Source organism: Neovison vison, chromosome 5 (assembly GCF_020171115.1).
Source record: "Neovison vison isolate M4711 chromosome 5, ASM_NN_V1, whole genome shotgun sequence".
NCBI lineage: Eukaryota > Metazoa > Chordata > Mammalia > Carnivora > Mustelidae > Neogale > Neogale vison.
Genome location: NC_058095.1, coordinates 141,263,391 through 141,335,479, shown reverse-complemented (window position 1 = coordinate 141,335,479; position 72,089 = coordinate 141,263,391). Strand labels below are relative to the sequence as shown.

The 72,089-nt window shown below is 33.2% G+C and overlaps 1 pseudogene; it reads left to right on the top strand.

Annotated features, from left to right (window-relative positions):
- Positions 1–45,574: 45,574 nt before the first annotated feature.
- LOC122907886 lies at positions 45,575–45,903 on the top strand (annotated as a pseudogene).
- The last annotated feature ends 26,186 nt before the right edge of the window (positions 45,904–72,089 follow it).

The following is a 72,089-nucleotide window of genomic DNA, read 5'->3' as shown; positions in this document are numbered from 1 at the left end:
TGACCTGAGCCTAAGGGAGAGGCCTAACCCAGTGAGCCACCCAGGTGCCCTTAAAGGAAAATTATTCTATTCAAACGATAAACAGCATGTCCTACACAATCTTACAAATCAGAGTAAAGCAAATTTTCTTGTCTTTAACAATAGAGATAACTAACTAGATATTGGAGTTTGCCATCCCTGCTCTAAAACTTTGACAGAAATAAGTTCTTCATGTTGCATTAGATTAAGATGAGACACTGTCTGTCAAGAAATAAAAGAATATTTTGCAAAAGAGTTATCATTCAAACAATGAAGAAATGTCTGTTCAGCCTAAAAATGGTGATGATGATAGGAAATTTAGGCAGTAGCAGATAGTAATATTAGGCTGCCACTGGCCAAATATTCTTAATAAATAATACAGTTACATCTATATAATAGTGGTAGTGAAGAAAGAAGAATATATTTAAGAATTGTAATTTTAATATTTCAGAAACAGTTTAGATCTAGGAATTATAAATTGATAAAAAATAAATCACCAATGTTTGTAATTATTTCTGTAAACCTTGATTTAAAAACATGAAGAGAAATATGGATCTTTAGTGATCATGTATTATAGCAGAAATACTTTGGTTAAGGGAAAATAAACATATGTTAGAAAATCCAGGATAGATTCTGGCAGGTAAGTAAGTTGAAGAAGAAGTCTACTTGTATCCTTTTACATTTATTCCAAAATTATTACTAATTATCTGCTCTGTATCAAGGTCTGTCTTAGGTAACTGTTCAATGTAGGCAATAAGTCATTTATAGCACTTTTTACCTGAGGAGTTAATTGAAAAATATTTTTATCATGCTTTGATTTCATTTTATAAATTAACTTAATTTTCACCTTTTTAAGTGTTGTAAGAAACTCAAAATAAAACAAGTCATTTTAATTGAATGACTATGTGCATTAACTATCTAGAAATGTATTTCAAAAACTATCAATTGTATGTGTGTGTCTCAAGAAATTATTATTAAAATGATGGCACAAAAGTATTTCATGTATTTAACAAATAAAGTCTTAACTATTTTGGGTCCCTTATAGATGGCATTGGCCACTGAACCGGATCTCAAGAAAAGCTAATTAAGAGGTAGCATATTAAATACTTTAATGTGAATCTTATCATTTGAAATACTGACTTTAAGGTCCCTTATTTTTTATGGAAACATGTAGCATAAAATGCAAATGAGGTTTGACCAAAAATTTCAAGTACTTTCACTTACTTTGAAAATACATGAAACTGCATCCAAGAACTCCACACCCAATCATGTTTTCTGACCATCTAACTTTTATTATAGAAACTATTATTTTAATTTGAATTGTATTTCTTCATTAGCCTCACATTATTAATATATAAATACCAAAAATAAAGGTGGATTAGAAAAATCTTTAAACCAATGTTTTATCATTATTCTCTATTAAATTCTGTGAAAACAGGCAGTACTTATTTCTATCAACAGAGATTAAAGTCTTTTGTTTAAATCTAGAATACTATATATTATTTTCATTAAGGAATTTATATATGAATATATGAATTAGATTTTTGTATGTATGTGCTTATAGGAACTCTTCTTCCAAAATATTTAGTTTCACCCCATAATAAATATTTTTTCTCTTCCTCCCCCTCCTCCTCTTCTCCCTCCTCCTTCTTTTCTCCCCTCTTTCATGTCTCTCTTTCTCCCTCTCCTTCTCTCCCACCTTCTCCCCCTTTCTTTCTCTCAGACATAGTAACCCCCCAACACAAGATGTCCATGTTCTAATGGCTATGAGCCACTGACTACGTTTACAAATACAAAACAGAAAGTACCTTGCAGATATGATTAAGGATCTTGAGATAGGGAGATTGCTTTCCTTTATCCAAGTAAAACAAATCAAATCACATTAGACACTAAATCCGAACCACTTTCCTGAGATCACAAAGATGAGAAAGAAGGGTCAGAAAGATGCAATATTGATGATTTTGAAAAATGAGTAGAAGAGCCAAGAGGCAGGGAATGTGTGTAGTCTCTAGAAGTTCTTCCTTACACTCCAGAAAGGAACACAGACCTCGCAACACCTTGATTTTTGCCTAGTGATAACCATGTGAAACCTTCTGACCTCATATTTGTGTTGTTTAAAACCACTAAATTTGAGGTAATTTGTTACAGGAACAATAGAAAACTAACTCATTTTCCCCCTTTTCATTTCAGTAAGAAGTGGCTAGGCAGATCTAGTTTTTATATTCTTTTTTAATTTTTTAAATTTTTTGTTAGTATGGCTGTAGACATAATTTTTAATGCATGATACAACATTAAAACTAGTTTATTTCAGAGAATTTTAGCATTTGGCTCACAGCACTCTAAATCTACAAGAAACTAAGGATTTCACGATGTGTAACTCATTACTAAAAGTAACTTGCTCATGTCTGGTGTTGCAGATCCAAACTAGAACATGCAGAAGTACTCTGTCCAGGAATGTTCACACTGTTTATATCACATTGTTTCTCATTTTATTTTTATTTTTTTAGAAGATTTTATTTATTTGTGAGAGAGGGAGGAGGGGTAGTAGCACAGGCAAGAGGAGGGAAGGGAAGAGGCAGAGGGAGAGGGAGAAGCAGACTCCTCTGCAGAGCAGGAAGCCCTTACAAGGGGCTCAATCCCAGGACCCTGGGATCCTGACCTGATCCAAAGGCAGACACTTCACCTACTGAGCCGCCCAGGCGCCCCTGATTTCTCATTTTAAAGAGAGTTGGTGCCAGAAATGACTTCATCCAAATACTATCTCAAAAAAAAAAAATGCCGATATTATACATAAAGCACATGGAGCAAAAAAGGGGCACTGAGAAATGATTTAATCAATTATCTTAAAACAAGGCAAGACAATAACTTGGTATTAGATAATTAGTTACAATTGTTGGATTCATTGGCTATTACAGAGAAATGCATGCAATTAAATGAAAATTTTTGGCATATCCTGCCTCCCAGTTTAATTTCCCTATTGTTTCTCTTCTCATGAATTATTCATACTTTTTTATAATGCATGTGACATTTTGTTATTGCAATAATTTATCATTTTAAAAGTTTGCATAAAAAAGTTCACATAATGTGTATTTTGAAATCTGTAGAGGTTTATTAATTTAAAATATCCAATGCAATATTTAGATGCAGTTAACACTGGGTTTTTTGAGATTATACATATATATAACCTATATGAACCTATAAGAGATGTCCATATAATGTCTTTGATATGATGATCTAATTAATTTTGCAAAAACATACCTTATGAATTTAACTGAAATAGAAATAAAAATTTGTAATTTTAGATTTTTACTTATTACTATTAACAGCATTTTAGTTAAATTAGAATTTTCCTTCATTGGAATTCCTGATTCCATTCTTGTGAGCAGGGATAGCCATTTACCCCATGATTTTTTTCCTAACACTAAATACATGGTTGTAATTTCCAACATCAATTTCTCCAGTTCTCTGACACCAGCTGGGTCAGGAAATTCAATTGAATTCAATTCTGAGACTGACAACTAGAGTTAGTGTTGTCTCTAGCAGATGAGGACTCAAGCCTACAAGTCTGTCTCCACTTCAGACACCAGCTGCAATTAGGTGTCCAGGATGCCTGCACTTATGTCACACTTCGCTATAAATTCAGGGATTCCCACAACACCTTCCTCAGGTTTGATAATTGACTAGAAAGATTCATAGAAACGGGTAACATACTTTACTATTACTGGTTTATTATAAAGGATGCAACCTAGGGACAGCCAAGTAGAACAATTGCATAGGACAAGATATGGAGGGAGAGAGGCACAGAGCTTCCATGTTCTCTTGGGACACTCTCCCAGAATTTCCATATGTTCAGGAACCCAGAAGCTCTTCAACTTCATTGTTTTATGATTTTAAGGAAGTTTCATTACATATGTATACTTCATTAAATTATTAGCCATTGATTATTAAACTCTATCTTCAGCCTCTCTCCTCTCCCAGGTGGTGTGTGTGTTGTGTGTGTGTGTGTGTGTGGTGGGGTGTGTGGGGTGGGGGCGGGGAGCTACTTAAAGTTTCAATCCTTTAATTATGGCTTAGTCTTTCCAGTGACCAGCATCCAACTGGAGGCTATCAAAGGGGCCCAGAGGCAATAGTCATCTCATTAGCATACAAAAGACACTCTTAATAAGTAGAAGATACTCGTTTTAGGAACTCAGTGCCAGTAACCTGGGACAACCCCCCCCCCACACACACAAATTTATTTTTGTTGTTATAGCTCATCTCCATTGTGGTTTTCCAGCTTTTTGATAATTTTCAATGTAGACCCAAACATCATTTCTGTTTCAGAACAGGGGGAAGCTGCTGATCATACCTCAATTCATTGCAGTGGAAGTTCCATTTTTTTATAGTAGGTTTATACATACATTCTTGGATAATTGATATTCAAGTCATATATTGCCAGTAAGGGAAAATCCAACGCTGATGGTTCAGCTTGATACCTTCCATAAGCCCAACAGTTTGCTTAGTGCTATTTCCACTAGAAGAATTAGCTCAGAGATAGACTCTGTTCTTCTTTTCTCTGTAAGTGGAATGTAGGGCTCTGTGATGAATAGTGTGTGTGTGTGTGTGTGTGTGGAGAGAGAGAGAGAGGGAGAGAAAGAGACCATGTATTTGTTGATCTAAAATGGTTTAAACATCTTTCATTTATAATAAATGTACATGATCCTATGAAATTTTATAAATGATGCAGAGCCATAGAAGAATGAAATATGATATCTGACCTTAAAGTACTTGTAACTTCATAAAATAGTCATTCTCTTTATTAAAGAACTAAATCTCCATTAGTTGAAGAAAACTGCTAACTTTTCTCCTGAAAATTTACCCTGACACCATGAAGTTAGGAAGACTGATTTCTTTCTCCATTACTATCATGTCCATCTACTCTCTGACAAGCTCTCCTTTCTTTCCTTTATTTTTTCCTTTTTTTGACTTTTGCTTTGCCCAAGGTAATAAGAAAAATTATATGTGTTTCAAACATGTTCTTTGTCTTTCATTGTTCCATTGTTTGAATAGTCATGATGTAAGAGCAGCAAGTAGGTAACTGAATTTTTTTAATGGATTTAACTATTGTTTCCACTGATCAAATTTCCCATTTAGTGGATTCTCACATAGCAAACCTTAACTTACAAATTTGTGCCACACCAGGAGTAAAAGTTGGGATTTTTCAGTTGTTCAAAACTGAAAGTCAACTTCTGGTATAGTACATAAATGTAACAAATATGAACCTAGTAAAATACTTTATTAATCGAAGAGAAGTATGCAAAGAACATAATGCACATGACTGGTGATTTTTTTTTTCTTCCAGGTTTTTATTTATTTATTTTTTAAGATTTGTTTATTTTAGAAAGAGAGAGAAAACACACACATGAGTGCAGGGGGGAGGGGAAAAAGGAGAGGAAAAGAGAGAATCTCAAGCAAATTCCACACTGAGCACAGAGCCCAACATGGGGCTCCATCTCAGGACCATGAGATTATGACCTGAGCCAAAATCAAGAGTTGGACACTTAACCTAGGCACCCAGGAGTCCGCCCTATTTTTATTTAAATTCCATGTAGTTAGCATACAATGTAATATTCGTTTCAAGAGTAGAATTTAGTGGTTCATCACTTAGATACAACACCCAGTGCTCATTACAAGTGCCCTGCCCCATAGCCATCACCTACCTAACCTATCTATTCCTCCCACCCACCTCCCTTCTGGTAACCATCAGTGTGTTCCCTGAGTGTATTTCTTCATTTTCTTATTTTTTGGTCCCCCTATGTTCTTTTGTTTTGTTTCTTAAGTTCCACATATGAGTGAAATCATATAGGGAATGAAATCCTCTTTCTGGGGGAGTTCCACACCCTAAAAGGACAGAGATCCAATGAGAATTTCATAAACAAATATCACCACAAATTCCCACCTTCCATGTGTTTTCTTTTAAGCTCATTTCTCTTACAAAGTGGGTACCTAAACCCATAACTCTATCTTTTGTTTGTCTTCTTTTGCGTATGAAAATACTTTTGTCTTTTCTTCTGTAATTTGGTCTTTTGTCAGAGTTAACTCCCAGGTGCCCAATCATTCAAATTTAAGATGGTAGAAGCAAAGTTCTCCTCCCAATATTGATCTGTTTCTCTTAAATTACTTTTTAAGCTAAATTTTCTCCATTGATAATATATTACATTTCATTGGGACTGAATGTCAATATATAATTTTCAGATATATTTGACCTTTGAACAACACAGGGTTTGGACTGTGTTGGCCCACTTTGCACATGAAATTTTTTGATAAATACAGTACAGTGTTATGACTGCATTTTCTCTTCCTTATGATTTTCTTAATTTTTTTCTAGCTTACTTTATTATAAGAACACAGCAAAATACATATAACATACAAAATATATGTTAATCAACTGTTTCTGTTATTGGTAAGGCTTCTGGTCAACAACAGTAATTAGTTGTTAAGTTTTAGAGAAGTCAAAAGTTACACTCAGATTTTCAACTCCGTGTGTGTGCAGGGGGAGGAGATCAGTATCTCTAACTTCTGCATTATTTATGGGTCAACAGTGTGTATTTCATTTTTCATTAAAAATGGAAGTTGCACTTTTTAGAACAAATTTCTAGAAAAAAAAATAACTGCCTAGTATAGACATCAAAGCAATAATGGAATAGCATATAGCCCTGATGAAGTGGTTCTCAAAGTGTGGTGCCAGACCAGCAATATCACCATTAGTTAGAAACTGGTTAGCACTGCATTACTCCAGACCTACAGAATCAGAAATTCTGAATTGTGTCACCAATCATGTTTTAATAAGCTTTCCAGGTGAATTTGATGCATATCTTTTTCTTTATCAAGAACTCTTGCTTCTTCTTCTGCCACATTAGTTTACAAATCAGAATATATTAACATTCTTTCACCTTTAGCTTAGTCAGCAATAGGCTAATTTCTTCTTGTTGTTTTAAATTAAATTATATTTTCCACAAATAACATAAACAATGTAAAAAAAATAAATAAAACTTTACTGAAAATTGTCTTTCTGGTTCACCCAAATTTGTAAGAGAAAAACACAGTTGTCCAGATATTAACATCTTTAATTTTTTTTTACATTTTTAAAAATTACAAAATGCTTTAATCAAACAAATAAGTTTTAAAACCTAGATGCTGACTAAATGAATGACAAAATTATGGCAATTTCCACTGCTAGTGGCATTACTAAAATATTAGTATCATGGCAGAATTATTAGCAGGTTGATCATGTCTTGTACTTTCCAATATTGATTTATAAAATTTGATGCCTTAAAGTTTAAGGCTAAATTATAAAAAATCAGTTTGTACACATTCATTTTCTGCCTGTATTCTAAGATGAACTGCATAAATATATATTTTTATGGGTAAAATAATTCCTCAGTTAAATATTGCTCAGTTTTGAGCTTACCAAGTAAAATTATAGAAAAATTAAAATTTGTTTCAAATATTTCTGATGCTATGAGGGAAAAAGTGCTTAAAGTAATGGTTTTTTCGCCATCATTATTTTTTCTATAAAGCAAGTTTTTAAGGACTAAAAAGAGAAATAACAAATATTCTTATCCATCTTCCTATATCACTAAATGAGAGGTTTCAAGAAACTCATGAATACTAAAATTCACCTCAGTTATTTTTTTGCTTTCTATTAGCTCATAAGTCATTAAAGTATATATTTCTTGTTCTTGTCACACTCATTGTCTTTCCTGCCTAATGTTTGATTTACTGTAGAAGTACAATATACATCAGAAGGTAAATTATATTTGATTCAAAAATATTACTGGGGTATAGCCTTAACTTAGGAGTGTTTATAGAAACAAAAGCCCAGTAGTTTTTTTAATTTGGATGCTCATTTAATTTTCATTCATATCCATGGCAATATTCAAATTAAACACAAGAGACATAATTGTCTCCTATCCTCTGTACCTACTGTAGGCTTTTATTGTGATGCTGAGGCTATTACCATACAGGGACATAAAAGTGAATTGTCACTGGTGGTCTTCAGTTTTGCTACTGACCATGTGATTCATACATCAAGTGATAAACATGCCCATGACCAACAGACATAGTTTTCTGATACAGTTATTCACTCAAATCGGACAGAAATGAGAAATGTTTGCCATCAGAGCAAAATAAAGATGTAGCATTATTCTCTTTGTGAAGACTGCACGTAGCTTGTGGAGTTTTGACATTTATGAGGAATAAAACTAGGAACTTTTGAAGGTTTTTAAATCACTCTTACAAGGTTGCTTGCTGTTTCCAAACCCTTCAGAATTCAAAATGATCAGATCATGCAGAGAATTGATGCTATAAATCAATAAAAGAAAACAGAACTTAAAAACCCAGAAGACATGAAATACTTCTGCCTAACACTACCCACACAATCCCTCATTTCCAAACTAGTTCATTACACTATATTTTATTGTCAGGAATGTTATGACCCAGTACAATAAAACTAGATTTAACCACAGTGACACACAAGTTTTGGAGAAGTTAAGGAAATATTCCAAGTGTGCAATGTGCATTCAACATATTATTTCTGTCTTTAACATTCCCTGCCTGCCTTAACCCACATTTTTCACAGTTTATATCTACCTTTTTGTGTAGTTATATTTTTGTCTTATAAATGTAACAGAGAAGCCTGTACAAACATTCTACCTCTCAGAAACTTCAATAGAATGTGTAAAAGTGCTAGGTCTAACATCTTCTCTCTGTTATTACTAAACTATATCATAGTAAATTAAAATTCAATTTTATACTACCAAAAATTATTAAAACACATGAAAAAAAAAGAATCCTTGATATCTATTAGGTTATTCATACAGATTTTCTTAAAAACTAGAAGTCTATATTTTTGCCTCAAAATATATAATTTCCCCTCCTTCTTATACTTAGTGCTGCTGCCAGACAATATTTCATATTTATGATCAAAATCTTATCTTTGAGCCAGTCATAAGAATAAATTTTTCAAGATATTCAATGGTCTAGTAAAATGACAATATTTCTTCATGTTTTCTCAATGTTTTAATTTAAAACATTGAAAAAACATTAAAAATTTTAAGTTAAAACTGAAACTTCAGCCTAGAAATAATGTATGATCAAAAACATAAATAAAGTAAAGCTATGCAAAATTGGATAAAGCTACTTTCTTAATGCATCTAGAGCATTATTTTATCATTATTACATAGCTCATTCCAGACACAAGTTGGTGAAATAAATTTAAATTATACAACATATTTGTCTAATAAAGACACAAATTAGGCATTTCCTATTTGCATAATGTAACTTTTAAAATATATATTATCCAAAGAAACATGCTTCAACCACATCAAATTTTATGTACAGTAATTCATTATTTTATGTCTTAACAATGTAACTAATTTGACTTAAAACATTCTCCATGAAGTAGATGAACAATTATACTAAAGTATCACAAATCTGGAAATTATATTAACGTTGAATTGGTTCACCTATTTTTGAAGTTATAGTTTTCCTAAAAAAAACTACATATCTGTACATCTCCATAGAAATGACCAAGATCAAACATATGACTGATATGGAAAGATAACCAACATGTTTTCCTTTCTGTACTAAAGTATTGTGATAATTACCATTACCATTATTATCTGCACATTTGCATTTATATGGGAAATATCAGGTGAAATGGATGCTCAAGTAATAGAGATAGTTATCACTTTGGGATTATAGTGCAAGACAATGATATTGTCTGTCATTTCCTATTTTATTTGTAGGAAACCTGTGTTAAATTTACAATTGGGAAAAAAAGAGAAAAAAACAAAAATATAGTGTTATGTATCCATAGTTAATTAATTTAATTAACCTCCTCCAAGGGATATTCTCTTTTAATTTTTTTTGCAAATATTGAATTTCCATGTACAACTACTGAAACAAATTCTGCTGCTATAAAATGTTTGGAAACTATTTCAGGTAATATTTAATAGATTAAATATACTCTGTTATTTCTTAGAAACTTCTGAATATGATGTGGTAACTATTTTTCAAGTTCTACATGTTATTGATTTTAAGTATGTGTATATGTATATATACATTCATGTAATGTTTTCATTCCTTTCATTTCTCCTTTCTTTTATTCCATGTTCCATAAAACTATAGCAGGGCTCAAAATTGCAGTGAAGAGAACGAGTTAAGTGAATATGTTATCAGAATGTATTAATATTTTATATCATGCATAGTATTAAAGAGCTTATATAATTATTTTAAAAATTATCTCTCCCGTCTTTCCAAATTAATGGTTTATTATTCTACATATATCTGAAACGTTTTTGTAAATCCATGCTGATACCATTAAATCTTCTCTATCTGACTCCTATTGTAGTATCCACAATATAAAAATAACACATAGCTATTCTATATAATAAAGCTTTTAATCTTAGAAACTTGGCAGTGGAGGGAAGGACTTCAGTGACTGTCTTATAAATATACTTAAATATTTAGAAACATGATTTTTTTTTTTAATTAAACTGAAGATTTAGAAAATTCTAAAACTCTAAGCTGGATGTTTCTTCAAAGATGAAACAGAGTCTGAAAAATGAATGAATGTAACTTAAGAGTTTAAACACCAATGATGGGGTACCTGCGTGGCTCAGTGGGTTAAAGCCTCTGCCTTCGGCTCAGGTCATGATCCCAAGGTCCTGGGATTGAGCCCTGCATTGGACTCTCTGCTCAGCAGGGAGCCTGCTTCTCCCCCCACCCCCCTCTGCCTACTTGTGATCTCTGTCTGTCAAATAAATAAACAAAATCTTTAAAAAAAAACAACACTAATGATTGTCTATCTATTTAAAAACAAATAGACTAATGGATATCAGAGACATTAATTAACATGAAATGCCCCATTTATTTATAACATATATTTTTTTTCTTTACATTTTGTACATTTTTAAATTTTATCTGATACATTGGAAGATCTGTTGCATATTTTCATTTAGTATGTCCATGACTGGGAAAAATGTAATATGTCAAAGAAGAAATACTATATAAAGTTTATATTTCCCACTGGACAAGATCACCAAACTTTCAGAATTTTTGACATAAATTATTAAGAAAAAAAAAGGAAGTTTTTTCTTCCAATTTTCAGGATTCCAAAGTACACTTATTTTTAATTTGAAATAATTCTTGGGAAGCATGAATATGTCCTTATATAAAATGAGAAATTAACAAATAATTTGCCTGAGGATGCAGCAAAATGGAATCAGGATTTTTAATTAGGGCTATAGCTGTAGTTAATCCCTTTCCTTCACTTTTACGATATGAATGTAAGCATCAGTACATGTTAATCTGAATCATATCTGACAACTTTTAGGGATTCAAATCTCAGAGTTTTCCTATGAAAGAGTTATCTTTCAAATAATCCCACAAATTAAACCACAAACTAAATTTTGCTAAAATTGCTTATAATAGACTTCTACTTCCCAATCTATTAGTAAATAGATAGTCTGAAGTACCTAATTTGAAGCTCTGTAAAACAGCTACATTTTAGGGATTTTTTTTTTTTCCCTGTACTGTAGGGCTCACAGACAGTGCCTTTCCTGTTCACACTCCATCACTATCAAAACAAGGTGAGATGACATGGGACACTCTTAAATATGCTCTAAAATTTATCATGTTTTAGGAGAAAATGCCTAAATCTCCTGCAGCAATAGGGAAACTTAGTCTTGCCAAGGAAAAAAGTGTGGTTACTAACCTGAAGACTCCTTTCTTAGGAGGCATAAGTAGTCCTGGACTCCAGAGAAAAGCATCCTCTATGTGAGCTTATTGAGATTACTATCAGCTTCCCCTTTGGTTCCTTTTGTAATGCTACAGTTTCCAAGGCTTTCAACTTTCTCTAGGCCATAGCCTTAGTTCAGTCTTCAATATATATGAAAATCCTATAGTTCTAATTAAAGGTAAAATAATTTAGAAAATTATTATTCCTCTGGCTGACTTCCAACAATAATTAAGAAAATAAGAATTAAGACTCAAGGCAAATCAAAGGTCTCAAGATTCAAGAAGTGATTCTTCAACATCTGTTCATAATAAAACTCTCAATAAAGTGGGTTTAAAAGGAACATAACATAATAAAGGCCATATATAAAAAACTCACAACCAACATCACACTTTATGGTGAGAAACTGAGTATTTCCTCTAAGATCAGGAAAAGGCAAGGATATCCACTCTTGCCACTTTTATTCAACATTATAATGGAAGTCCTAGCTGTAGCAATGGGACAAGAAAAAGAAATAAGAGACATCCATATTGGTAAGGATGAAGTTAAACATCACTATTTGCAGAAGACATGTTACTATATATAGAAAACCCTAAAGACTACATCAAAAACTATTGGAAGTAATAAACAAATTCAGTAAAGTTTGCAGGATATAAAATTAATACCTGGAAATCGGTAACTTTTCTATATACTAATAATGAAGTATCAGAAAGAGAAATTAAGAAAATAATCTCATTTACAATTTTACCAAAAATAATAAAATACATAGAAATAAACTTAGCCAAGAAGGTAAAAGACTTACATTTCAAAAACTATAGAACGCCGATGAAAGAAATTGATGACACAAACATTGGAAAGATAACCAATGTTTATGGGTTGGAAGAATTAACATTGTTGAAAATCTCCGAAGTACTCACAGCAATGCACAAATTCAACACAATTTCTATCAAAATATCAACATTATTTTTCACACACCTCGAACACATAATCCTGAAATTTGTATGGAACCATGAGAGACTCCAAATAACCAAAGTGATCTTGAGAAAGAGGCACTACAGTTCCAGATTGCAAGATACACTACCAAAGCTGTAGTAGTCAACCCCACACATACAGATCAATGGAACAGAATAGAGAACCCAGAAATAAACCCATATTATATGGTTTATTATCTTTTGACTTCAATATTAAGCCTCCTGGCTTTATCAGGAAGTACAGCAGAATACACAATACACAGGTAAAATGAAACCAACTTATTTTAAATTTTTTAAAAGACTTTATTTATTAATTTGTCAGAGAGAGAGAGAGTACAAGCAGGAGAGCAGCAGGCAGAGGGAGAGGCAGGCTCCCCGCTGAGCAAGGAGCCAGATGCAGGACTCGATTCCTGGACCCTGGGATCATGACCTGAGCCAAAGGCAGATGCCTAACTGGCTAAGCCACCGAGACATCCCTATTTTAATTAAAAAAAAAAAATATATATATATATATATATATATATATATCTTTATATCTATAGATAAAAAGATATATAGATATATATATAGATTATATGTCAATCCCCAAAATTCATGTGATTATGCAATGTGGAGGTTTTCTTTTATGTATCTCAATGTTTTTTTTTTTGTAATTAAAATCCCTTAACATAGAATCTACACTTTTAACAATTTTTAAGTATACAATACTCTTTTGTTAACTATAGGTAAAATACAACTTTAATCTATAGGCACAATGTGTCTATAAGCCTGGAGATATATATATATATATATATCTTCCCTTCTCTCAGGGGAGCTAGCAAACAATTACGTAGACTTTCTGAATTTAGAAGGACATTTGTTACAATGATAAATACTGCATGATGTCTAATTCTAGATATCATGAAGTAAAAACTCTAAAGGATAGAATGCTCCAAAATAAATTATTTATGGATATTGCATGTTTGTTAATAAAATACTAAGTTGTTTAGGAAATAATGAAAATATTCAAAATATCCCACCTCTGTCTGCTTTTTCTCTTCATTTATCTTGGGTCTGTTATGGGTCAGACTTATGGGTCAGCTTAAGCAGTTGAGTAGTTGTTTGGTGTTCCAAGGCCTGGGTGAACTGACTGATCTTGGGAAGCCCTTTGAGCTGTTCCAGAAGATAGGCCTTTGCTGCCGCAACTGGATGGAGGGGAACCATTGGCAAACCAATGAGGCGCTTTACGGCTGGATGTCCTGTCTAAGGACAAAATTCTTGGGTCTTTTCTCAAACAGCAGATTTACTATTCTTGGCCTCCAGTTTCTTCCTAACAGCAGGTACAAGTGCCACCTTCTTCCCCTTGGTCTTTTTGTTTTTGTTTTTTTTAAGATTTTATCTATTTATTTGACAGCGAGAGACACACAGTAAGAGAGGAAACACAAGCAGGGAGAGTGGGAGAGGGAGAAGTAGGCTTCCCACCTAACAGGGAGCTGGATACAGGACTTGGTCCCAGGACCCTGGATCATGACCTAAGCTGAAGGCCGATGCTTAAGGACTGAGCCACCCAGGTGCCCCTCCCTTGGTCTTCTTTCCTTTTGGCATCTTGGACAGCTGAATGCAAAATCTAATTAAAATAGATTATCTATTTGAATATTTAAAAAATAATTCTGAATTTTTATTAGTTTCTTGTTTAAATAATTTAATATCAATATTTTGCTTCATTTTGGTTATATTGATCTAATTTTCTAAGTCATATATTTAAGAAATTGTATATGTATATGCACACACATATATATACACATATATATGTTTCTTTTCAAGTTCTATGTATTCAATTTTCCAAAGATCATAAATTTTAAATGAGTTGTCTGAATCAACATTGAAATCCCCTATCTCTTTCTACACACACACACAGTGTGTGTGTATTTTTAATTAATAGACAATGACATTAAAACTTTCTATTTAAATATTACTCATAGAATTATTTATGGCTCAGATGCCTGCTGCTGCTCTGAGTACATCTTGTATAATTTTTTATGTTACATCCTTTTTTGACTTGAAGGTAAATTGTTCATATTTATATATGCTCAGGAGAATGAAAAGCATAACTCTATGCAACATTTGATTAAAATAAATTATAATCTTTTGTCAATTCCTGCATACTTGCTACACAGTGCCTGTAAGTTTTCAACAAGCAAAAGTTTCTGAGGTATTTAAACTTTCACTCTGGGTAATGGTTAATAATTTTATATAGTGTCAATCATGGCTCATAAATAAGTTTTATTATTATTATTTTTATTGGTTACCTAGAAAGAAAAGGCAATATCTTCTTGGAGTGAAAGAGAATAACTACTGATGATAACTATTATGTACTGTACATACATATCTTAAACAATGCTATTGACTAAAATATAGCTTTACTATGTTCTTTGGTAGAACATTAATGACATAAGCCCAAAAGATAATTCTTGAGAATTAATTTACATTCCTCATTTTTGCCACATGTGAAAAACTCAGTGTAACCATTCCTTTTATTTACATTAACTTTCCTATTAAAACATTCAACAATTTCATCTTGAAAACACTGGAGAAAGATATTTTGACTTTGTGAAAACATGGCAAAGAAAGTATTTTTGTAAAAGAGAATCAAAATGTAAAAACAACTTCAAGGATTTGAGCTAAACTCAGAAACGGCAAACATGTAATATAGCTATGGTTTTATTTCTGCCTACATGCTGAGATGAAAAAGAGATGTATCTTGATCAAACTACTGAATGGAGCACAAACTAAAATTCCTTCAGACTGTTGTCATACTATAATGCATGCTTAAGACACACTGTAATGGACTTGAAAAATTTGTCCTAGCAGAGGATATATTTTAGAGTAGTATCTTTTCTATAATTTTTAAAAATTTGTTCTGCCACATAATTTGTTATGCCACAAATTTGTAGCAAAAATGACAGAATTAGTTTGGGTATTTAAAGATAAAAAAGTAAAATGAGGGGTGCCTGGATGGCACAGTGGGTTAAGCATCTGACTCTTGGCTTAGGCTCAGGTTGTAATCTCAGGGTCCTGAGATTGAGCCCCCCACATTTGGCTCTGCAGTCACTCTGGCGTCTGTTTAGGATTCTCTCTCCCTCTTCCTCTGTGTCTCTCACTCATTTTCTCTCTCTCAAATAAATAAATGAATCGTTAAAATGAAAAGAAAATGAACAAAAGGCACATTTTGTTTCCCTTACAAAAGATAAATTATTGGAAGGGGATGTAAATACATTTAGAGATAATCTAATGTGCATTTAATTATTCACAAAATTCCCAATAAGTTATAATACATGTTTCTCCTCTACTGTGACATTAGCTGCTTTATGGAATGAAGCATGTATTTCTGTTGAAATATGTGAACAGATATCTAGTACTTGTTAGGCATTTAATTTATATTTTTTATTAGCTAATTTAAATGAGTAATTATTATGATTAGTAACTTCTGTCTATTTACAGATTTTATATTATTTTAAAAAAAACTGACCTTTTAAGCCTGTATCCCATGTAAGCAAGAACAATAATCCATATATGAAATTACATTTATAAAGAAATTTTAAGGATACACATCGTAAGGATACATATATTTTCCCTTCTCCCAGTGGCAACATAAGATGACTGTGTAGTCTTCCTGAATTTAGAAGGACATTTGTTACATGACAAATACAATATAATGTCTAATTCAAAAATTACTTGAAGTAAATTCTCCGAAGGATTGAATACTTTAAAATGAACTATTCCTGGGTATTACATGTTTATTAATAAAGTATGGGGTTGTTTAAGAACTAATAAAAATACCCAAATCTACTATGTCCTGCTAAACATAGTGCAGTAAGAAAAGGAAAATACAGGACTGTGCTGAGGTTTTTTGCTGCAGTCTAAATAGTACAGGATATCAAAGTAATAAGTTAGAATACTAGGAGGCATTGGTCATGACAGTTAACTTTGACCTTCATTAAACATTTAAATTTACTGAAACTGATCTGAGAATCTGTAAATAAATCTAACCATTGAAGAGGCAAAGAAACTATTTCTCAGGGGGTAAAAATCTATTTATACCCACTATTTTGATATGTAGTTACATTAAATGTTTACAAAATAACAGGTTGTGACTTGTTTTTTTTTTTTTAAGTAACCCAAGATCTTTTTAAGTTGTATTTTCAATATTCAGATGGGAGAAGATATAGAGGTACCTGATCAATGGAGGTTGATTACTAAAAATGTATGACCAATTCCCACAACTCAACAGAAATTCAAAAGAGAGGGAGAGGATCACAGATAATCAGTTAAGTGACTACTAGAAACTGCCCTTTCACAGGGCATCCTTTCACAATACTACACAGGAAAATATACTACACTAGAGGAAAATAATGAAACAATGCAATAGTTGAAATGTTTCAAGGCTTTTTAAGGCTAGTCCAGTGAGCTATCAAATTCAAGATCCTCCACTTTGTTGCATGACCCTGGGCAACCTTTGAACACATTCTGAAAATTAGTATCTTTGCATATGAAATGGGGATGACAATCCATCATATATAGCAGTTGTGATTCTTTGAGTAAATAAATGAGAAAGCACTATATACCATGAAATAGCATCACTAAGTAAAACTATTATTGTTATCATTAATTCTACTTCTAGTACTAATGAGTAGTGGGAAATTAGGAATATAATGATGTTTAAATTAATATTGCCAGTAATCTGTACCAACTACTGATAGATTATTTTAATGAATGATGCCCTTCTGTTCATGGAAAATAAGTTACAAACTTACAGTTTTTTCTCTTAGAGTTATATCAAAGGTTCCCTCTATAAGAAAATATAAAATGCTAAAAGCCTAATTTTCAAAGGCATTAAATTACAAAATGCTTTTCTTTATCTGATTTTAACTGTTACATATTTTATGCTAGTTAATGGTTATGATTAAATCCTGAATCAACATATTTTCTAAAATCTCTCATAACAGTATAAGGTTTTTTAATTTTTGGGAACACTGAAAGATGGAAAAAATTTATCAAATTGGGGTGTGCCTCTATGAATTATTTATTCTATAATCAAACACCAAGTAATTATAAACTAAATATTAACTGAACTAAACACTTACATGTGTTTTGGGAAAAATGTTTTTCTATCCTTCTTGTAAATTGAATCTAGAGAGACAATTTCTATCTTGCAGTAGCAAAATAAATACAATTATGTACAGCATTTGTGAAACATAGCCAGCGATTTGTGTGTATATGTGACTCAATTATATTTTTACATTTAGAAAAAAATTTGAAACAAACTCAGAGTTAGTAAAAGGGGCAAGTCATTAAAAAGAGCTCTTTCTTTTCTGAATCCCCTTAGAGTAAATTGCTGATATGATGTTCAATCACTCATAAACATTTTTGTGTATATTTCTTACTATCACTTTCTAGAAAACCATAATGTAAACATAAATATCAAGGACTGACATTAACATAATACAACCAACTACCCTGAGACCATTGAAATTTCTTCAATTATTTTAGTAATATCAATTATAAGAAAGGGAGATACTCTAGAATTACACATATGCATTAATGTGTTATGCCATTGTAGTTTCATTCAATCTGGAATAGTTCCCAGTTTATCCTTGACTTTCATGATCTTGACACATGGGATATTAAAAGCCAGTTGTTTTGTATAATGCCCTTCAATTTGGGATTCTCAGATATTTCATCATAATTAGATTCAGATTAAGCATCTTTGGCAGGTATAACAAACGAGTGATGCTGTGTCCTTCCCATCCAAGCCTATAAGGGTACACCATTTCAATTTGTCTCATTACTTGTTTATGGAGTTTGATTTTGAACACTTGATTAAAATGACACATGTTAGTATCACCCATGCTAAAGTTACTTTTGCCTCCTTTTTTTTTTTTTTTTTTTTTTGGTATATGTAAGTACTTGGGATAGAGCTATTCTGAGACTTCATCAAGCTGTTCACTAATTTATATTAGAATAAACTCATGAGCTCTTTTTATTTAATGGGGCATAATCTATTAATGACATCCTCTTGGTATTCAAATTTTCACAGTGAGGATCTTTTTACAATGACTTCTGTATTCTTTGGCATGTACTCATCACTCTTCGAATCTTCTTTGTTTTCTGGCCTAGAAAAATATACCTCAGGTCACATTTTTGTACTTTCTTTCTTCCACTCCTGGAGCGAATTCCTTCTCTAAAGGTTCTTGGATTGTTTTAATGGAGAACAAAGTATAGAAAGGAGGATTTTGCTGCTAGGGGTGCTCATTGCTATTGGTGTGTCACTGCTCATAGGAACATTGCAGCAGGCAGAGCCAGGAACGTACATATATACATATGCATAACACAAATTTGCATTTATTGTCACATTTATTTAGGTATGTTGAAAGTTCTGAGTTTACAAGGATATCTCTAATTTGAATCCAACAGCACAGGGCTTATTCTAGTTTTCTCCATTTTTACCCACTTGCCACTCACATCCCAGTCTCATACTTCTTTAGGGCTTTAAAATTCAGTGGTAGATTTTCTTATTACCTACTACTTTGATTTTCTTATTACCTCCACTTGTATATTGATTCCCTACTCTGAACTACCATCCCCACAAGGATATTTTTTTCACTCCTTTTTGGATATTACATCCTAAGCCATTCTATAACTTCTCCAAGTGGATAGACACTCTTCTCACTCAGTTCTAATTACAATTTTTTGGGCTGGGCAGCTGCTGCCATTTTGAATCTCTTCTGCAGAAGATTAATTTCTTTCCTAATCTGTTCTGGACCAATAGCCCTTGCTGGGCTGTCTTTTTCATTTGATCCAGATTATGAAGCACCTTGGGAGAGAATCCTCAAGTAGGCTCCCCATTGAGCATGGAGCCCCACACGGGGCTCAATCCCACCACCAATGAGATCGCGACCTAAGCTGAAACCAAGAGTTGAGACTCAACTGACTGAGCTACCCAGGAGCCCCAAGGAGGCTCTATTTTAAATCTAGCTATTCACTATGTATTAATATTATTAGACTAAATATATTTTTGTTATTATAAAGAAGTTTCTTGTATTATACAATTAAAAAATCAAATTATTGTTTGATACAGAAAATTTAAAGAAAGACTGAAACAAAGTAAATCATTGAGTTATATATTGAAGTTATATTTTTTAATAAATTCACGTTAAGTTTACTGCTAAAATACTAATATGAGATAGAATCATTTTAAAACTTATTCTGATCTAAAATATCAAAATAAGAAATACAATAAAGAGTCAATGTTACATATACACTATCTATATATATTAAGGAGCCAAACTATGATCATGTCATAATATCAATGAATTTATTTCTGGACTTGATGTTTAATATTCCACTGATCTATATGTCTACTTCAGAACTGGTCTGTACAGTATTGATTTGATAGCCTTATAAAATAGCTGGTTATGCCTAAATCCATAACATCAGTAAGATGATATATGAATATACTGATCATGGCAGGGTATAAATAATGTTGATCAATGATAATTAAAGATAATCTGAGAAATCAAAATTTACCACAAGATATATTAAATCAAACCACATCAGGCTACCCTCAGAATGGCAACTTTATACTAGGTTCTACATACTGTGAAAGGGGAAGACTCAGAAAATTTATTTAAAAATAAAAACAGTATATAATATAAAGACACAGGACTCAATACCAGCATCTTTAGGAAACAGTTAAGATGGTTAAATTAAAGTACATGAGAAAGGTCTAGATGATGAATATAAAGTTGCAAAGAAGCTGAAGAAAGAAAGAAATGAAATTTTTAACTTTGGCCCTAAATTATGGCCCATTAAACGTATCTGAAGCATCAGCTGATTTAATGAAGAAATCCTAATTCTTTACCATAAAACTAAGAGTTTTACAGTAAAATCATGCCAGGGGGAGAGGAACTAAGAATTAAGAACTTCAAATATGAATAAAATTATACAAAACATTTTACATCCATTTATATAAAAATCAACCTGATAGACCTGAGTGTTGGGATGCGACTACAGATGATATATTACTGTTGGGATTGTTAAATGGGTTCTATTTCTGAAGGCTAACATATTATATACCCTACATCCTAGAAATTCTATTTTCCAGTATATACCAAGGGAAGACTTGACCATATGTACTCTTGGATACTTTGCCAAGAATGTTCATAGCAGTACCTCTCATAGTAACAAATTTCAGAATAAAACTTGATTTCGTGGCAGAGAATTGGGTGTATGAGCAAAACAGAAATATTATAAGGCTGCAAAATGACTGAATTAAGACAAATACAATAATACAGACAAACCTTAAAATGTAGTAGTAACAGAAAAAAAATTAAGTGCCAGGAATGTGCACTGAACATGACACCCACTTTCTAAGAAAAAGAAATTACGTGTGTGTGCTGGTATGTGTGTGCTTCTGTCCTTTTTAGTAACATATGAATACATGAAAACTATAAAACAATGATTATGATAATCAGAATGTTTTCCCAGGAGAAATGCAATGGATCAGATAGGTCAAATTTCCTAGCAAGTTCACTGGTATTTATTAAATCATGAAAACAAGATAACTAATGTAAATAAATAAATACAAGATGATTTTTAAGTATTTAAACAAGATTATAATGTGAACAGAAGATTGTGATAATTCTATGTAACCAGGATTTATTTAAAAAAAAAAAAGTATATCCATTTGTATTAGAACATTTGTAACTAATCTCAAAGTGCTAATAGGTTTTCTTCCTTCCTTTTTTTTTTTTTTTTTTTTCAATTGGGTTGTTGGTCTTTTTTCCCAGAAATGTTCAGGTTTTTTTAAAATTTTAATTCCAATATAATTAATATACAGTGTTATATTCATTTCAGGTTTTACATTATAGTGTTTCAGTAATCAGGGATAATCAATAATCAGTATTAATCAATAATCAGTAATGCATTACTCAGTGCTCATCACAGTAAGCATACTCTTAATCTTCTTCACCTATTTCACCCATCTTCTGACCTGGCTCTCCTCTGGTAATCATCAGTTTGTTCCCTATACTTAAGAGATTTTGTTGTTGTTTGTCTCTTCTTTTGTTTATTTAATTGTTTTGTTTCTTTATAAGTGAATTAATATGGTATCTGTCTTTCTCTAACTCACTTATTTCACTTAGCATTATACCCTCTAGATCCATCCATGTTTTGCAAATGTCAAGATTTCATTTTTATGGCTAAGTAATATTCCATTGCGAGTGTGTGTTGTGTACACACACACAATTATCACATCTTCTTCATCCATTCATCTATCTCTGGACACTTGGGTTGTGGAGAAAAAGAAACCCTTCTGTACTGTTGGTAAGAATGCAAACTGGTGCTTCCACTGTGGAAAACAGTATGGCAGTTCTTCAAAAAATTTAAAATAGAATTACCATATGATCCAGTAATTCCACCCCTGAGTTTTTAACCCAAAGAATATGAAAACACTGATTTAAAAAGGTATTTGTACCCCTATGTTTATTGCAAGATTATTTATTTCGGCCAAATTATGGAAGCAACCCAAGTACTAATCAGTTTTTAATAGTAGTTTTATTGTTTTTCTTTTAAGTGTTTAAAAATTCTAAAAATGTTTAAGAAAATCTGAAGTATTCTAATTGTAAAGAGTCATCAATCAATTTAAATTTCAAAGGAAATATGATTTCTGAAACTAAAGTATGTGGTTTAATAATTATTAAGCATTACGGGTATTGGACTCTTGTGAATAGTAGGGCATCCATACAGGGATAGGTGGCAGTGCTCAGGGGCACAAACTGGCACGGAGTCTTGTACTGAGCTGATGATTCCACATGGAGGTTAGGCGTACAAGCTCAGGAGTGGGGTGTCGGTGTTCACTCATTTTGAGGAGGAAGGCATCCATGCATTTTTCCAATCTGGAATTGATGGGGAGAAACTTTTGCATGATGGAAGTGGTGACTCACTGCGGGGGGGGGTGTCAGAGTCCAGTATAGTGTCTATACACTGTGCCAGTGCTCGGTTACATATTGCAAAACAGATCAAACAAGTAAACATATTGAGAAAAAGGAGAGACTGATATTTTCCTTGCCTGAAAAAGGGAGGCAGTTACAAATATGGAATTAGAGAAATTAGTGTGCTCACTTGTATTAAAATTATTATTATTATTATTTTAATTTGAGGCAGAGAGAGAGTGAGAGCGACAGTGTGCCAGGAGGTAAGGGGGACTGAGGGAGAGGGAGAGAGGCAGACTCCATGCCCCATGAAGAGCCAGATATGGGGCTCAATCTTATAACCCTGAGAACATGACCTGAGCCAAAATCAAGAGTTGGATGCCTAAGTGAGCCACCCAGGTGCCCAGAATGCTCACTGATTTTGACAGATGTTGATAAATAGATAGTTGTGTGTATGTGTGTGTGTGTGTGTGTGCGCACATGCGTGCATTCTTACAAGAATCTCATTTCATCCACCTAAGGATGTGGGTAAGGCAACATTAAAATAACAATGAGCACACGACAGTCTAGATCTTAGTTTCCGAAAATTGTTTTCCAAAAACCAGAATTCTTTGAAGAAATTTTAGGTTGCAGTGGTAAGTTGGGAAACTATAAGGGGAGACTGGGATATATTTTGTACTAGAAAATAAGAACTTAGAGAGTGATTGGACCATAACAAAAGTCAGAAAAGTCAGTCTAAAACTTTTCCATGGACTAAATATGGAACATTCTGAGCATCAAAATAATAATGGGACTGAATTCTAACTCATTAAATTCAATCAGAATCCATAAGTCCACTGGGATGTAGGTAAGTGAACTCTGTTTGAAAATAAGGCTGACTGTGAGTAACTGGAGTACAAAAATTATACAGGTTGAGTTTGCTGCTTCATCAGATCTGAAAACAATACTGGGTCAGAAAACCACAAAGAAAAAAATGAGTGCACCAGAGGTAAGAATTCCACAGGAGGATTTCAGTTTTAATAATGTTAATAATGGGGACAGAATTGGGAGTTATCTACAATCTTGTAACGTTCTTAGGCCTATTTAAGTTTACAGAACATTCAAATTTCACTACAAACCAAAAATATCTTGGGAAAAAAAAGAAATATTACTATGTGTAACTGTCACCTTTCAAAGTGACCAGATTTATGTGAGAAGTATTACATTAATGTGGTTGACTGTTACTTTAGCTACCATGAAACATATCTCTCAGTATTTACACTGTTGCATGCTATGTTCTCAAATTGATTCTGGTTAGCCCTATGATTGCATTAAACATTAGCATAAAATAAACTAAAGTATTTCTAGATTATGGATCTACATTTCTATTATGTGATTCAGAAAAAAAATGTGTGTTGGGGAGGGAGCTATAGATAAGCAAATGAGCAAAATGTTAATATGAATAAAGGATAAACATATTTTTGTTCTGTTGTGCATCTTGTCTGTAACTATGGAAATATGGAAATATGAAAACTTGTACTTAATTTAATTTTTTTTCCTGAGTTGCAGGTTTTTCAGAGATAGTTTACACAAATTAAAGCCGTTAAGTAAAGGATAGGTTTATACAATCAAAATCTTTTCTTGGCAGAAACAATTGCTTCCAGATTTTAGCAAAGCTGAAAACAGACATCCGCTAAGCATTTTCTAAAGTACAGGGCTAAAGCGTGCTCCTCAGCTCTGGCACCTTGGTGTTTTTACTTATGCTACCTTCTAAGTTCTGTGAAATGAAAAGGTATTTTACCATTGCCCTGCTGTATCTAGACATTGAGAACAGAAGGTTGAGTTTGATAGATTCAAATAAATGTTAATTTGAACATTAATTTAACATTCAAATAAATGTTAATTTGCTCTCACACAATTGCCTGCCTGACTTAAAAACAAAACAAAACAAAACATACATATTGGAAAGATCCAAGATGATAAAATGGAGCTTCTTGGTATTATTATCTAAAGGAAAACTCATGTGAAAACTGAACCAGCTCTTGGTATTATTAATGTACTCTACTCTTCTGAGTTAATATGTAGATAACCATTCACTGCCATATAGTCCCTTTCCCTTGATATCGAGCTTTCTATTGATTGTTGAACTTTTCACCTCTAACTACTTACTTACTGGCTTCATTAATATTAGTTCATCTCACTTTATTTTTATTCCCATATTATACACAGAGATGAAAAATAAAGCCTTATATTAAGAAGTGGCAAAAATAAAAAGCATTTAATTGCCTCTGGTTCTTTCTCAGCCTCAACAAGGCCATTTTCAAATACAGAAATATTGTTTATCATTTTTAATGCTGACTTGAGGTTTGCAAATATAACTGAATTTATGCACCCTCTATCCTCATAGTGGAAAAACGAGAACAGTACACGTTTATGCAGATAGGCATAATAATAAAAGTTTGTGCATATTTTTAGAATCTGAACTCAGACTTTAAGGTTTTAAAGAGTCATTGTGGTAAGCAACTTATTGTACAGAGCAGTTTTAATAGAGCTGTGAAATCTATTGTTATATGTACTGTGCTTGTTTTTATACACTGGAAAGGAGAGTTTCAATGAAATGTGCCAAGTGTTACTATTAGTCAGCCATGATGGGAACACTTAGGGTACTAGTGGGTCAAATAATTCCAGAATTCTCTTCAATTGAGCCATCACAGACCTTACATATTATAAATATAGCCAGTACATCAAGATTTAGGCAGTGTAAAACATGAAGAATTATACAACATGAAATAACAAACCTTGAAATGAAAGCCAGCATCCTATAGAGATGAATTTTACTTGGAGTTTGCATACTAGAGCAACACCATTTTTAAGTATCACATCTGTCCATGTTAGAATTTTATTTGTTTTGTATTTTACTTTATACTATTTTTATTATTAAGAATTCATATATAATTTAAAATTATGTAGTAAAAGAACTGTTTTTAGAGGTGTACCTCACCCTTGATCTTTTCAACCTTGTCCCCAATTACCCCTGGTTTTTGGTTTATCTTTTCTGTATTTATTTTTGCCAAAGTATGTGGACAAATGAATGTTTTCTTATTTCCTCCATCTTTCAATGTAAAATAGAGCACATTCTCTATGCTCTTTTTTGTGCTATTTTACAAATAATATTGAATAACCTTGTGCAGATATATTTTCCTATTGTTGGAAATGACTGGATTGAAAGATAAAGCATGTACAATTTTATTAAGTGTGGTTAAATTCATATTCATTAGGTTAAAACATTTTGAATTTCCAAAGCACAGTACGAGAGAGTGTCTGGTTCCCATCTTAACATATTATCAAGCTTTTATTTTTGGTCATTATGATTGATGAGAAAGAGTTGCTCAGGATTCTTCTAATTTTTATTTCACTAGTAATGTGCAAAATTGAAAATCTTCCATAGGAAAGATTCACAGATGATTTTCATACCTTTTTTGGTTAATTACTGTTTATATCTTCCCATTTTTTGGTAAAATTTTGTCTTCCCATTTACACAAGCACACTGTTTGTGACTAACATTGTATATTTATATTGTGTATTCTCTATCATTTGCCTTTTGACTTCTTGCTGCATTTTTTCCAAGCTCCAAATTTTAAAATCTAATTTGAAGTTATTAATATTTTATTTTATGTCTTCTAGATTTTATACTATTAAAAATGTCTCCATACATTCAGATTAGCATAATGAATTTACTCATTTTTCTTCTTTGTGTGTGTGTGTGTGTGTGTGTGTGTGTATATAATATTTAGATCCATAATTCCACTGGAGGACACAAGTTCTCATACTAAAAATATAGGCTGTGATTGTAATACAAAAGTATCCATCAACCAACATTTTCTTTTTTTTGAATCATGAGCTGATATGAAGTTTTCAATAGAATTTCATCTTCGCACAGATAAATTTTTCACAATTAGTCAATTAATACAGTAAATTATAGTAATAATTTTCTGAAAATTGAAACTTGTATCCCTAAAATAATTTTTACCTTTATCATGTATCATTTTCTACTATATTTCATTGTTTATATTATATTAAGAAATTTTCCAAAAACGTTCATTAGAAATACTGATTTGTAATTATCTTATCCATGTGCTATTAATAATGCTATCAGTAAAACTATTGTTGTCATACTCATTTTATAGGAAAACTTTGGAAGTTCTTTCCATTTTTGGTGTTCTAAAACAATTAAGGGGCTCTATGTTTATTAAAGGTTTGGCATTTAGGCTTGTAAAATGTTGATTAGTATGTTTTTGCTTTGTTTTCATTTTTAGATCATTGAAAATTATTTCAATTAATTGGAACTAATTAATTTTACTTCCTTCTTACAATTTTATAGATCCAAGATTATTAATTTCCCCCTAATTATCACTATAAATATATCTTATAAGTTATAAAATTTAATGTAGTCTTTTTTTTTAGAAATTGTGTATTTTTTCACTTCTTTCATCCTTGAGTTGCTTAATTAAAAAATTAATAAAATGGAGCTTTATAAAAATAATTTTTGCATTACTTCATAGATGTAATAATTACGATCAGAGAAGGTTGGTAGAAGAGTTTCTACTTTAAGGAACTAATGTGATTTTTTTTGTGATCTAATTTGATAATTTTTGTTAATATGTCATTTGGTCTTTTAACAAAGTATATTCTCTACTATCAGGTGGCAAAGTTTTACATGTCTCCATAGGACTAATTATCAATTACATTTTAAGTTTCTTCTATATTCTTATTTGTCTACTTTGTCTACTTCACCAGGAGTAGTGTGTTACACCTTTCCGATATTTTTGTGTTGCTCTCTCTTTTTGTTTCCTCTTTCTGCTTTATTATGTCCACACAGTATTACTTGGTACATATGTATCATATATGTGGTGCTTACATTGTGGATTGTGGCTTTTATGTTAAAAAGCATACCTCTTTGTATATTTAATTCTGTTTTATTTTAATCTATTTTGCTGATATTTAAATAGCAATGCCTATTTTCCTGTTTTTACTTGTCTGTCTTTATTCACTTTAAAAATACCTTGTTTTAAGTAAATCTCTTAGAAGTAGCATTTAGTTGGTTCCCTCTTTGTGAGACTATCTGAATTATTCAAACACGTGGTTTAATCTTCATGTTTATTCCCAAGGCTGATATATTTCACATCTGCCAAATCACTTCTTGATGCAATATCTTGCTTCTAATACTGTATTCACTGTTTTCTTCTTAACATGATACATTTTTTCCTTCTGCTAAAATGTCCTTTAAACCTATAAATGCTAGTAATTTCAGTATATTAGTTGATTGTGAATGTGATCACCAAGACAGCATGGTACTGGCATAAAAACAGACACATAGACCAGTGGAACAGAGTAGAGAGCCCTGATATGGACCCTCAACTCTATGGTCAATTAATCTTTGACAAAACAGGAAAAAATATACAGTGGAAAAAAGACAGTCTCTTCAATAAATGGTGCTGGGAAAACTGGACAGCTATATGTAGAAGAATGAAACTCGACCATTCTCTTACACCGTACACAAAGATCAACTCAAAATGGATAAAAGACCTCAACGTGAGACAGGAATCCATCAGAATCTTAGAGGAGAACATAGGCAGTAATCTCTTTGATATCAGCCACAGCAACTTCTTTCAAGATACGTCTCCAAAGGCAAAGGAAACAAAAGTGAAAATAAACTTCTGGGACTTCATCAAAATCAAAAGCTTCTGCACAGCAAAGGAAACAGTCAACAAAACAAAGAGGCAACCCACGGAATGGGAGAAGATATTTGCAAATGACAGTACAGACAAAAGGTTGATATCCAGGATCTATAATGAACTCCTCAAACTCAACCCACACGAAACAGACAAACACATCAAAAAATGGGCAGAAGATATGAACAGACACTTCTCCAATCAAGACATACAAATGGCTATCAGACACATGAAAAAATGCTCATCATCATTAGCCCTCAGGGAGATTCAAATTAAAACCACATTGAGATATCACCTTACACCAGTTAGAATGGCCAAAATTAACAAAACAGGAAACAACATGTGTTGGAGAGGATGTGGAGAAAGGGGAACCCTCTTACACTGTTGGTGGGAATGCAAGTTGGTGCAACCTCTTTGGAGAACAGTGTGGAGATTCCTCAAGAAATTAAAAATAGAGCTTCCCTACGACCCTGCAATTGCACTCCTGGGTATTTACCCCAAAGACACAGATGTCGTGAAAAGAAGGGCCATCTGTACCCCAATGTTTATAGCAGCAATGGCCACAGTCGCCAAACTATGGAAAGAACCAAGATGCCCTTCAGTGAATGTATATGATTTTAATGCCTGGCATCATCTGTTTATTAATATTTTTATTAATCTTTCTCAGTTTTTATTGATATACTTTGACTTATTCCACTGTCTATATCACAATCAATACACTTAGGGTTCTTTCTTCTATTACTTCTTGTCTTCTCATATTTTAGTTATCATTTTTACTTTGTCAGTAAATATCACTTGTAAAGGGCCATTATTATATCCTCACTCTCAGCTTCACTAGAACTTATATCTACAAATAAGTATTTTAAATATTATTTATTCTTCACTTTGCCAATGTTTTTTCTTGCTTTAATAAAGTCCACCCACTTCTATAATCCTCAAGAAATAGAATATTAGCTGCTTTCTTGCATGTAAAAACAGCTTAGAGAGGTATATAATTTTTTGTTTGTAGTTTAGTCCCTTAATTTTCTTGAAACTGCTTCTGCATTTTTGCCTTTCTATGTACATGGCTCATGAGACATTTGATGCAAGTCTAATTCTCAGGTATTTGCAAGTAACCTGGATTTTATTCACATGGAGGACCTATGGATTTTTTCTTTATTTATTAATATTATTGTTTATAAAGATATGTCTTAAAATTGCTTTTTAAACCAGCTTTCTTAGATATGTTCAAAGTCATTCAATATTGAGATTTAGGTTATTTTATATCTAGATTTTTACATTTTTAATTTTAAAAATTAGCTTTGTTCAGTTTTTTGTTTTGTTTCGTTTTCTCTTCAGAGTTTCCAGTTATATATACTAGATTCCTTTTGCCTAACTGTCACTTCGACCACTTTCTCTGGCACCTCTTTTATTTATTTATTTATTTATTTGAGAGAGAGAGAGAGAGAGAGAGAGAGAGAGCAAGCATGAGAGGAGAGAGATCAGCGGGAGAAGCAGACTCCCTGCCGAGCAGGGAGTCCGATGTGGGACTTGATCCCAGGACTCCAGGATCATGACCTGAGCCGAAGGCAGTTGCTTAACCAACTGAGCCACACAGGCGCCCCTATTTCTTTTTTTATTATTTACTTTATATTGTATTTATTTTGTATTTATATTGTATTTGTTTTGAATTTATATTGTATTGTGTTTACTACCTTCCTTCAAAAGCCATTGTTAAATTTCTATTTGATTCTTGCTTCCCTTAAGATAATTATAATTTAGTGTTCAATTCTATTATGGTTTTTACTTTTCCATTACCTTTCTGAACTTAATGATCTTTTCATTCTATTTTATTTTAAACATTTCTGCATTCAGTTTTCATATTTATCATTCAACATGATTTTACCTATATCCAGATGTTTTATGGAAAATATTTAATTCAATCAGGGATTTTTGTTTGTTCATGAGGGGTAGTTTATCAGCTTGTGTTTTTATTCCCATTTTTCTGTTTTTTTAAATAGAGTTTTTATAAACATTTAGGCCTTTTTTTCCTATTTGTTACATGTGTATACACTATACAAATTTAGAGCAGATTCCTAGTTCAAAAGACTTTATTTCTAGTGTAGTAAAGAATAATTTCTTTAATGGATGCCTTTAATTTCTGTGGATTTGGGGGAGGATTATGTGGCTTTAGTTTCTCGTACTGTTGTTCTTTCTGTTTTGCGCAATATAAATTTGCCCCACTTGCTTTTACTTTGTTCTATCAAGGAGTACCAGTCCTTTCTTTTCACATTCTTTTTTCCCAGAGCAATAGCTTTGAAAAGATGATATCAAAATCCTGTACGTTTTAAACTTATTTCCCTATGGTCACTCCACTGATACACCAAAATTCTTTTCAAGTATTTCTAAACTTAGTATCAGCATTTTCTCTCTGAAAGTGATTTTACATCACTTGCTAATTCTGTTTTCTCTCTTTTAGCTATTTTTTACTACGGTTTGTGAGATGTTTAAATATAAGTATTTGAAATGTTCTGTCATCTCTATCATCTGCCTTTATGGAGGGCAGGTCTGTGTGTGAAGGTGTCTATATGTGTGCATACATGTCTGTATGTACACATGCATCTTATTTTCTATTAAAGTGTATTGCTGGGGACCTGGGTGGCTCAGTGGGTTAAAGCCTCTGCCTTTGGCTCAGGTCGTGATCTTGGGGTCCTGGGATCAAGCCCCACATTGGGCTCTCTGCTCAGTGGGGATCCTGCTTCTTCCTCCCGTCTCTCTCTCTGCCTGCCTCTCTGCCTATTTGTGATCTCTGTCTGTCAAATAAATAAATAAAATCTTTTTTTAAAAAAGTGTATTGCTTTTGAAAGATGTATAGAAAACTTCAGATTAAAGTGGTCATTATTGTCATTGTTTATCAAAGCTCCTTTGGTCCTATTAATGATTTTGAAAAAAATTATGATTGATTTCATTCCTACCGAAGATACAAAAATAATTTTCAAAGATAAAAATTTACGTTAAAAAGTATACATTTAAAAATACTGAAATACTTGCATCTAAGAAGTAAATAGTAATTGGTACCTGTGTGATTTAAATTTTTACATATTATAATGTAACAGAGAAAATAATAATCATTATATTTTCATTTTTTTTCTGTACCAGTTTTGTTAATTTTTCATACCTTTTTCTTCTTATAATTATCTCCCATTAAAATTGCACACAATATAAACTTCAAACACAGAAAACTATTTTAAGGCAAAATATAACTTCAATACAAGCTTTACTACAAGCTCAAAATTCATACATATAAGTAAGCTTATATGACCAACATATTAAACTGTTTAAAAATAAAGGTGCCAACTCTTCATCCTTCTTTAAGTTCTTTCACAAGTCAAACATTCTGTGTTCACCTATATATGTTGAATATGGCTTGGATGGAAAACATGATGCTTAAACATCATTTTTATAACATGTTTCTTTTTTTTTTAAGATTTTATTTATTTGTCAGCGAGAGAGGGAAAACATGAACAAGTAGGGGAAGTGGCAGACAGAGGGAGAAGCAGTTTCCCCACTGAGCAAGGAGCCTGATGTGGAACTTGATCCCAGGACCCTGGGATCATGACCTGAGTTGAAGGCAGACACGTAAGTGACTGAGTCACCCAGGCATCCCTGTAACAAACATGTTTCTTCTTTTAATTTGATATGATGGTAAGACATTATATAAAAGAGCATGAAATTTCAAAACTTTATTGTCTTAGGAAAGGGTTGATAATATAAGAGCTGTTTGGTAGAATGTTTATTAAGTAAGTAGTCATGAAATTAGATATATTTTATATACACATGGATAACCTTAAGCAACTGCCAAAATCCAGTTATATTCCTATATTGGACAGGGAGATAAGAATTAAAAGAAACCAGTAATCTCATCTGTCTGGTAACAGTAAAGACAGAAAGCCTAGAAAAATGTGGAAAGAAAATGAGAAAGCAGAATAAGGAAGAAGAGGATGAGGAGGGGGATAATATAATAATAACAAAAAATAAGAACAGTAACAATATCACAATAAGAAATAACCACATATAAAGAGGGAAACTGTACTGTAATGACTGAAATAAGGGTAGGAAATCATGGGACAAAATAAAGACAGAATTAACATTACCTAGAAAATCTACCATATTAAATAAGATATTGTTGTATTATTTTCGTAGAGATAAACATTTTTTACCAATTCTTCAGTTAGGAGTAATTAAAATTAATGTTAACATTAGATAATATTAGTTACACATGAGCCAAGCAAATAAGCCCCCACTGGTCAAATTTGAACAACTAAGTGAAGTATTATTGTATTATAAGGTGAAGTATAAAATAAATATCCATGTCCATATAAGCATAATGTATTATTGAATAAATAAGCAATACTATGGATTGACTTGCCCCTCCCCAACTCATATATTAAAGCCTTATCCATGGGTGAGGACAGATCTTTTAGGAGGTAATTAGGTTAGTGAAATAACACAAGTAGACCCCTAATTGAATTGAGGAAGAAAGAGAGATGTTGCTCACTCAGTGCACACACCAAGGTAATGCTGTATGTATGTAGGAACAAGAAAGTGCCCATCTGGGGCACCTGGGTGGCTCAGTGGGTTAAAGCCTCTGCCTTTGGCTCAGGTGATGATCCCAGGGTCCTGGGATTGAGCCCCGCATCTGGCTTTCTGCTCAGCAGGGAGCCTGCTTCCCCCTCTGTCTCTGTGCCTGCCTCTCTTGCATAGTGACCTCTTTCCAGAGTACAGTATGGAAAAAAGGGAAAAAGAATAACTACACAGTCGAAAAACCTGACAAACTACCTCAGCTAGGTGATAAACATCAGTATCAACAGTAGTATGTCATGTTGATATTATGTACTTTTGATATTTTATGATGAAGACAGCACTTTACCTCTATTATTTTCTTCTCAAAATTATAATTCCTATCTAATAAAGGGAAAACATGAAACAAAATTCTGTTACAGAGAACCCTAAAAATACTTAACAAATATTCTTCAAAACCATCCATGTTATCAAAACAAGTGTGATTTCACTATGGCAATAGTGAAAAGGAGCCTAAGGATTTATGATGACTAAATGTAATGTGGTATCTTGATTGAGATCCTGGAATAGGAAAAGGACAATAGGTAAAAATGAAAGAAATCTGAATAAAGTATATTTTAATATAGCTCATTAATCATAGCAAATGGCCATATTTTTCTAAGATAACTATAATAGAGGAAACTGGATGTGAGGTATATGAGGACTCTCTGTTATATCTTTAAAAGGTATACCTTAAGGTGTATCTGCAACCTAAGATATATCTTAAAACACCCTGTAAACAGTTTTATCATATTTATATCATAAGCATGCTTCTAGGGCACAAACAATATTTTAGCTATATTTGAAGAAGTCGGAACCCAATGTTCTGACCTATTACTGTATTTGCTTTAATTGTAGCAAAAGAATAGCCACATAAGAAGAGGCATATAGAGGGGCGCCTGGGTGGCTCAGTGGGTTAAAGCCTCTGCCTTCAGCTCAGGTCACGATCCCGGGGTCCTGGGATCGAGCCCCACATCGGGCTCTCTGCACAGCAGGGAGCCTGCTTTCTCCTCTCTCTCTCTGCCTGCCTCTCTGCCTACTTGTGATCTCTGTCTGTCAAACAAAAAAATAAAATCTAAAAAAAAAAAAAAAAAGAAGAAGAGGCATATAGAGAATGCAGTGTAGGTGGTGGTGGTGAGTCTAAGTAGAGCAGAAGAGAAAGGCCCTGGTGATAGGAATGCTAAGGCTGAACTAGTTGGACCCAATGTCAAATCACTGTGCCATCCAAGATGCTGCTATGTTGCAGCCTTCCGTTTGGTAGGTAAATCACAGGAGTGGGAATAATTGCCTGTTGTTTTTTTTTTAATTATTATTACATAGGGCAACAGAATGATCAAAGAGGAATATAAAACTAAAGTTTGACAGATGAACAGAAATTATGAATCCTGGGCACCTAGGTGGCTCAGTGGGTTAAGCCTCTGCCTTCGGCTCAGGTCATGATCCTGGGGTCCTGGGATCGAGCCCCGCATCAGGCTCTCTGCTCAGCGGGGGGCCTGCTTCCCTTCCTTTCTCTCTGACTGTCTCTCTGCCTACTTGTAATCTCTCTCTGTCAAATAAATAAATAAAATCTTTAAAAAAAAAAGAAATTATGAATCCTTTGTTAAAAGAAGGCAATTCCATGAGGAGAAGGATGAGAGAAGAAGCCATATGTAAAGCTAAAACTAATTTTAAGCATAATCTGTTTTTATTGGTCCTAAGCCGAAATGCTGTCCAGGCAGTGCTCATCCACAGCTTACTCTTTCCCTGTGTGTGTGTGTGTGTGTGTGTGTGTGTGTATGTGTTTGTTCCCTCAAATGCCTGCCTTTTCTTCTCATCAAGGTAGGTCAGAGAATAAGATAAATGGATCAAAAACAAAGAATGCTAATTTGGTGGGAATAAAAGTCTGCCCTTCAGAGATCAGGGCATCACGACTTTGAACATGAAGAATGCTAGAATGCTAACGAAGAACGAAGAATGCTGAACCTGCTTTTGTTTTAAGCTACACATTTATAATAAATTTACTGATTTTTTTAATGAGTTAGCCTTGCAAAGCCCATTATTTATATAAACTAAGAAGGCGTTTTGAATTTCAAATAGGTGTTTTTGGTTAGCCCACATTTGCAAGAGATCTTTTGAAACAAAATCCATATTTCAGTTGGGACATGCTTAAAATACAATTTCCCCAGTAATGCAAGACCTTCAATAAAGATATGTTGGGTGAATAAATGTATGGATGCAAGTTTTCGTAAACTGCATAACACATTTCTTTTTTTTAGATTTTATTTATTTATTTGACAGAGATCACAAATAGGCAGAGAGGCAGGCACTGGGAGAGGGGGAAGCAGGCTCCTTGCTGAGCAGAGACCCTGATGCAGGGCTGGATCCTAGGACCCTGGGATCATGACCTGAGCTGAAGGCAGAGGCTTTAACCCACTGAGCCACCCAGGCGCCCCGATAACACGTATTCTTAACTTTGATTCCAGACTATGAAGTGCACATTCAAATAACTCTGTAGAAGTTTGACCATATTGTTGCCCTCCATGAAACTGATAATAGTGTTGATTAAACAAATTGCTTTTGTTTATAAATAAGAAAATACACACTCACTGTTACAACAAAATTTAAAATGATGAAAGTAGAAAAAAAATACAGCACTTTCCAAGACTTCACTAGGAAATTATTCTCTATTGATTTTACTCTTTTCCTTAGCAAGCAAAATGAAAAATACTGTCAGAACAAATTTAGAGTAAGTAAATTAGGATGCAAAATAAGGAAAATAGAATCTTTTAAGAAAGCCTCAGAATTATAATGTCCAAATAGATATGCAAAATAGTCTAAAGTTTGTGATGCAGTATCTTGTCACTCAGTAGGCCTCAAAGTAACTAACTTTGAGTAATAACTTCTTATCCTCTATAAGGATAATAATAACTTCTTATCCTCTTTCCAAAGGAGTTTAGGAAATTGCAAAAAAAAAAAAAGTACACCTATGTTTTCTTTAAAATATCTCTTATTCTTGAATAAGTGTAATTTTTATCTAACTCAGACCTAAAAAATATACATAGAAATCATATTTGGCCTTGACTTTAATCCATAATTGCAAAAGTTTTCAGTTTATTTCTATACACATATTATAAGTACATATGATATAATATGGCAATAATGTTAGTGTTTATACATGAAAAAGGGGCAGAAGAATGAATGAATCCACATATAAAAAGCTATTAGACTCTTGGATTTGTTATGCTGCTGGTGATACTGTTGTTCTTCTGTATCATTTCCTGACTTGATTCTAGTTGGTTTGGGTCATGGGGACCCTGGCTCAAATGACCTCCAAACCACAGGCATTATTTTGTTGCTAATAATTATTATTGCCTCCCTAACGAGCTGTATTTTCTCAAAAATCTTTAATGTATGTCAGCAGCCATTGAGCAGCCAATATATGGGTCTCTAATTGGAACTGACAAAAGAGAAGCATGATCCCACACCCTTATATGTCCCCACACGTCCCTGTATTTCTTTTCTTTTTTTGTTTTAAAATATTTAAAAATTTTTTTTAATTTTTTTAAAGATTTTATTTATTTGACAGACAGAGATCACAAGTAGGCAAAAAGGCACGGGGGTGGTGGGAGGGAAGCAGGCTCACCGCTGAGCAGAGAGCCCGATGCGGGGCTCGATCCCAGGACCCTGGGATCATGACCTGAGCCAAAGGCATAAGCTTTAACCCACTGAGCCACCCAGGCGCCCCTGTCCCCATATTTCTATCTAGATAAATTAGAAAGCATGTGCAGTTTTTTAGTGTAAAGTGCACTACCTTAGGTGGTCACACTGTGTACACACCCTCTGGGGTGTCCTGGGACTTGAACATATTTATAAATCTAGAATAAAAGGTGTCTTGGCTCTGAGGAGGATGACAGGTTTTGAGGGTGGTAGGTTTTGAGGAGAATCACCAGTCACTTGCATTGTAACCATCGCAGGGGAGGTGATTACAGATTCTTCACACAATGGAAAGCTGACATCCTTGAGCAGGGAAAGAAAGACTGCTTCTACTAGCAAAGAAAATTTGGCAGAATTTTGGTGTTTGACGGTAGCATCATGAGTCACCCTTTCTGTATTCGGTTTGTAGTATCCAATGGCAATATTTTATATTTCTCTATTGTCACATCATGCTATGAACTACTAATGCTTACTTTACTACTGTAAATGCAGCATTTAGTTCCTGCAAATCCAACTACATTAGGGAAATAATTCCAGAAAACCTAGAGCCAATTGAGAGAATTCATCCTAAAGATTACTTTTTTCCTAGATGTTCTTCTGGTACCAAAATGTGTTTTAGCTTGTGTGACGAGAGAAGTAGAACTAGTAGGAGATTAATTGCAAGGAAAAAGGCCGCGCAATGTTGGGAGTGGCTACAAAAGTATAATATCCATAGGGCAGGCCATCAGGAAAGGAAAGCTAGGAAGCATAAGCTGGATTTGCAGTCCACAGCAGGCATTTCTTCTTCTCCTGGGACGTTTGTGTTCTGCTCTGAAGGCCTTTCAACTGGTTGAATCAGGAATCAAGCCCTTTCTTAAAATCAAATGATTACCGATTTTAATCACAACTGTACTTTTTGACTGAATAACTGGGAACTATATAGCAAAGCCACATCAACATATAGAATTTGGGGGGAGAGGGGAGCGGTGAGCTGTTTTTTTTTTTTTTTAAGTTGTTTGTTTGTGTATTTAACTAATCTCTACACCCATGTGGATCTTGAACCATGACCCCAAGGTCAAGAGCCACACTCTCCTCTGACAGAGCCAGTCAGATGCCCCCACATTGACACAAAAAATTGACAACTACATGTAGACTCACAACTGCTATGTCTCTGTGCAGGCACTCATTAAAGTGTTTTCTATGGGAACAGAACATTTTCTAATGAAATATTTAACATTTCTTGAAATCTTTAGGAGTAGGAGAGATCCCAGGAGGGAATGTCGAATATTACAAAACAACTGAGCTGTATTACAAATATGACAAAAACCTCACTAAAGGGGTAGAAGAATATTGTGCTGACCTAAGTAACTTTAGAAATGAGGAGAGTCTATAAGACTAAGAAAAAGGGACTGTACATATACACTATACTCTAGTTTTGAAGTTTATTATCTGTGTATGGGGTAACAATTCTGACATTGCTTTGCAGGAATGTTGAAATTAAACAAATAAATCAATGGCAGATGCTGAAGGCCAACTTTCTTACCGTTAGAGTGAGAGGATAGAAAGAAGCAAGAAAGTAGACTGTGTGGTAATAGTCATGCGGTAATATATTAGAAGTGGATATATCAGTATAAATTCATGTAGCTTAATATAGATACAGATGATTACATATTAAACTATTTGCAGAAATCTGTATGTGTTTGTGTGTGTGTATCTATATAAATATAGATATACACATACTTAGGTTCTTTTTTTTTTTTTTTTTTAGAGACAGAAGAAAGCCCACAGGGGAGGAGCAGAGGGAAAGGGAGAGAATCCCAAGCATGATCCCATGCCCAGTGCAGATCAGGACGTTGGGCTTGATCTCAAGACCCCAAGATCAGGACAGTAGCTGAAATCAGGAGTTGGGCGTTTAACCAACCAAGCCACCCAGCTGCCCCTCTAACACCATTCTTTAATAAAAAGATCTAAGAGATATGGCTCTTTGAAGAAATAGCTATGAAAGTCTAGGAAAAATGTTTGGTTCTAGGACTGGGAAAAAAATATGTTGTAGTGCCCTTAAAAAAAAATATATCAAAAACAATAACAATAAAAAAAAAAAAAACAAAGAAGAAAGTCAAAAGTCAATTTAAAGAGCTACCAACAACTGGAGTGACAAAGAAAGTAGCTCTGGATTATAACCCAAATTATAAAATAAATAACTGTGAATCCATATTTATAGCAATAAATGGAAAACCAAGAGGAGCTGGGGGAGGGGGATAGAACTGTACCTTGAGGAAACTTACCAAATAAATTATTCATCAGTCAAATGGTCAAAGTCAACATTAACAGTGCGAAGTCATATTGATATAATGCAATTTTGATATGATTTCATGAAAATGACACTTATCCTCCATGATCTCAATCCCTATACAAGTCCAGTTGAATCATATGAAAAAAAGCTGTCACAGATAAGAGGAGCTTAAGAAGACATATGATGAAGTGCAATAATCCTAAAAGTGGTCAGAAAAAAAGACACCAGAGAAAAACTTAGTAAATCAGAACATCATGTGAACTTCAGTTAATAATAATGTATCATTATTGATTCATTCATTGTAATAAATGTATAATACTAGTGTAAGAAATTAATAAGGTAAACTGGATGTGGGGTATAGGAAGATTTTTGTAAGATCTTTATATTTTTTATGTAAATGAAAACCGTTCTAAAAGATAAAGTCTATTACATTTAAGTATTTTTTTTAATTTCACTAACACAAGAAAAGACTATAATCCATTTCTTTGTTATGAGATATTTCTGTAGTTCTGACATAGATACCTATTGTTCTAAAGATTTTATTTATTTATTTGACAGACAGAGATCACAAGTGGGCAGAGAGGCAGGCAAAGAGTGGGGGTAAGGAGGCTCCCTGCTGAGCAGGACTCAATCCCAAGACCCTGGGATCATGACCTGAGCCAAAGGCAGAGGCTTTAATCCACTGAGCCACCCAGGCACCCGATACCTATTGTTTTAATTCTGATTTTTTTTTTCAAACATCATCTTACTTGATGTGAATCAAGTAAGTGAATGTGAACTATAAACCTTAAGAAAAACAAACAAACAAATCTAAAGTATTTAGCAATCAACAAAAGTGAAGGTCCCTGCTTTAAGGAATTTTTAAAGTTAAATATGAAAACAAATTTTAAGTATAAATCCATTAATTAAGTTGTGATGTGAAATATTAGAAATGATAACATAGATATATTGCTGGAGAATGTGATCAGTATTACATTAAGCTTTGATAAATATTATATTCTGGATTCCATGTTTATGTTAGTAAAATATGCAAAAACATGGATGATCATAGATACTCTAAGAAATTACCTAGAAAAGATATTACACAAATAAATGTACCTAAATGTTTTATTAATGTAAGACAAACAGCTTTATAAAAATGATTTCAATACCATACTTTGATTTGGTTACCAAGAACTAAAAATGATTTGTAAAAAGGAAAACATTTGTGACTGACTACCACGAAGGAAGAAATTAAATGTCAAAGATTATTTTGAGACTTGTATATAACTTCAATTTCCTGTCATATTTTTAGAAGGGTATCTTAATTTTGTATTTGTTCAAATTTAATCTCTAAAAGCTGTTCAAATGAAGTTCAGTTGAGTCAGTTTTGTGTTTTCAAAGAAAATTAAAAAGCAGTCTTTCGATTTCTTAACAAAAATAAATTTCATAGAAATAGAAAATTCACTGATCAAAGAATTAAACATGTGACAAAGCAGCATAATAAATAGTGGTTATTATTTTGTGTATTGCCTATTGGAATGACTGATGATAAATAGCTCTTGTCCTATTTATTATGCATTAGCAGTTTTTCACTAATATGCATGTAACAGCGGAAAATATTACCTGATACTGGAATTACCAATCAGTGTTATCTACACACACACATACACACACACACACACACTGACTTTTCTTTCAAAATACACAATATTTTTCTATATACACATTTGTTTAATATGGAGCTGGTCAATTCTGTCAGTTTTAAGTAGACATAATTCTCTTTTCCTAGTATTTCTGACCAATGGGTATATAGATTATGATGTTATCTGTGATTTATTTAAAAATATAATTCTAATATAAGCAAGGAAGTTTTTTGGGTTTTTTTTTGTTGTTGTTGTTGTTGTTTTACTCAAAGGTGCAGGTGCCTCGAATGTGTTCCAGTATCACTCTGTTGATTGACTCAGTGGCATCCAAAATATCTTCACAGTTTGTCTTCCCTAATATAATTGAAAGACTAAAATGAAATATAGCTTTGTGAGAAGTGCAGTTAATTCTCCAGACTGATCTATCAAAAATTCCTTACTTGTGTTAAGCCTCAAATTTTCCCACATTAGGATTAAACATAGGTCTTAATTTAACATTTTGTGAACACTGGAGGTCACTTCTTCCATTTCACAAGGATTCTTATTTGGAGAAATTTAGTGCATCTGTCTCTTGACCTTCAGTTGACTCTTCTCCATGTAAAATTAATCTAATTATTTCTTTTGAACAAATAAAACATTTTATTTCTCTCACAATTTTACTATTTATTTTATATATGCTTGAAAATTACTGTGTCCCTAGACACCACGACTGATGCTTAAAAATGAAATACACTACAAGTGTTTATGCTTTAATTCACATTCTTACAGTGTCTTATTCTTAAAGAAGGGCCAACTTTACCTCAATGTTCCTAGCAGCAGTGGCCACAATAGCCAAACTGTGGAAAGAACCAAGATGCCCTTCAACAGATAAATGGATAAAGAAGATATGTCATATATACAATGGAGTATTATGCCTCCATCAGAAAGGATGAATACCCAACTTTTGTTATCAACATGGACAGAAATGGAAGAGATTATACTAAGGGAAATAAGTCAAGAGTCAATTATCGTATGGTTTTACTTACTTGTGGAGCATAAGGAATAACACGGAGGACATTGGGAGATGGAGAGGAGAAGTGAGTTGGGGGAAATCGGAGGGGGAGATGAACCATGACAGATTGTGGACCAAACAAACTGAGGGTTTTGGAGGAGAGAAAGATGGGGGGTTGAGTGAGTGGTGGGTTGGTGGTGGGTATTAAGGAGGGCATGTATTGCATGGAGCACTGGGTGTGGTGCATATACAATAAATTTTGGAACACACACCACACATACACACACACACACACACACACAAATTAAATTAAATTAAATTAAAAAAAATAAAGTGTCCTGAAAAATCACAAAAATTAAAAAAAAAGATGGATATAACAAGGTTAGGAGCATATGATAGAAAACTTATGTAAATAAATTCAATCAATCATTTAACAAACAAGTAAATTGATGTGAATTTTGACTAGAGCACTAACAAAAGCAATACATACCCTAATTTTAAATAGCTCAATTAAATCTCCATTGAAAACTGTGCCTAACATCACTGTCATTTAATCTCCTGGATAATTATTTAGGGAGCTTCAGCTTTCTCTTTGGATGTATAGGTGATTCAGAAGTAATTTTTCTTCAATAAAAACCAGTTTCATCAAAATGTAGAATCTGATATTTGGTATAGCCTTCCTCACCAAACAATATTTTAACACAGGAATGAAATGGATTCACACATTCATTTTCTACACTGGCAATGTCATCATTTACATAAATATTTGGTGAAGATGTAGTAGTGTCTGAATCCATTACTTATATAAAGTTTGCAACTTATGTGGAAATTTTAGATTTTTCTCCTTTAAGATTTTTATGAATTGCTGACTTTTTTATTTTTCCTTTTTCTTGCTAAGACTTTCTTTTAAACTGTGTGAAAGTTGCTCCTGAATGTTTCATAATAATTAAGTATTTCAAAAATTGGATAAAAATAAGTGTCTCATCTATAGAACACTGGCATCATTTTGGAATAAGTTATGGTTACAGACATGCTAATTCAATATAAAGCAATATAAAAAATGAAGATTATGACAGAATAGATTATGCTCAATATTTTAGTCTGCTTTATAAATTTAAGGTGTTATAAAGGAAGATTATCATAATATTTTAATTATTTTAGCTTTTGTTGCCTAAGTTTGAGATTTTTGGAAGTACTCATAACATCGATTGATATCATACTCACCTGTCAAATAAAACTCTTGCCTTTATCCCCAAATGGTTTGGTCTAAACTATGTAATTCAAGAGTTATACACCAAGAAGCCCTGAGGGGAATATGGTAGACTAGGAGGTCACTAAACTCACCTTGTCCTACGGATACAGTAAGATAACACAGCAGCCTAAATAGCCCAGAAAGCAACCCAAAGACTGGCAGAATAAACTCCATACCTAAAGGTAGTGAAGAGGCCACACTGAGAAAGGTAGAAAGGGAAAGGACATGGTCTGGGAGCAATAGGGACCATGACCTTCCACTGTGGGGAGGATAGCTTATAATGCAGAAAAGGATGGAAAACAGACTTTGACACCAGGGAGCCCAAGAAGGGGGAAGAGGAATTCCCATTATATTTGCCTTTGAAAGAAAATAGGGCTGAATTTTGTGAGTTCTTAACAACCAGCAAACTTAACCCTTGGCATTTTAAACATCTACAGGCTTGCCTCTGGGAGAGCCCGGAAGGGTTAGGAAGCAGACTCCCCATCTAAAGAGATAGCAGCACAAACAATTCAAGCAGATACAGCACAGAACAAGCAGTTTTAAAAACACTGGGAGCAGATGGGAGGGACAGTCATTTGCTCATCTCAGAGCATGGCCTATTAGACAGGGATTGTGGGCAGAACCCTCCAGGAACAAAGAAGCTGGAAGGCACCATTCCCTCCTCCATCTCCCAGCACAAAGAATGGCCACCTGCAGTAACCATTGCCCTCCGGACACTCCTTACCTAACTTGCTTGTACCAACCCCCACCCATCCCAGGACTTTGGCATATCTACCATTCCTGGTCACACTCGCCTCTGTCCCTATGTTATGGGCCTCCTTCCCCAGAAGACCAGCACAAACCCTGCCATACCTCAACTCCATATGTGTGCCTTAGTAGGACCTCAATTTGGATGGCAGGGGCAGGTCTCATTTCACAAGAACACCACTGCTCCCCATGTTAAAATGCACCCTACCCCTGAGGGGGACAAAACCTTACCCCAAAAAACAAAGAAAGCCTCTGTAGACAACTGGACTGAAGGAAAAACAGGCCAAGACTCCACAGAAGAACACATGCAATGCACATAGCAGACACTCCCTGAAGCACCAGGACCTGGGGAATGGGGACACTATACTGTAGGGCACCACAGGAGCTCTTCTTCATGAAAACTATTAATATGAAAAGCAAGAGAAGTAGCTGATTTTCCTACCACACAAAAAGTCAGACAAAATGAGGAGACAGAGAAGTATCTCCAAAATGAAAGACCAGGACCAAACCATAGCAAGAGTCTAAAGTGAAATGTATATAAGTAATATGCTTGATAAGCAATTAAAAGTAATGATCATAAATACACTTATTGGATTGAAAAAGGAATGGAGGACATCAGGAGTGATACCTTCAACACAGAGATAAAAAAGAACCAGTCAGAGAACAATAAATGATATACAAAATATACCTGATGGAATAAATAGCAGGCTAGACGAGACAGAATAACAAATTAATGACTTGGAATACAAAGTAATGGGAAGTAACAAAGCTAAGCAAAGAAGATGAAAGAAAATTATGTAAATTGAGAATAATTTTAGGGAATTCAGGGACTCTATTAGGTGTAATAACATTCACATAATGGAGATCTCAGAAGAAGAGAGAGATAAGAGAACAGAAAATTTATTTGAAGAAATAAAAGCTGAAAAGTTCCCCAGCCTGGGGAAGGAAACAGATATCCAAATACTGTAGGCACAGAGATGCCCCCCAAATTCAAGCAAAAAGTCCACACCAAGACATAGTAATCAAAATTGCAAAAAGTAGCTATAAAGAAAAAAAAAAAATTAAAAGCAGGGGCACCTGTGTGGCTCAGTCATTAAGCATCTGCCTTTGGCTCAGGTCATGATCCTGGGGTCCTGGGATGGAGCCCCACATCAGGCTCCCTGTTCAGTGGGAAGCCTGCTTCTCCCTCTCCAATTCCCCTGCTTGTGTTCCCTCTCTCACTATGTCTTTCTCTGCCAAATAAATAAATAGAATATTAAAAAAAAATTTTTTTTAAAGCAGCAAGAGAAAAGAATACAGTTACATATAAGGGGAAACTCCATAAGGATATCAATAGATTTTTAAACAGAAAATTTGCAGGCCAGAAGTGCAAGGAACAATATATTCAAAATACTGAAAGGGAAAATTCTGCAGCCAAGAATACTTTATCCAGAAAGGTTATTATTGAGAGGAGAAGGAGAGATAAAGAGCTCCTCAGACAAACAAAAACTAAAGGAATTTATGACCACTAAACTAGGCACATAAATAGTAATGGGGACTCTGTGAGTGGAAGGGAATGATCATAGGGAAAGTATAAAAAGTAAAACAAGAAACAAAACCCCCCACAAAACCAGTAAAAATAGAAATTTCTTCAAAATTCAGTCAAGGGATTTATAAGATAAAAGGATGTAATATATGACAACATACAACTGAAATAGGGGGGTGGGGGATAGTACTGAATGGATTTAAACTTAAGCAATAATTAACTTGATAGAGACTGATATGTGCAGAAGATGTTATACATAAACCTAACAGTAACCACAAATCAAAAACCAGTAATAGACTGGCAAGGAATAAAGAAAATGGAATTCAAGCATATCACTAAAGAAAACCAAAAATTTTCTTTTTCTGCCATCTTGGGGCCTGTGGAGGTCTGCTGGGAATAGGACTTGTACAGTACCAAATAATGTCTGGAAGGCTGTGGTCCAAGGCCATTTTTGCTGGCTATAAGCAGGGTCACTGCAACCATGGGGTGCACACAACTCTTCTTAAAATTGAAGGTGTATATGTTCAAGATGAAACGGAATTCTATCTAAGCAAGAGATGTGCTTACGAATACAAAGCAAAGAACAACACAGTGACTCCTGATGGCAAACCAAACCAAACCAGAGTAATCTGGGAGAAAAGTAACTCATGTTCATGGAAACAGTGGTTCATGCCAAATTCTGAAGCAACCTTCCTGCTAAAGCCATTGGCCGCAGAACCTGTGTGATGCTTTACACATCAAGGATTTAAAAATAATAAAAAGTAAATATATAAAGGTATAGATTTGTTAAAAAAAATTAAAAATTTTTAAAAATTTTAAAAAGCCAACAAACCATAAAAGAGAGCAAGAGAAGAAAGGATCAGAAGAAACATAGAAACAACCAAAAAAATGAGTAACAAAATGGCAATAAATACATATCTATCAATAATTACTTTGAATGTAAGTGGACTAAATGCTCCAATCAAAAGATATAGGGTGACAGAATGGATAAAACAAACAAAAAGACCCATCTGTATGCTACCTACAATTGACTCATTTCAGACCTACAGACACCTGCAGATTGAAAGTGAGAGGGTGGAGAAATATTTATCATGCAAATGGATGTCAAAAGAAAGCTGGGGTAGCAATACCTATACAGGACAAAATAGACCTTCAAACAAAGACTGTAACAAGAGATAAGGAGTGACACTATATAACAATAAAGGGGACAATCCAACAAGAAGATATAATAATTGTTAATATTGGAATATTTACAATTATTCCAATACATGGGAATACCCAAATACCTAAAACAGTTAATACCAAACAAAAGAAACAAATTGATAACACAATAATAATTGGGCACTTTACCACCCCACTTACATCAGTGGGCGATCATAGAAACAGAGAATCAACAAGGAAACAGTGGTTTTTGAATGAACCAGATGGATTTCATAGACAATTTCAGAATATTCAATCTTAACACAGCAGAATGTACATTCCTTTCAAGTGCACATGGAACATTCTCCAGAGTAGATCACATATTAGACCACAAATCAAGTTTCAACTGATTCAAAAAAATCAGTCATTCCATGTATCTTTTCTGACTATAATGCTATGAAACTAGAAATCACCACAAGAAAAAATCTAGAAAGAACACAAATATATGAATGTTAAATAATCGTCTACTAAAGAATTAATGGGTCAATCAGGAAATCAAAGAAGAAATAAAAAACTACATGGAAAGAAAAGGAAGTGAAAACACAATGGTCCAAAATCTTTGGGATACAGCAAAAGCACCTCAAAAAAGTTCTAAGAAGCAAGAAAAATCTCAAATAACCATGTAGCCTTGGTTAGAACAAAGAACAAAGCCCAAACCCCGTAAATAGAAGAAAATAGTAAATATTAGAGGAGAAATAAATACAATAGAAACTAAAACATACAAAACAACACCACCACCACAAAACAATAGATCAATAAAACCAGAAGCTGGTTCTTAGAAAAGATCAACAAAATTGATGAACCTCCAGCAAGACCCATTAAAAAACAAAACAAAACATGCCAAAAACCCAGAGAGGATCCAAATAAACAAAATCACAAATGAAGGAGGAGGAGAAATAACAACCACCACAGAAATACAAATGATTGTGAAAGAATATTATGAAAAACTATATTATGAAAAAACTAACTCAGTGCTGGGTGTGGAGAGAATATTATGAAAAACAAATTGGACAATTTATAAAAATGAATACATACTTAGAAACATAAACTACCAAAACTGTAACAGGAAGAAATAGAAAATTTGAATAGACCGATTACTAGAGAAGAAACTGAATCAGTACTCAAAAAAACAACACAAAACAAAAAACTCCCAACAAACAAAATTCCACAACCATATGGTTTCACAGGTGAATTCTAGTTAACATTTAAAGAAGAGTTAATACCCATTCTTCTCAAACTATCCTAAAAAATACAAGAGAAAGGAAAACTTCCAAATTTATTTTATGAGGCCAGCTTCACCCTGATAACAAAACCAGACAAAGAACCACAAAAAAAGAGAATGACAGGCCAATCTCTGTCATGAATAGAGATGAAAAAATCCTCAGTGAAATACTAGCAGACCAAATCCAAAAATACATTTAAAAAGTTGTGTACCATGATCAAGTGAGATTTATTCCTGGGATACAAGGATGTCAAAGTTCCATATTCACAAAACAATCAATGTCTTAAGTCACATCAATAAGAGAAAGAATAAAAACCATATGATCATTTCAATAGAAGCAACAAAACATTTGACAGAGTACCACACCTATTAATGATAAAAACCGTCTGTGAAACAGGTCTAGAGGGAACTTAACATAGTAAAGGTCATATATGAAAAATCCACGGCCAACCATACTCAATGGTGAAAAACAGAGAGCTTTTCTCCTAAGGTCAGGAACAAGAAAAAGATGTCCACTCTCACCACTTTTATTCAACATAGTTCTGGAAGTTCTAGCCACCCAATCAGACAAAGAAAAGGAAGAGAAGGCATCCAAATTGGTAAGGAAGAAGTAAAATTCTCTGTATTTGCAGATGGCATGGTACTATATAGAGTGAACCTCAAAGACTCCACCAAAATACTGCTAAAACTGATAAATGAATTTAATAAAGTCCTTGGATACAAAAATACAGATATCTATATATTAATAATGGAGAAGCAGAAAGTGAAATTAAGAAAAATTCCCATTTACAATTTCACCCAAAATAATAAAATAACTAGAAATAAACTTAACCAAAGAGGTAAAAGACCTATATTCTAAAAACTATAAAATACTGATGAAAGAAATTCAAGACAATGCAAAGAAATGAAAAGGCATTATAAGCTCATGGGTTGGAAGAAAAAATATTGTTAAAATGTCTATACTACCCAATGTAATTTACAGAGTAGATGATCAAAATATGAACATTTTTTCACAGAACAAGAACAAACAATTCTAAAATTTGTGTGGAACCGCAAAAGACCTCAAATAACTAAAGCAATGTTGAAAAAGAAAAACAAATGGGGAGGTATCAAAATGCCAGATTTCAAGTTATATTACAAAGTGGTAGTAATTAAAACAGGATGGTACTGGCACAAAAATAGATGAATAGAATAAAACAGAAATAGAATAAAACAGAAATCCTAGAAACAAACCCACAATTACATGGTTAATTAATCTTTGACAAAGGAGGACGGAATACAACAAATGGTGTTGGGAAAACTGGATAGCCATATACAAAAGAATGAAACTGGACCACTTTCTTTCACCATAGACAAAATAAACCAAAAATAATCCAAAATGGATTAAAGATTGAAATGTGAGACTTGAAACCATAAAAATCCTTGAAGGGAGCACAGTAATCTCTCTGTCATTGGCTTTAGCAACATTTTTCTAAATATATGTCCTGAGGCAAAGGAAACAAAAGCAAAAATAAGATGTTAATGCTACATCAAAATAAAAAGTTTCTGTACAACAAAGGAAAGAACAAAATTAAGGCAACCTAGTAGATGGGAGAAGATATTTGCAAATGACATATCTAATAAAGAGTTAGTATCCAAAATCCATAGTACTGATACAGCTCAATATCCAAAAAATAAATAGTCTAATTAAATATGGAAGACATGAACAGATATTTCACCAAAGAAGACATACAGATGGCCAACAAACCATGAAAAAAAGCTCAACATCCCTCATCATGGGGGAAATGTAAATCAAAACTCTAATGAGATATCATCTTATACCTGTTAGAGTGGCTAAAACTTGCAACAGAAGAAACTAAACTATACTATAAGTGTTGGTGAGGATGTGAGGTAAAGGAAAACATTTTGCACTGTTGGTGGGATGCAAACGATGAAGCCACTGTGGAAAATGGTATGGAGGTTTCTCAAAAAACTAAAATAGAACTACCTGCTATCCAGTAATCACATTACTGGGTGTTTACCTCAAAATAGAAAAACACTAATTCAAAGGGATATATGTACCCCTTTGCTTACTGCAGCATTATTTACAATAACCAAAGTATGGAAGCAGCCCAAATGTCCAAAGGATAGGTGAATGGAGAACAAAGAGGGGGTATATATACACTATGGAATATTATTCAGCCATAAAAATGAATGAAATCTTGACAACCAACAACATGGATGTATCTAGAGAGTATTATTCTAAGTGAAATAAGTGAGTCAGAGAAAAACAAATACCATACTTGAGTGAAATTTAAGAAACAAAACAAACAAGCAAAGGCAAAAAGAGAGGCAAACCAAGAAGTGGACTCTTAACTATAGAGAATAAATTGATGGTTACTAGAGGGGAGGTGGGTGGTGAGATGGGGGAAATAAAGAAGGGGGATTAACAAGTACACTGATAGGAAAAATATTTTAGTAAAACACAATAATTTCCTTCTCCTTCAAAAAGAAAAGAGTTATACACTAAAAGTTTCGTTAAAAAAATATAGTTTAGGATCTCAAGCTCTTCTCTAGTAAACTTTTATTAATTTAAACTTATGTTGTCAAACGTTTGTATATTTATAGAAAATAAATCTAATATCTACATGATGAGATCTTAAATCACTCAGTCTCTTCACATTTTACATTTTTAGCATTGAACCCTATTTTAAATGTATTAGCCACACTCTACACATTACCCTTATTACATCTTTATGTCCTGCTTAAAGGTAAAAGAATTTTTAGGGACAGCTGGGTCACTCAGTTGGTTGAGTGTTTGACTCAGTTTTGGCTTAGGTCATGATCTTGGGGTCGTGGGATGGAGCCCCCACATAATACTCAATGGCTGGGTGTGAAGCCTGCTTAGGACATTCTCTCTCCTTCTTCCTCTCCTCCTCCCCCAACATTCATGCTCTCTCTAAATAAATAAATCTTTTAAAGAAGCACATTTGAGATATCAGAATAATTTATTTGTAGAAATAATTTCAACATTAAGTGATAATGGCTTAAACAGAAATTAAATTTCTTAACTGAACAGGCACAAAGGGGCAGAGAATTGATTAGAACATCAACTATACTGAGGGAGCACTGCCTAGTTTTTCCCATCAGCCTCAAGCCATGTGCTTTCCGTATTTGAGGTAACCTCATGGTCCACAATGACTGCTGGAGCATCTGCCATTACATGTGCTTACCACACAGCAGGAAGAATAGAGGAAAAGCTACAGACTTCTCTCTCCTTTTAAAACAATATGTACCCATAATTTCCACAAAATATACAACTGGCATTTGCTTCACTGGTACATAGTCATTTGGCCATAGATATGAAGATTAGGATAAGATGTAGTGTGTGATGCTTTAAATATTATACTGGATTATAGTTGACAATAAAATGATTTTGGCCAGTGTAAACATAAATGTGATTTCTGGTTTTATTTTTATTCTGTGTTTTTTTAAATGTTTTTGCATCAAGTTTACTTTGTCTTTTTAAAATAACTAAAAAAGTTTACTGTTTCTTTTACGTTATTAAAGATTGCAAGTTGTACAACAATCATATATCCTTAAAATGTAAAGTATGTGCTTATGAAGCAAGCTATTTTCTAAAGTGTTTTTTTAACATTTACAAATTTCTTTTCTCAAAACTTGTGTATTTAAATTTTCTACCTCTGTTTAACATAAATTTGAATTATTTTTTAGAAAATCCAACACAGTAATGGAATGTTCACATTTATTAACACATCTTCTATAATTTAAATTTCATACCTATAGATTTATTCCTTATCTAAATTCTGGTTTTAGTATTTGTTTTTCCTTTTCCATAATTTTCTAAATAACACTGTTATCAAGCCTGTTATTCTTTCAAGAACCAAATAGAGGATTTGTATCAAATTTACAGCTTTTCTCTTTTTAAAATAAGTCTGCTTTTGTATTTATTATCTTCATTGGCTAGTATTTGCCATGTTATTTTGCAAAAAAAAAAGTTAGGTGAATGTTTTATTATCCATTTTAAAATGTTACTTACTTATTAATGCAAGTGTTTAAAATGATGCATTTTTCTTTCTTCATAAATCTGTTGCATTACAAATCTTCTGAAGGGCTTACTGTGTATATTTTTTGAGGCATGAACATTGTACTGTAAATTATCTTGTCTTCAAGGAAACCATGAATAGTTAATGTAAGTACAGGTCTGCATACTACTTAGAACGAGCTATTTTGCAGCTACCATAAACTAGACAAGATTTAATTTACATTTTTACTCCTTTTTATACATGAAAACATATCCCAATAATATTTATGTGAAAATGTACACTTGAGAAGTAAAGATAGCAAAAACCCTCCAAAATCCTATTCAATTTTGTTTTTGGTACATATTAATGCCAAGAAACTAATTATTTTGCAAATTTAGGCAACCAAGTGTTTTTTCTGTGATGCAATAAACCTTTTATAGTAAACATTTAAAAAAATATATTATTAGCCTTTAGACTTAGCTACCCTTATTACACTTAGTACTTACAGTGAATTTACTTTGGAATCAAATATTTGTCTGCCACTGGAGTATTTCCTCAAATCTCTGCATGTAACTTAAACTTTCTTAGTTATTTGGTCACTTTTATTAGTTTTAAAAAGCATAGGCAACCTTCCAAGATATTTTATCAAAATAACCAAATTTTTTTCTTTTTTGGGAAAGGTCATACTGAATCCACAACAACAGAAGGATTCATAAAAATAGAGGTTACATATCAAACCTGAGCATGAGTGGTCAGAGAGAATTTATTAAAAAATTGTTCTTATGCCCTTCAGACTTCAGCCTTTTTAATTCTTCAGCATTTATGAAATCTCTCCAGCAGACTCATTAATATTTTGTTTTAAACAAGTGGGAATTTTAAATGAGCCATATTGGAAGTAGCTGGCCAGAAGCCTACCATCTTTAGTCTAGCCACATCACCCTTCTTTGCATATCAATGGTCCATTTCTCATTTTTCCCTGTGTCAAACAGAGCTGATCCAAGCTCAAAGATTCTTTTGAATTAACAGAAGATGAACACTGAGGTCAATTTGTCAGACATGAAGGAGAGAAGAAATGAGCTAAACAGACAAAGGAGCAATCTAGAGTACAAACAAGGACAAGAGCAAAATCGGATTTATACCAGGCACACTGCTTCATATTCTCTTTCTATTCTAATAGTCATATAAAGCTTTTCCAATTTTAAATCTTTGTTTTGTTCATTTTCATTTTTTAACAAGTTAGACTGATTGAACATATGTGAAGGATGGAATGTTTATTTATTCATAAGTTACTTCTTAGGTGATCTGTAGGTAATAGGAAAAGAAACAATTTCCGGATATGAGAATACTGACATGGGTAAACTGCATCTTAAAGAAAAAGTATTTCTTGCTGCATTGTTTTAAAGCAGTCCTGGTCAATAGATACATAATGGGAGATGCATATATTATTAAAAAATTTCAGGAAAACACATTAAAAATAATTTTAATGAAGCAGGTAAAGCTAGTTGCATTACTATAGTCTATTTAATTCAAAATATTCAAAATAATATTTCAAAAATAATATACACTTATTAATGGCATATATTCTATTTTTACTTTTTCATATTAAGCCTTCCAAATCGGATATACCTTTATATTTGATGGCACAGGTCAATTTGGAGTTGCAATAATACTCGCATGTGGTGAGTAGCTACTATATTGGACAGTGCAGATCTAGAGAACTAGACTATTCCAGTGATGACTGGAAATAATCTTTTGAATGTACTTTCTATCATGTGCTTTAGTCATTCATGTGTTCTATTAGTACATATTTATTATCCGCTATGTCATATAATCTGCATCACCAAGATGGTATTGAGCACCTACCCTTCAGATTATGTGACAGAACTTTATTTTCTTCTCTTCCATATAATGTTTCATTCTATATTCTACTCTTATTTCTATTATTTATATTACATATATTTTATATATATAAAATATATTATATATAAATATATGTAAATTATATATTATAATATTTATTCCATATTCTACTCTTCCATATAATGTTTTAACAAAAACAAAAACAAAACACAAAAGCACTGTATCAACCATTGGCAGTGTTCATTTCCACTTTTATGTCAACTAGCTCAGTTGTTGGAAGGACACAATTTATTTAGAAAATATATTTATCGAAAGGTCTTTAATTCTAGAGCTAGTTAACTCCATTATAAATTACTGGAATTTACACAAATTATTTCATTCTCTGAGCCTCAGAAACCTGGTTTGTAACCAAGTCATAATTATAACAACAACTTCACGGATAATCTATGTGTGGTAGGCAGGATATTAACCCTCCCCACCCCAACCTCTTATCCCTAAAATTTACAAAGATGAGAAATCACTCCTATGAATCTGCTTTTTTATATAACACAGCTGACCTTAGAATACAGTGATTGTAAGGTCTGATTGATAGGTCTGACTTAATCATGTGAGAGATAATTCAAAGATTTTTTATTTTATTTTTTTTCTTACTGGCACTGGCACAAGTCAGATATTTGAAGTAGGAGAAGAAGAATTCAATGTGCTTTTGCTGATTGGGTGAATGGGGGATGGTCATTTGAGAAGGGATTCAGGTGACCTTGAGGTGCTGAGAAAGACAACAGACTGGCGTCATCAAAGAAATGGGAAGTAGTTCCTTTATCTGCAAGGAATTTGATTCTGTCAACAATCTGAATGACTTTGGAAGCAGATTCCTCTCCAAAGCCTCCAGACTAGTCCAGCACACCTACACCTTTGTTTTGGTCCCTGAGAAGATAATCTTGTATGCCATCCAAGACTTTCGACTTATGTGCACTCTGTGATAATAAATTTATACTGTTTAATTACTAAATTTGTGGTAATTGTTATAGCAGCAATAGAAAACTAATTTGCTGTGGGAAAATAGCTTGTAACCTACAAAATGTCTTGTAAGTTTTAGGCATTATAATTGGAACACAAAGTACATCAGATTTTCTCTTTATTTAAATTCTTCGCAGATAAATCAGCTTTGACTGTTGTATTACAAAATACAGTATTCTTAAATACTTTCAGAAGTTTTCTAATTTATAAATTAACCCTCTTATAAGTATGAAGTACTTGTTATTAACAAATAATTGCAAATACATTATCATACTGGATAACCAAAATATTTCATGCCTACATAGGACATACAGAATACCACTGCCACTGACAGGGGCATCTTGGTGGCTCAGTGGGTTAAACCTCTGCCTTTGGCTCAGGTCATGATCTCAGGGTCCTGGGATCCAATCTGGCATCGGCATCGGACTCTCTGCTCAGCGAGGAGCCTGCTTCCCTTTCTCTCTGCCTGCCTCTCTGCCTACTTGTGATCTCTGTCTGTCAAATGAATAAATAAAATCTTTAAAAAAAAATATCACTAACAAGATATATGTTTTTGTTTTCTGTCTCTCTACCATAGCATAAGGCAGAGTAATTCTCTTCAGTAATGATGCTCATGATACTGGTGATGAGATTATGATAAAAATATTGAAAATTAAAGGAAAGAATAATATATTTCTATGCAAGGATGTTTTACAGTACTTTAAAAAATCTAGTTAAATATTTCATTAATTACATCTATATCAAACATAATAATTGTTCAGCTTTGTTACAGATCTTGATATCTGGGGGTATAAATCTTCCAGCTCCTTTTCTTTTTCATTAAGCTTGTCCTACAGATTCCAGCTACTTCCATTTCTAAATAAATTTTAGAGTTAACTTGTTAATTTCTTCAAAAAAACCAGCTGGGATTTGGTTGCTATTTCATTAAAGGTAGAGAATATTTGGAAAGAAATATATTTATATTGTTGGTTTTTCAATATATATGCATGGAATGATTACCTATTTAGATATATTGAATTTCTTCCTCAGTAATATTTTAGAGTTTCCTCTGTGGAGAAGTTGTATACCTTTCATACATTTTGTTCTTGTTTCTTTTTTTTTTTTTTTTTCTCATTATTATGCCCTCCTTGATAGTAGACAGAGAAGCCATGTTCTAATAAATATACCCCAGTTAGTGTTAGGAAATATAAACAGACTAGAAACTTGAACCCCTAGAGGGCTGGATAACTAGCGGTCTAAATTTACATGTTTTTTGTTCTTTCGGTTAATAAAAATTTCCAATTAATAACCTAGCCCCTGTGGTCCACTGTGTATGTGGTGACTGCACACTGAAGGAGAGAAAATGAAGAAAGTATTGAAGAATTCCAATACTATAATGATCTATTCTTACTTCCCAAGGTCAAATATATATTCCTTAGACTAAGAATTTGTGTAGATCAGTCCACAGAATAATTATTTTTTCATGTGTACAAGGCTTTTTTTTGAAATAGGTTAAGATGGATCACAAAATCAAAGGTATATTAAAAACTAGGCCAAAATTTTATCCCCTACAGTCTCTCTATTGAATTATGCCTAGCTAAATCTTCCAATCAAATTCACCAATAAAAATAATTTGCTGATGTAACATTGTAGATTATTCAAATAACGCACTGCAAATGTTATAAAATGTTGTATGTTAGACAACTATAAGCTCAAATCTATTATTAAATTCCTATTAGAAGATTTAATTAGAACATATAAAGGGAAATTCCTTCTCTTTTTAACCATAAGGAAATTACACTTCTGAATAATCATATTCCTCAGGAGCTAATCTGAGTAAAGATAGTAGGCTGACTGCATGGAAATCACCTCAGGTACTCTTAAAAACATATATTTCTATCTAGGTTCCCTCTCCCCAGGCTGTTTTAGGAGATCTAGGCAGACTCAATATTATTTAAAAATGCCCCAAGTGATTTTTCTATGCTGCTTTATTGGGCATATTAGTTAGTATGAATTGTTCCAGTGTTATATAATATCATTACTATCATTGCTATAGACCATAGAGCAATGTTGTTCAAGAAAAACATAATTATTTGTTCTCAGTGGGCATTACTATTTTGCTTAATTATACTCAGATTCTTCTTTTTAGCAAGAATAGCCCGTACCACTTGCCAATTAAACAGAAATAGCTCTTCTAGCACTTATAAATATATATTGTTTGAATAATCCAAGACGTTAATGTATCTGACTTTTTCAGAAATCCAAAGATTCAACAGGATCTAATAGGAATAGTCAACCATCCCTTTTAATTTAGCTGAAGCAAAAACATATTTACATTGCTATTACTCGTGCAAGGTTAATAAGTGAAAAAAGAATAAATTGTTAACAAAAATACTTCAAAGTTTCATTTTCAGTATTATACATATAACCATTTCATTCAGGCTATTCTGGGAGCACAACGTAAAGACTGACATCATTTTAGAGAAATGGTATCTCCTCAAGTTTAATTGTGGCATTGCTGCCTTTACCAGTAAGAAGAATCCAGAGGGAGAAATAGACTAATATTGGGAATCCAAATTAAATACTTCCTTATCTTGTTGACTGAGCTATCCAGAACAAAAATTCCTCCTCATAAATTTGGAAACTTATAACAATTAATTCTCCAGGCCTTTGCCCTTCCTTGACTACTAGTATGCATTTAATATGTTTATCTAATTTATATTTTTCCTTTGCATTTCTGGTACAAAACAACAACAACACTGAAATGAATAGGGGTTCTACATGTGACAACTATTCTCTTCCTTCCTATGAGTAGGATAACCTACTCATTAATCAAAGGCAACATTAATCAAAGACTGTAAACTTGGGTTTCTTACATTGCCAGGATTTTCAACCTTCTTAGAACATGGACCTCTTTACTACACCAGACATTTTGTCTGTAATGAGTTCCTATTTGTTTAGTCTGTTCATTTATTTTCCTAGTATATGCCTCCAGATTTGTATAGTGCTCTTAGCAAGAGCTAGAAATTCACTGGGTTTCAGTTCTGCAAAAAGCATCTATTGTTTAAGAAATCCTGACCTATTTTATCCCTTTAAAATATTTCTTCAAAGTAGCCTTCTTTCAAGAGTTCAAATTCTGGTCCTCGTCTATATTACATCCTTTGTGTTTCTATCTTATTCCCCTTTAATGCTTGTTAGAATTGTATACCTTCCTCGGACTATTCACTTCATACTTCCTTTCATTTATACTTCCCTATCTATGCCTAACAGGTGAGCTCGACTTTCACTTGAAAGAGGCTTTTGGTAGCTAATGAAACCATCATGAATCTAGACACTTAATTAAAAAGGTTACTACTAGATCAAGGAAAACCTAATTTAGTGCATTGAATTCTCATCTCTCAATCATCATTGTGTTAAGAGGCAGCTCATGTTAGAAAGAAAGTAAATAATTATTAGAGGGACAAATGAACAAGGGATGGGATGGCTTCCAGCTCTAGTAAGAGGTTAATTTACATAGTCCCTACATTCCTACATTCCTACCCTCTTGCCTCATTGTTCTATCTAGCTCCTTCCCATCTGAAAACCCATCTAACAAAATCTTAAATAGACTCTGGAGTCAAACAAATCAGTTCAAATGCTGGGTCCCAACACTCACTCATTGTATGACTTCTGGCAAGTTACTACATCTTAAGCTTCAGTTTCTTCACTTAGAAAATTGGCCCCCAAATTGTAACTATGTCACAGAAATGTGAGACAATGTGTGATAAAATATTTACGGCAACTGACATTTGGTGAACACTTAATATATTAGATGTTTTTATTATATAGCCAATGGACATTGGAATTTGTGATATTTTTTCTTTATAAATAACATACAGACTTAATGTTTCTATTGGGTTTTAATATTAATTAAATAACTGATTTAAAATTGAGTGTTGGTTATTCTAGTTGATGAGGGAGCACGGGGCTGGCTGAAGACAAAACAAAAGCTGGCGCCTTGCACCCCCCTCTCCATCCGCTCCCCCTCTGTCATTTGTGTAGCATCCCTCAGGCAGCCCTGACTGCCATGAACAATAAGCAAATAGTTAACTTGCAGAGCTCACAATCCTGCTAGACAGGAGTCTCCCTTGGCTTACAAATGTCCTAAATCTCATTAACAAAGGTGATTGATAGCAGGATTGTGACATCCCACCAAAAAGTCTCCCAACTATCTTAATGTTAATAGCTGGTCTAAAGACAACATTGATCAAGCCCCAAGGGCAAGGCCAAGGCCAAGGCCTCTGAAATCCTGGCACCTTGTAGGCCCTCCTTAGCATATGAAAACTCCGTTGAAACCTCCCTTCCCCTCACCTTCCCCCAACTGCAGGGTACATAACCTGCCATCCCTCACAACCGGGGGCAGCCGCATCTCTGCCTGCCCACGGGTCCTGTCCCCGTGATCTAATGAACCACCTTTTTGCACCAGAGACGTCTTAAGAATTCTTTCTTTAGCCGTCGGCTCCGAACCTCACCCCACTGAACCCGACCTAGGTTCTGGGACTTCATCATAGTGAATTAATAAACCTTATGGGTATTGAGATATACACACACACACACACACACACACACACATACACACACACACAAGAATTTTTATGATTTCCAGCTAGTACGAATTGCAGCTCCAAAGTGGCTTTCCACAATGAAAAACAACAACAACAGAAACAACAACAGCAACAATGACAACAACCACTCTTTATGCGATACTTGGAAGAACAAATGGAAGCACAATGGCTGCACAGTTTTTCTCTCTGATTTTCCAAACTCTTTCTCTCCTGTTTGTACCTCTCTCCACATATAGGAGCAATGTACTTGGAGCAATTTATAAGAGCTTTGTCTCTATAAGGGGAAATTAAATTCTGACTTTAAAAAAAATAAAAACACTGGCATCAGAAAATAACATTTCACTGCTCCATATCCAAGCTGAAAATAAAGTAGAAGGTACTGACTCATTCAGTTGCCGAAACAAACTGAACATAAGGAAAATAAGCATAGTCTAGTGGTTTTATGTGTCTTCTATGCACATTTTATTCATTATGATTAATCTCTTCTGATTACTTTTTTCCTGTTGTATAGATTTATGTGAGAAAAAATACACTTGCTTTTATTATTTAACAAAACAAAAGAAATAGAAGCATAGTGGGAAAATCATGAATTCTGAAGATATATAGATTTGGGTTCGATGATGACCTATGTCAAGTTGAGGTAATGACCTTTGGCAAGTTATTTAATCTTTTTAATCTTTTAAATTGTTTTGTTCTTGAGTTGCGGGACCTTGTGGCAAATCCTGGGTAATGAACTGAATGAATTCCATGTCGGAACTAAGCTAAGGTAATGCCTCACTTTTAAGGTAAAAAGTGCTCTACACCAGTGTAGAGCAGTAACCTTTTTTATCAGGTGGTATCTTCCCTGTGATGGCAGCCTAAATGTTATTAGTGCGTGATCTAGAGCGGAAATCATGCTCACTCATTCAATGCCCAAAACCTAAATAAGCCAAATCTTACTGCTCCAGGGGGACATACCCATTGTGTAGTGCACAATGTAATGCACAAAATATGATACTGTTTAACTAAACATGTTACAACAATAGATAATGGATATTCAATTTTTTACTCTTGTGATCTTAACATTATACAACACGTTACTTTTCTACTGTTCTTCAGCATGTGAAACCTACTGAGTTCTCAAATATCTAGCTAATACATGTTCTCTTCTTTGTGCTCACAATGCTTATTTATTTATTTTTTTTTCACAATGCATATTTTGCCTGAAATGTCCTTTCCTCAATACCTGCTCTTAAGAGACAAATTCTAGTTAACCATTCTCTTTTTTTTAATTGTTAATTTTATTAAATCTTTTTTTTTTTCTTTAAGATTTTATTTATTTACTTGACAGAGATCACAAGCAGGCAGAGAGGCAGGCAGAGAGAGGGGGAAGCAGGCTCCCTGCTGAGCAGAGAGCCCGATGCGGGGCTCCATCCCAAGACCCTGGGACAATGACCTGAGACGAAGGCAGAGGCTTTAACCCACTTAGGCACCCAGGTGCCCCTAGTTAACCTTTCTCTTAAGAAGGCGTTTCTGAACAATAGATGGAATTGACTAATTTCTCTTTTATGTTCCTATACCAATCTACAAAGTGTTTCATAATAATTTTCAAATCATTTCATTCTGACTCATTTTCCATATTTTAAGTAATCTGAGGACAGAGACTGGAACCACTTAAGTTTTGTGCCCTTTACACTCTGCACAAATCTGGAACTGAATGTTTGCTGAATGAACTGATAAGGAAATATTTATACAAATTACCCCTAGGAAAAGAACCTGCTGCATCTGGACAATACAGAGCCTACGCTTAATGCTTGGCTGTGGTTCAAATAAATTCAAGCTTATTTGGGGAGAAAAATTGAGAAGGTCAGAGAATGTGCTCTCATTCTTAATTGGTATGGAGCATAGAGTTTTGTAGGATAGCAGGGGAAGAAAGGCCTCTGATATTATCAGATACTATGTTGATAATCTATGAACAAACTATAATTATACAGTGTTACCATCTGCAACAGTTTGAATTCAATGCTTACATATATATTTTTTTTTAGGACAGGAAATACTGTATATAAGGATGCATTATATTTCACACATAATCCTATATCCAGGAATATGACCAATGTTTGTATTGAGAACTGTGACTGCTTTTATACCACAAATTTTGTAAATACTGTGATTTTAGGTAAATGGAGATTGTCAAAAGAACAACTGTGTCACATGCTTGAGTTCCTATTCTGTAAAGTGCCCAGCAGCCCTTACTGATCACATTTGAAGATAGAAGGAAAGCCTATGAAATGCTGAAAACTTGCAAACCAGTATCAGATTAACATCATTATAAACCAAAAGTCGTTTCACTTATCTGTTCATTTTCAAGGTTTAGGGCTATATTCCATTGATAATGATTTGAATCTAAAAGAAAAACTGTACTCATGGCTGTATCCCACCATATTCATAAAAATTTATCTTCCTTGCTACCAGACTATACTAATAAAAGGGGAAAAAATAGGGACAATAAACTTTAACAACAGTTGTCTGTTATAGTTACAAACCATATTGAAATAATTGCAGCCTAAATTAATGTAGGGAAATCTAGAAAGATAAGATAAAATCACAAAGGACTAAGCACAATAACTTCCGGCATCAGCTGCTATTGAAACGGGAAAATAAAACAAAATCAGGAAAGAAATGTTTTCAAAGCTTTGGCCATTTCTTTCTCAAGTTCTCCCTACTTTACTTAATATTGAGTTTTCACAACTCTCAGCTGGGTTCCTGTTTTGTTCCTTGGCAGTACTGGCTAGAAATCTTCTGATTAGAACAATGTTACACTGACTCAGCTGTGCTTTCCAATATATCTCTGACAAAATATTCTCCGGAGAACCTGTACACAATGGTTTAAAAAAAAAAAAACCCATGATCATTTGTTTGGCCTTTTAGCTTCCACTCCCCTGCCCCCCTATTGCTGCACAGGAAATCTCCTTTTCAGTCTTTCTTTGCCACTTTAAAATGCTATGATATTATGATTCACATACCCAACAGTTAAGTAGCATAATAGATATTAGCCTATTATTAATGGGCAACAGCAGAAAATATGATGGTAGGAAAAAGGAAAAAAAACTGTCCTAAAAATAAAAGAGATTCTTTGTTCTGTTTAGTTGTATATGTATGTAGGTATGTACATACACTTTATTTTTAAAGATTTTATTTATTTATTTGACACAGAGAGAGGAAGATCACAAGGAGGCAGAGAGCCAGGCAGAGAGAGAGGGGGAACACAGGCTCCCCGAGGAGCAGAGAGCTTGATGTGGGGCTGGATCCCAGGACCTGAGATCATGACCTGAGCCGAAGGTAGAGTCTTAACCCACTGAGCCACCCAGGTGCCCCTAGTTGTGTATTTATGTAATGAGTGTGGGTTATATATTTATTATGGCCATATCTACACATAAAATTAGAGAACTGACAAAATTATAAAGATAATGTGGGATTGGAATAATTTTTCCTTATTCATCAAAATATTTCAGGACCATTATATATGTATCTGTTGATTTGTTTAAAACATTGAAGACTGTCTTTTCAAATTGCTTGATTTTGCATACAATGCACATTTTCACAAATAATAGAATTCTGGACATTTCCAAATAGTAGAATTTCAGATTTTAAATTTAAAATTTTTACCAAATGATGAAAGTATTATGTTAGTCAATCATTCATGTGTTAAAAACACATTCAAGCTGGAAGATAGGGCAGTAAAACTTCATGCAACAGAAAACAAAATGATCACTGATTCATGTTTCACATTACAGTGAGGCTTTATGAAACTTCAACAAATTACATTTCAGTATGGTATAAAAAAGAATATCCACCCACACTTAAAAGGACTATTAAATATTTCTCATAGTCCCAACTACATGTGACATAGTCCCATCTCTGTGAGGGATGGTTTTCTTCATAACTTTAAACCAAAATAATATATTACAACAGATTCAATATGGAAGTGGATATGAAAACCAACTTATTTAGTACTTAGCAAGATAATAAAAAGCCTTCCAGGAATATAGAATACCACTCTTTTCATAAGTTTTTCACAAAATATAGTGAAAAATTTCACAAAAATATATTTTTCATAAAATACCTATTTATTAACAAGTAATGTTTATTATCATTCTTTTAGATGAAAAATATTTTATAATTTTCTTACTCTTAATTTCCAATACAGTAAATTTTAGTAACTTTAATTCTAAAAATTACTCTGAGATTATTAATAATTTAAGATTATAAAGGGATTTTATGACTAAAATTTTGGGAGATATTAGCCTAAAATTTTGTATAAATTTAGAAATTGTAGTACAATGTATTTAAAATGTTTAAGTTAATGTTAAATGTTAAATGAGAAGAAGCATGCAAATGTAAAATGCTACCATACCATATTAGCACTTCTGAAACAAATATACAGACTGGATAATGGCATGTTTGTTCTTTGGATTTGATAAAAATTTCTTTTTATTATGTCATCTTTATTTCTTTTTTTTTTTTTTTCTTTCACCGCACCCAGTCCTCCATGCAATAAGTGCCCTCCTTAATACCCACCACCAGGCTCACCTAACCCCCACTCCCTCCCCTCCAAAACTCTCAGTTTGTTTCTGAGTCCACAGTCTCTTATGGTTCGCCTTCTCCTCCGATTTCCCCCATGATGGCATCTTTAATCCATTTTCCTCATAGATGTATTTCTTGAATATAATTGTGGTTCTTTTGCCTTTATGACATGAAATGCTTATAAAATGTTACAGTATTTAACGCATATTTCGTTTATGAAATAACTAAAATAAATTATCCTGTTTATGGATGTCTTTTGCTAGTTGATAAAACAGAAAAAGTAGATTTGACAATCAGTGAATATATCTGGATTTGACTTTGAAAGTATTTACTCCCCCAAATCACTTTGTTACCTTTGGCAAGACAGTCATTAGTTAACATTTTATTAGCATTCTAATTATTTAAACCCTGAATAATTTTTCCATAAATTGGAATTATTCAACAGGGTAAAGATTAGGTTTAATATATGAAGTATATAATACTACAACTATCATAAAAGCAGAATTACTCAAATTAGTAAGTATCCAGTGGCCTAAAATGATTTTTCAAATGTTTCTGGTCATTAATACTGAGGCATAAAAATCTACTGACTTATTTAATTCCCAGTAAAGCCATATAACTAATTTTATTGACTATATGTTATATAAACCTCTTAATCACTAAGATAATTGTTTAATTAATGAGATTCATTTTAAACTAGTAAGATAACTAATATACATTTTCTATGTGCCTACATTTAATTTGACTTTTTTAAACCCATGTAGTCCATTTTTATCCTATTCTTTGCAACTACAATGTTTCTTCCTTGAAACACCTTTTATTCTCATTGTTCTCCTCAATTCAATCATTTTATATTGTGAGGGAAGATAAACTTTCTTTTGAGTTCAAAATTCTACAGAGCAAAAGAAGCCATATAATTGACCTGATATAGAGACAAATCCCATATGTAAGAGATCTCAAATGTAGTGACCAATCTGGGATTGGATAGGAATGTTCCATACATGGAATAAAGAAAAAAAAAAACAAAACACCAAAAAAAAAAACCCCACCTAATATGTGGTGACCAGAATGGAAGACTATATTAGTTTGTTAATGTTCAACCCTATGTCACACCCCTCCCTTTAGGAATATCATGCTACCGTTCAAGCTTAGCCAAGTAAGTGTGAGTGAAATGACTGTCCAGGCATAACCTTTCACAGTCTACTCCTGGTTCTTCAACTTTCTGTCTCCTTGTCTGTGTAATTCTGGAGTTATTTTTCTATGGAACTTCAAGTTCCATATGATGAGCGAAGTCCACTTTCCAACCTATGATGTACATATAACGCAAATGAGACATTAACATGTTAAGTTAAAGAGATTTTTTTTTCTTGTGGCATCACCAAGATATGAATAACTCTCTCTCTCTTATAAATTTCCATGCAGGTCTTAGTTTATTGGATCAACTTAATATAATGAGTATATTTGGTTCCAAATATGACTAAAATTACTAATTCATAGGGGCGCCTGGTTGGCTCAGTTGTTTAAAAGCCTGCCTTCTGCTCAGTTCATGATCCCAGCTCTTGGGATTAAGCCCCACATCTGGCTCCCTACTCCAATGGAAACCTGCTTCTTCCTCTCCCTCTGCCTGCCACTCCCGCTGCTTGTGTTCTCTCTCTGCCATATTAATAAAATCTTAAAAAAAGAAAAAAGAAAAGAGGGCTTTATAAAGGGACCATTTTGAAATTGTGACCCCCCTAAAAGATACATCACAGTATGTAAGAGGTAATAACAGCAGGTTCTGTTAACACCCTTCGCTGAGAGGGGCTAGATGGAGTAAGAGTTAGCAGAACCCAGAAGGAGAGAATTGAATAGAGAGGACCACTTTGAGAGGAGGCGTTGGCATTATTACAAGATAATGCAACAGAAAAGGAAATGCTAGAATGGTATTCATTGTTCTCCTCCCTCGGACCTCCAGAAGTCCTATTGATGTAGTTCAAACAGATGGGTTTTACAGCAGAGACACATGGAAAAGAGGGATAATGAAAAAAACACAAGAGATCCTGTTCAGTGAGCTTTAGTTAATTTATTTGATTCACTTGAAGATGGAAAGAAAAATAATATTAATAATATGTCTAGGATTTTAACTGTGAGAAATAAATGAATAAGCAAGATGAAAAAAAGGAAAGAAGCCATGCATTAAAGGCTTAAAAGCATATAGCATAGCTGATATTTGTAAGTGACAGTGTCTGAAAAAGTAACACAGAATGAGTAGGATGAAAGAAATGAAAGAACTTTTTTCTTCGTATTTATTTTTCAAGAAGGGAGTTGTGTTTTTTCTTCTGTGAAAATTATTTCCATCACCACCATTCACACGCATGTATAGACTCACATTCATACTGGATAATTATATTTGCTCAAAGAGCAGCCACTTTAGTTAACCTAAATCACACATTGTTACATATTTTTAAAAAGTATAAATGGAAAATAATGTCTTAAAATACCTATGTCACAATGTTTCTATTATGTGAATTTTATTCAAATTTAGAAACAGTTTTAACTCATATTAAATCTCATTTGAATTATTTCTAAAACCATCTTTTCAGTCACTTCTTCCAGTATAATGGATAAAGGAAGTAAAGTTTATTTTTCTTTCGTGATTTCTGTGAACTGATGGTATAGTTTTAAACCTTGATTTTACCTTATTGGATAATTTATTTTGTTTAGAAATTCTATTACCCACAACAGGTAAATCAAACTCAGTTTAATTTTACTGTTTCTCAGAAACATGTATTCCTCTTTCCTGTACCATAAAGGGCATATTATGTAAAAACCTTAATCATTATAGTAATTTAATTTTCTCTTCAAGAAGCAGGAAATCTGCAGTATTTTAAAATTTCTGTGTTGAATTAAAAAAACACTAATACATTGGAGGAAAAGAATTAAATGAAAAGTTGAAGTAGGTGGTGGGGTTTGTCGGGTGAGATAATTAAGGAAATGGAGACATAATATTTTAATTACATGGGAAACATTTTATTTTAAGAGTTTTGTAGACCTTCTTATTTTTATCATGGCAATCAGAGAATAGAGTCACTTTTACATCATTCTATATTTTGTAGGAAAATGAGTTTCTGAGAGATCAGAAAATGAAGTTTTGACCTTGAAATTGAGAACTATCAGTAAATTAATAATATGAAGCATTTAAAAATGCAGATAATAATAATATAATAATGGAAAATAATATAATATAAATGTATTGGTATATACTATGTGACCTGAGGTAATTTTGATACACATGTAACTTAATAGTTACCCTTTCTTGAATTATAAGCAAAGATACAGAACTATATTCCAAATATTTTCCATAGTCTTTTTATCATTAATCTTTCATCTCAGACCTCTTTCCTGAAGTTATTTTTTTCAAAAGTTGCTAAAAATATTATGTCTTTTCCTCAGCACTGTCACTTAATTGGTACCAGATTTACAGCATTCAAAATGGTTATTTCTAGGTAAGTATCACTGAAAATACTACGAAATGATTGCATTTTTTAAAAAAAATCTTGAAATCAAGAGCTTGCTGTTTTATTCTGAAAGATTTCCATTAAATACGTGTTTAAACAATGATCAGTCTGAGGTAACACAATCAATTAATTAGGAAATGTTTTAATGTAGAAGTATGACAACCCTCTGCTCATCCCTACTTACAAAATCCAAGTACCAAAGGCATTTCTATTATTTGACAATTTCCTCTTCAAAATATTGCTTTCCTAGGATAATATTAATATATCTAGACTATTATTTATAATAGCCAAGTAGCTTATGCTATATACCTGTGATAGGTTATCATTTTATACATTTTTTTTTAACCGTGATGTATTTTTTTTCTCCCTTGGAATGTTCATATTTTGATAGAGGTATTCAAAGATGTGATCAAGGGGTGTGATTCAGGGTCAGATTTTCAGGGTTTATGGTATGCTCAGAAACATAATATACATCATTAAGACTGTCTACTCCATTTATATTTTACTGAGTTGTCCCACTTTGCTAGTATAACAATGTTAATTGAATATGTAGATACTTTTATAAATATATATATTCAAGAAAGACCAAAATAAAATATGCTTGCATAACATGAAATATTCTTTCCCACTAATGTCAATTTAATATGCTCTAATCGTGATCTAAATGTGATCTTCTAAGATTACATAAGAAAATCAACCACTCCATGCTTTTTACCCCAGTCTTATTTTGTTTTTGTTTTTTTTTTAAAGATTTTTATTTATTTATTTGAGAGAGAGACAGTGAGAGAGAGCACGAGCGAGGAGAAGGTCAGAGAGCAAAGCAGACTCCCCATGGAGCTGGGAGCCCGATGCAGGACTCGATCCCGGGACTCCGGGATCATGACCCGAGCCGAAGGCAGTCGTCCAACCAACTGAGCCACCCAGCAACCTACTTTACTCTGTCTTGTGCTGTATGTACTTGTATGTATGCTGATTACCCTTCAAAATTGAGATCTTAGTAGCATTTTTCACCTTTGAACCCCCAGTGTTTATTTAAGTTCTAGTATATAATTACTTTGCAAATCTGTTAAGTTGTGTAGGACAAAAATAAAGATTAAAATAAGTTTCCTGTTGAGAGAAAAAATCCTAAGGTTGAGGTAAATATTTTTGGAAAGTAAGAGTATAATGAGTAGGTCTAATTTTATGCAGATTCTGTATTGTACCTAAGTCCATATTAAATGTTTTCAAATATGAGAAAATAATAGTTTTCTGGAGGCCAAGACAGGTTCTTCACATTTAAAACCAAATATTTTGCATTAAATAGGCTAATAATCATACAGTTACTAATCTTTAAAACTGAATCTTTATTCTTTTATTTGCATAAGTAAATAGGTCTGCTGATGGAAGGTCTTCCTAGAATTCATTCAAAATAAATGAAAACTGTGATGTTACCCTCTACTATAGTCTCTCTTAACAATGTATATTACAAATTATTATTTTGATAAAACATAGGAAAGTACTTGTATACAAATTAATATCTAGTATATAGTCCTGTTGCTATTGTTTTCTGTGATTATTCAAATTTCTGAAATACGACTAGATATGGACACAAGTCTCAAGGCATTTTTGATTTAACAGAGTTTGCTCATGTTATGATAAAGCCTCAAGAAATAAGAAATTAAATAGCAATTAAATAATATTTCTTAATACTGACTACTGCAAGTCTTTAATAATCTAAAATATCATTTTATGTTGACCATTTTATCAAGACCATGAAACCTGAGGAGAGTTCTGTGTATCTACACAAATATCTTTACTGCAATAAGATAAAATCAGAATCATTTTTGGAAGCGATGGTATCTAAAAACCTGCTTTGAAAACAAAATGTTTAAATTAGAAATTTGAAAGAAAGATATGCATCTTACTGAATTTTCTGAAGAAACTAAACTATTAAGCAGTGCCACCACTCAGCGAAAAGGGAGTGAGGGGGACCTTAATTTAACTTTAAGTTGGCCTATCATATACTTCTTTGTAACTTTCAAGACTGTGATCAATTTCAGAAGTCTTCCAGGTTCTTGCCAATGCATTTTACAAACACACATAGCAGGGCTTCTCAAAATATGTCTGTATATCAGTTTCTTCTCAGCAATCTCACAAGCAAACTTCAGGTGATTTGGCATTTTCAAAGTGAAATATAATAAAATAACATTCAGATGCATTGCACAATTTAGAAATATGTGAATAATTACACTCTTGAAGAAGTTTCACTTTATTTCACTTAATTTTATTTATTTATTTCACCTAATTACCATGTTCTGAATACAGGTACATACACTAAAAGAGATGACTAACTTAGGTGGTGTCAGACTACACTGAGAAAAGCAATAAAATATTGTTTACAATAATTAGATAATTTGGGAACTTTAATTTTGTTCTCATAGAAATGTCATCTATTCTGAATAATCATTTAAAAGGAGTATGTGACATAAAAGGACTTTGTAATTCAAATGTTTCATCTAATATTAATTAATAAGATATTATTATAAAACATAATTACGTATTACCTGCCTGTTTTTGTTTACATTTTTTCAGAATAGCATTATATCTCTAAAATAAGAAAAATTGGCTTAATTTACAGATTAAAAAATATTATGATCCAGAGTCTTATAAACATAAACAAACAATATTTATATAAAATATTATCTAAATCTATGCACATTGGGACAAGTGCATCTAGAAATAAAATAGTTCAAAGAGAAAATAATGTTAATAAAATAGTGAGAAAAATCTTAGGACTGAATTATGATGCAATATGTATCGGAATATACGTTGCATTATCTCTATAAAGATGGTTACTATTCTTTTCAAGAAAAGAGTGATAAATTTTATTTTCTAAGACAAGAACAAAATAATGTTTTCCAATAAAGACTCAATACTTAAAAGATTTTGAAGCAATGTTATTAGGGAAAAAAGAAAGTCATTATATAATGATAAAATTTTTATGCACATAGAATATTATTCTCAAAACACATAAGGAAATGATAGGGAAAATATAAGAAATTTAAAAATACCTCTTTAAAGGAGATTTTAACTTATCCTCTCGACAGACAATTTGTTTAGCACACGAAAATTAGATGTTATGCACTCTTCTTAAGCACACATAAATAATAAGAAATTTAAGCAGGTAACAAATAGAGTAAGTCAAGTCTATAGAACCTTGCTTACCAATGATAAATCCCATTTATCATCCCCAAACCTTATGCTACTGTTACCATATGCTTTCCTTCTGTAGAAAATATAAATCCTATAAAATAATGATGTAAGTTTATTTTTTTATAAATTTTGTATTTATTTATCTGAGAGAGAGATTCCAGCACAAGTGGCTAGAATGGGCAGGGGGAGAAGGAGAAGCAGCCTCTGCTCCCTGCCCGCCAGCAGGAAGCCAGAGTCCTGGGATCATGACCTGAGCCAAAGGCAGATGCTTAATCAACTGAGCCACCCAGGCACTCTGTAAATTTCTTCTGAATACTCAGTGTCTTTTTTTTTTTTTTTTTTTTTTTGATAGACATAGATAACAAGTAGGCAGAGAAGCAGGCAGAGAGAGAGAGAGAGGAAGGGAAGCAGGCTCCTTGCTGAGCAGAGAGCCCGGTGTGGGGTTCGATCCCAGCACCCTGGGATCATGACCTGAACCGAAGGCAGAGGCTTTAACCCACTGACCCATACAGGTGCCCCAAATACTCAGTGTCTTTTAAAGAAATTGAGAGGAGAAAAAGATTGTGTTCTGTATATCCCCATGCATTTTTCTTTCCTTGAGTTTTTGTTTTTTTCTAGTTGTACTGAGATATAATTGATAAAGAAAACTGAACATATATAATGATGTTTTGATACATATATATTTTGTGAAATGATTATCACATTACAGTAAACACATCTATCACAACGCATAGTTACTTTGTGTGTGTGTTTGTGTGTGGTGAGGAACCCTAAGATCTGTTCCCTCAGCAAATTTCAAATATACAATAAAGAATAATTAGCTATAATTACCATACTGTACATTAAATTCTCAGAACCTCCTCATCTTACAAATGGATATTTGTATCCTCTGACAAACATCTGCCCATTTCTCCCCACTCCCAGTTCCTAGCAACCAACATTCTACTGTTTCTGTGAGTTTGACTTCTTTTTTCTTATTTTTTTCCACATCTAGGTGAGATCATACAATATCTGTGTTTCCCTCTGGCTTATTTTGCTTAACATAATGTTTTCCAGGTCAGTCAATATTAGTGTGTATCACAGGGTTTCCTTCTTTTTTATGTTTGAATAATAAGCATGTGACAGGCATATTTACCGTTTCTGATGCCATCATTTCCTCTCGCAAATCCAAATTTCATTTTAGTGTAATTTCTCTTCAGCTGGACTATTCTTATATATTGGTCATCTAACAATTAATTTATGAACATTTAATTGATCAAAATTGCCTTTGCTTTGTTACTTTTTCTTGATAAATATGTTCATTGAATATGGAAGTTCTGACTGATTATCCCTGCAACCCTAGCCCTGAGTACTTTAAAGACATTACTCGATTTTTCTTTGGCCTCTATGTAATTTATTAAGAGTAAGTCACCATTTACAACTGTGTGTCTTTTAATTTATAGATTTCAACAAAGTCCTTTCATATTTGTTTTTCAGCAATGTGACCATGATGAACTAAGGTATTATTTTCTTTGAATGTGCCCAGATTGGTATTACCTGAGTTTTATAGACCCTTAAGTTGATAAGTTTTAAAAATAAAATTTGGGGAAAATTTGATCAAAGCTCATTAATAAGTAAGTTTTATCAGTGCAGACTAGCCTTTACTATATATTTAGAGTTGACCTACTAATAAGGTATGACCTTTCTGGGATCTCTACTGAATGCCACAGCTATTAAACAAAATTCCCCCACTCTTATTGGTAGAAAATTGAATGGTTCCCAACTCTGTGTGAG